The sequence below is a fragment of the Megascapheus bottae genome, chromosome 28 (genome assembly GCF_031878675.1).
Source record: "Megascapheus bottae isolate mThoBot1 chromosome 28, mThoBot2.hap1, whole genome shotgun sequence".
Classification (NCBI taxonomy): Eukaryota; Metazoa; Chordata; class Mammalia; order Rodentia; family Geomyidae; genus Megascapheus; species Megascapheus bottae.
The window spans coordinates 8,802,730-8,863,677 of NC_143536.1; the positions used below are offsets into that span (position 1 = coordinate 8,802,730).

General features: G+C 44.2%; 2 protein-coding genes across 2 annotated transcripts; one reads left to right on the plus strand and one right to left on the minus strand.

Moving 5' to 3' along the window:
• The first annotated feature begins 18,080 nt into the window (after positions 1-18,080).
• On the plus strand, positions 18,081-23,487 carry C28H12orf76 (chromosome 28 C12orf76 homolog). Its single transcript, XM_090319970.1, has 2 exons — positions 18,081-18,225; positions 22,325-23,487. Exons 1-2 carry the CDS (start codon positions 18,096-18,098, stop codon positions 22,408-22,410), a joined length of 216 nt encoding a protein of 71 aa, XP_090176096.1. The 5' UTR covers positions 18,081-18,095; the 3' UTR covers positions 22,411-23,487.
• A 2,560-nt stretch (positions 23,488-26,047) lies between these two features.
• Ankrd13a (ankyrin repeat domain 13A) lies at positions 26,048-59,638 on the minus strand. Its single transcript, XM_090320288.1, has 15 exons — positions 59,315-59,638; positions 51,970-52,102; positions 50,502-50,626; positions 48,174-48,219; positions 45,092-45,235; positions 43,726-43,915; positions 39,465-39,531; positions 38,093-38,174; positions 36,730-36,791; positions 35,118-35,248; positions 33,811-33,968; positions 32,500-32,607; positions 30,456-30,616; positions 29,052-29,119; positions 26,048-27,996 (listed from the first exon to the last, which is right to left on the minus strand). Exons 1-15 carry the CDS (start codon positions 59,408-59,410, stop codon positions 27,801-27,803), a joined length of 1,767 nt encoding a protein of 588 aa, XP_090176414.1. The 5' UTR covers positions 59,411-59,638; the 3' UTR covers positions 26,048-27,800.
• Positions 59,639-60,948: the final 1,310 nt, after the last annotated feature.

A 60,948-nucleotide genomic window follows, 5' to 3' on the forward strand; every position in this document is an offset into this window, starting at 1 on the left:
GGACAGGCGAGCAGGGGGAGCAGAGGGGCAGGGGGCAGGGCAGGGGGCACTGTCCTGCGCCCTGGGGCTGCAGGGGTCTGTGAGCCCCTCAGGCCCCCCCTCACCCCCCCTGTTTCTTTGGGCCTCGCTAAGATGGGAAGGATGGAAAGCACCTGTTCGGGTGAGGCCTGGAGCACCCAGCCCTTCTCCATGGCTGACGTCTGCGCTGGGTGCGATGGAGTCCCTTACCTTCTAGCCGAACAGAAGTGTCCCCACATCCCAGTGACCCCCGGCCGCCCGGGGACACGAATCAGAAACACAGGCAAGTGTCGCCAGCTCACACAGCTGTCACTGGTGGTGGAGGCACACCCTTATTTCCAGGCCTGTCTCCTGGGGGGGAAGCAGGGAAAGAAGCTGACATCTTTTTGTGAGGGTTCTGCCACCCAGGGGAGGTCAAGGATGGGAAGAAGCCTGACAGGACAGGAGGTCCTGGGCACGGGGCTGGAACGCCTTTGAGGCTTACTTTTGCAGTTTGTGAGAACCCACGGATTCCTTCTGTCCAGGCGTGGCTGACATTTCAGGTGAAATAAAGAAAGAAGAAGAAAACATGTTTGAAACCCGCTGTGTAAAGCTCAGCCCCAGAGCTTGGCTGCAGACAAGGGCGGCGGATGGCTTCTCAAACCTCACACCTCACAATGAAAGCCACGTGCAGCTGTGACCTTGCCACATCGGAGTGGTGACCTTCACAGCACCAAATTCCCCCCAGATCGCCACAGAAGAGGCCTAACAGGCTCAGCTCCCATCACCCTCAGGACCCCCAGGAACCCCCACCCCCAGGTCATGAAGGGAAGAAGTCCTGGGAAAGTTTTTAAAATCCACACTGCTCATTATTTCTTTGTGAACGCTTCTCATCTACCAGACTTGGAGCGTCAGTTATTTCATCCACAGGCGCTGAGCGTATTGAATGCATCCTGCACTTTTGGGGGACCCTCTATGTACAGAAAGTGAGGAGTAAACAGTGGGTGAGGAACTGGCTCTGGTCGCCCACCCCACCCTCCATTTCCACTTTTCCTAAATGAGAAGATGTGGTGGACTGATATAAAATACATGCTGGCATAGTACTAGATGTATTAAGAGCAATGGCTAATTAAGCCAAGTGAATAATTTGACTTTCCTTCTCTAAACACATTCAAATATGGGTAGAGAGTTCAAACCCCTAGGACCACAAAACAAACAAGAAACACAATCAATGGAGGGTGTTTGAGACTGGCTTGAGACGGGAAGAGGAAGCTGTGGCTGTGTCTGGTCAAGGCACATTGTATGTGTACATGGTCATGTCAACACCCCCCTCACACCCATACAATGAATACCGATAGCCACAGTCTGTTGCGAAATGTTTATTTGTGTACTTTATTTTGTAATGTAGTGAAATAAAAGGAAGGAACAAGTATGAGAGCCAATTAAATAACAAGACAGTATAGAGTCTCATGAATGTTCAAGCTGTTAGGAATTTTCCTGTATTTGTGATTTTACAATTAGCTCTACAAGGCTTAAAGATGCTCTAAGGCTCAGAATCCCCTTTTATACTCTTTACCAATAGCATCACAGATTCTACCTAAATGTGGAATCTGTAGAGAATGATAGATTTATCAGATATCAAGCAGATTACGAGAAGAAATTGGCAGTATAGTATTAGGAACAGGGGTGTGTGGCTCAGTGGTAGAGTTGTAGATAAGGCTTAGCATGGATCAAAGCTCCAAGTTGGGTCCAGAGGACCATAAAATGACTCAGCGTATACATATAAAAGAACTAGGAGAAAAAATTAATACAGAAAGCAATTCATGGAATGAGTTAGACCAAGCAATTAGAGCTGGGTTGAGAAGTAGAAGTTAGAGCCTTTCTATTTGCTCCATTCAGACATCCAAAGAAAGGGAACACTCAAACAGGTTAAATGACATGAAATATGGAAATAGAAGTTCTGATAATCTAACATACCTGAAATCCTAGCACTTGGGTGGTAGAGGCAGGAGGATCTGGAGTTTGAGGCCTAGTTGGGCTACATAGCAAGACTCTGTCTCAAGAAAAAAAAGAAAAGAAAAGCAATAAAATGAAACAAGAAAAGCAGAGGGAAAGATAAATACCTGTAACCTACCCTGGAACCATTACAAAACGGAAGATGAGAGAGAAGGGGAAGGGGGAGGGATGCCAGCGATGACATCACTTCCTCCCAGGACGCCTCCCCTCCCCCCAGGGCCATGCATTGCTGACAGAATCTTTGACACACAGATTGATGGTGGACATTGCAGATCCAAACTACAGCCAACAGAATAAGGATATCTTCCCCCACTTTGGAGAGACACTGAGGGAATTATGGACAGGGAAGGAAGAATACTCTGAGCTGATAATCTGAGGTGTCAGATTGGCACATGAGCCAGGGAGTGGGCACCGTTGGCTTCTTGATGGGAAGCCCACCCTGAGAGGGATGGCGGGAAGGCCCAGCAAGGCCAGCCTTTCCCGGCTGGTGTGGAGTGAGGCACCACGCTGGGTATTCTCCACTTCAAGTTAATTTAATGTGCATTTTGATGGATTCAACAGGGAGTTTTAAGAACAAACATGGGACAAACCCTAGTAGACATTCCTGAACACTGGTTCAGACAAACATTCAATACCTCACAGGTTGTTCCAAAGGACAGGATTCTGATTCTCAATCCAACACGGAATCCAACAGGCTGTGTAACCTCAGACAAACCCCTTCCCCACTCTGGGCCTCCTCTTGCAAGTGCCTCACCTGGGGATAGATCATAAGAGCACAGACCAGTGGGTTGTCATGGGCGGTGGGGAGCAGTCCCCAGTAGTTCAGCCCCCTGCCATGAGAGAGCTGCTGTGATTTGCAGGACTGTCGGAAGTGTCCTCCCTCCTCCTCCCCTGGGCTCCCCCCTTAGTGCCCAGCACACAGTAGGGTTGCAGACTACAGGAGGAACAAAAGCTGTACTTCCTCAGAATAGTGGCAGCAGAGCATCTGTCATCTGTCATCCATTCTTGGGTGACTGAGGCCCAGAGAGGCATCTAAGTCTCTCAGGTCTCAGAGCCCGTCTCTCTGCCTGGCTCCAAAGCACCAGGCAGAGAAGGGCTGGGCTTGGGGCATCCAGGCAGGGGTCCCCCTGCGGCTGCAGGAGGGTGGGAAGAAGAGATAGGGAGGCAGTTTCCCCAGGGCCAGCCCCCCCACTGTTGAGGGGTGCCTGGGTGTGAAGGGCTTTGCTACATTACTCATTGAATCCTAGAAGTACTGAGGGAGCTGTAGCACTGTCCTCTCCCGCTGTACACCTGGGGAAACTGAGGCTCAGATCCAGGGGTGGGGGAAATGGAGGCCTCAGCTCCCAAGTCTATGGAGACTCGAAGCGAGTCCTGGGGGGAGGCTCCCGATCTTGCAAACATTGAGGGGTCAAATCTCCCTTCTCCCTTCCCCTACTTGGGGTAGCAGAAACCTTCCCTGTGAGTGTTAAGTACAGAGGCCCAGATGCCCAGGAACTGGATTCCCTCCCCTGGCCACACTCACAGTGCCCATGCTCAATCTAAAATTCCTCTCTGTACAGCCAGGCCCAACTGGACCCAACTGGCCCTTCCATTTGGACACCCTTTCTTACTGCTACTTTGTCAGTACTGCCGCTCATTGGCTCAGGGGAACACCCTGGTCTTTCCTGTCCCTCCCTCTCCTCCATTCCGGAGGCTCAGACTTCATATCCGTGTGGGGTGGATTCACCTGCACCATGCCAGCCCCCAGCTTGGTCTGTGCAAGCATTCCTGTCCCCTCAAACCACATTTACCAGCTCCTTGGGGTTCCACCGTATCTAAGTCCTTCCAATAGAGAGGCTAGGGTTTGCCGTTGTTTCACCGATATATTTAAAAAAAAAAAATCCAAACAAACAAACAAAAAGGACTACACCAAGGAGATGGAGAAACACAGTCTACCTTTCCCTCCCCACCAGACCATCTTGCTGGTCTTCATTTGTCAGCTCCCTGGAGATCCCCTCATCTTATTTCATTCCCTTTGGGGATCTCTGGGGAGGATTCCTTGTGTGAAGGCAACCCATGTGGCCATGAGTTCCCAAACGCGATGCAAAGCCCCTCTCCCTGATGTCCAGGAGAGACCCTATGATATATGTGTGGGGATGGGGAGACCAAGTGAGGTGAAGACATCGGGGTTGGAGCTGGAAGTTTCTGCACAGGGGAGAGAAATGTTCTGGAGATGGAGAGAAAAGTTCTGATTTCCACAAACTCTTAAGGAGCCAGCAATAGGTAAAATGCCAGGCCAGGCTGACTGGCAGGGCACGTTGACACTGGAGAGTCTTGTAGGTCATTGTCAGGACCCTGGACTTGACCCTGAAGGGCACTGGGCGGCCTACAAACTCAATGGATGGAATCCAGAGTTTCCCACAATAGCTATGCTATCAAAACAGAATCACAATGACCTCATAGGAGGTCTGTCCTGCAGGACAGCTCCGCTGAAGGCCACGGTCACCATTACAGGCCAGGTCCACAGGTGGCACAGGCCAGGGCCCACGCAGGCTGGGGCTGGCAAGTTATTTTGCAGAGGAGAAAAACAAGGACTCAGTGAGAGATGCGAGGAGGCTGGTGCCTCATCCCTAGACTATCCTGTTTACGTTTGAATCCTATTGCTATTATTGTAGTTCTCTTCCTCCCCTCATTCTAGGTGTAGATTCCACAAGTGAGAGAGAATAGGCAGTTGCTGGCTTTTTTGGAGCGAGCTTTGCTTGCCTGTCTTGACATAATTTCCAGTTCTGTCCATTTTCCTGCAAATGATATATTTTCATTTTTCTTCATGACGGAGAAACATTTGGTATATATACACATTGTATACATGCATATACACTACCTCTTCATTCATGGATTGTTGGGTTCCTGGGCTGTTTCCACAATTTTGACTATTGTGAACAGGGCTGCAATAAACATGGATGTGCAGATATGTCTCTGTGTATTGATATGCACTCCATTAGATCTATTGCCCAACAGTGGTATGTTGAGCTCATATGATTAGATCTATTCTTAGATTTTTTTTGAGGGAGGGAGGGTGCCATATTGATTTCCATAGAGGTAGCACTAATTCCCTGGGAACGTCCTTTAATGTCCTTGCAAGGCAGATCTACAGGCAAAAATTCCATTTTTACCATAGAAACTCTTCACCAATTCTTTCCCCTTAGCCTTGGAAGGATCATTTCAATGGATAATGGAGCGCTCCAAAGTGGGTCAGAATTTCTCTCAGCATTTAACTCTTTCTTTCCATTGCTTGCATGGTTTCTGAAGAGAAGTTTAATGTAATCTCTACTCCAGTTCCTCTTCAAGGAAGATGACCTCCTCCTGTGGCTTCTTTCCAAGTCTCTCCCCTTGTCTTTGATTTTCCAGAAGTTTGAATAGGATACACCAAGTTTTCAGTGTGCTGGTATTTGTCCTGCCTGGTTTTCTCTGAGATTTCTGGACCTGTGGTTTGGTGTGTCTCAGAAAAGTTACCATCCACGATCATTTTACATACTTCTTCTGCCTCTCTGGCTACATTATATTATTTTTTTCTTCTTCAGTGTTGTTTTTTTCTGTATTGTTAATTTGAGAACTTTCCTTTGCTGTATCTTCAAGTTCAATGATTCTTTAGTCTACCGAGGAGCCCATAAGACATTCTCACTTTAGATTTTTTTTTTTTTTACAATACTTGGTTTGAACTCAGAGCCTCACAGCTAAGCATCTGCTACCTGAGTCATATCCTCCAGTCCTCTTTGCTTTGGCTAGCTATTTTTTTTTTAAACAGAGTCTCACTTGTGCCTAGGGACAGCCTCAGACCATAATCTTCCTAACGATGTTTCCCCTCTTTTACAAACTTGAACAACCACACTCAGCGTTTTTGTTGAGAACTTTTTACCCTGACTGACCTTCAACCAATCCCCCTGAATTCTACCTCCAAAGTATCTGGATTAAGTAAGAGGCTCACAACACCGCACCAAGCCAAAACTTATTTTCTTTACACATTACCCAGTTTCTTATTGTTCCTGAGCTTTTTCTTTTCTTATTTAGCTCAAGGCTAGTGCTCTACTATTTGAGCCACAGCTCTACTTATGGCTCTTTGGTAGTTTATTGGAGATAAGGGTCGCATGCAATTTCCTGCCTTGGGCTGGTTTTGAGCCATGATCTTCATATCTCAGCCTCTCAAATAGTTAGGATTACACACGTGAGCCACTGATGCCCCGACTCTTTTCATTGTGTTATTCTTCATATGGATAAATGATAAAAAAAATACAAGAGGATAAACACAACTTTGCAATTGCAAACAACATTTCCAGAGGCATCCTTTGTATAATACAAAAGTAACACTTGGTCGCTATTTATTGACAAATCATACCGGCTTTTTCCTGGCTGAAATGTATACATTTGTTAAATGAAGATGAGACAATGACACTTCACAACAGCAGTGACTCCTAGGCTCCAGCAAGTGACAGACTCCCTGATCTTTAAGTTGGAAACAGGTCTGTTGGTTGTTTTGACTGACAAGGAAAGTAGTTAAAGGACTTTGGTAAGCTGTAACAAAACTGGATGAATCTGATTATTACAGAATACAGATGCCATTATACCTACAGCTGTGTATTCTCCAACTTCCTTCCCCTCAAAACATCATAGAAGTCTAGACTTCACTTTTGAAGTGCTTTCTTTCTTTTTTTTAACTTTACTGGGGCACAAAAATTGTCTTTATGTACATATACGGGATGAGACAGTTTTTACATGGAACCGATTCCCACACTATCAGGCACAGACCTACCTTCTCTCTGGGCTCTTAAAGTCGATCTTAAAGGCTAAAGATCTACTCCCAGGAAAGTCCAAATACACAGTACAATACTGCATTTTGTAGGAATTGTATGTATAATATAATATTATATATATATAATGTAAGATTAAGCCTCTTACTTTTCTTGCATCACTGAAGCCTCTACTTTGCTCAAACAGCTTCCCATCTCCCCTAACCCAGAGCTCCCGGGCCCTCCGCTGTTCTGCTCTCTGCCTCTATGAGTTCAACAGCTTGGACCCACAGTGAAGTGAATCTCCATATCTAAGTGAAATAGTTCCTTCCTACATCTGATGATTTCCATCAGCACAATGCCCCCGAGGATCCATAAACAATGCCACCAGTAACCGCATTGCCTTTAAAAAAAAATTAGGGTTGAAACACATTTGTGCAAATAACCATAGTTTTCGAAACTCAAGAGAATCAAAGAGCTTTTTTTTTTTTTAAAAAAAATGAAGGACTTTTTCCAATGGGCTGTCTTTAAAGCAAACCATAGAGAAATTTTGAGAAAATTCTTGGCTCTGCTGGGAACTGGATAGATCATCAAGGCCAACTTCTATGTGTGGGCAAACCTAACCAAAATCATTTGCCAATCAGATCTCATCATGGGCCACGTTAGCCACAATCCCAGACCTGCATCCATGTCTGGAGATCTGAAGGATTTAAACTACCTAACAACCCTTCCTTCAGTAACCCAAGTTCGTCCACCAGTGAAAAGCCAAAATGGATACCTCAAAATGTAAAGTGAAAAGGAATTCTCTAAAATGAAATGACTCAAAAAAATGCTCAAAGAGGAATCCTATGACTGAAAAAATATTTAAAAAAAAAAAAGAAAGGAAAAGTCAGTTGTTGCTTAGGCTGGACTCCTGATCTCTCAAAAGAGTACTGTTAACAGTAGGAAGGAGAAAGTTCCTGGGCATATAGCAGTTGATAACTGAGTTATCAAGAAGATTTGGGAAATGAATCCTTACAGAGGACTGCAGAATTGATCTTATGGCAGCAGTTGTCTCCTTAAAGAAAGGCCTGACATGGAGAAGCTGTAATGAGGGGACTGTGGGCTGGGATATGGCAGGACAGGTACAAGGTAGATGAAGAGAAAGAAGTCTCTCTGAAGAATGGGAGAAGTTCAGAGGCAGGCACTGTAGGAAGAAGGTGGGGTACTTGCACAAAACAGAAGCTTTGTGAATTTGAAAAGGCTTTGGTGAATCCTGAAGCTTGCAAGACAAATTTCAGGACAAAATATGCAACAGAGAAGTACTGATGTCAGTTCCACACAAAGGAATGTTGGGGAATCGGTACGAAGTAACCCCACCACAGAACACAAAGGAGCTCAGCATGGATGCAACTTACGTGCTGGTCGATGTCATATTTTCATTTTTGTTTTTTTTTTTTCCAAAATAAGGAAAAAGCCATTCTGGAAAATGGTGCAAAGCAGAAAAGGGCATCGCTGATTGGAATGAGAGCCCCTTCAAAAGGACAGGGATCTGCAAACACTGAAATCACCTTAGCTGTGAAACTAAGAGAAAGTCAAGGCACAGAGGTTGAGCCTCACAGAGCAAGAATGCAAAAGAGAGGGCAATACTTGAAGAGAAAATAGTATAAGAGATGGTCAGAAATGTGAGAGAAATACCAGCAGTGGAAGACAACCCCAGGAGATGGGACAGCTGAGTGGTAGAAGTGCCAGAAAGAAAAACCAAAGCACAGGATGGGAGCCATGGCTCTGCCAAAGAATCTACATAAATCTCTTCCCAGAATGCTTTTCTCTGTCTCTGCTTATTCCTTATGAGACACCATCAGAAAATCTGGCCCCTGCTTTTCTGCTTAAAAAATCATTGGAATGCAGTATCTCCGTGGTAGAGTCCACAGAAGCATGCACCAAGGGGGGGAAAAAAAGAAGAAAAGGAATCCATAGGCAAAGCAATAGGTTGAACCGACACTGGCGATCTAAGGGTCTCGGGCACCTGCATGAGACCAGAACCTGCAGCAAAACTCATAAAAGAAAGAAAAGAGGGACATGGGAAAGACCTCCAAAGATAGAGCTGATAGGTAAGAAGTGAGACACAAAAGAGATGGAAATAAGAATTGAATGACATGCACTTTGCTTCTCTCTCTCTCTCTCTTTCTTTGTTTCTCTCTCTCCCTCTTTCTCTCCTCAGAATCGCTAAAGTAGGCTTCTGTATGCCCAAGGGCAGTGACAGTGATGCAGTGACCTTGGGAAAGACCAGGTGAGAACATAGATTCCTGCCCTGTCCTAGGATTATAAGTCCTACCCTTGGACTCCCCTCGCCTCTCTGTGCTCCTAGCTCTGAAGCTCAGTCATCTCACCACTGAGACCCACAGGGAAGGGTGTCTGACTTCCAGGGCTCCTTTCCAGAGCAGATTCCTCCACTATCCGGAAGGGTGGTACCTGTATCCAGTTCCTTTAAAAGAGGCAACCACCGTCTCCGGGACCTTTGTTTAATCCTGACTTTCCTCCCTTCTTCCCTCCCCTCCTTCTGACCCATCTCTCTCTCTCCTTATTTCTGCCAATTTGCTTTCTCCTGGTCAACCTCCATCTTTAGAAGGTTCTCCACGTGTGGGGAAAAATTTGGTGGTATGATCAAGGGTCACCACCTACCCTTTCCCCACCCTTCATTCAAATAACTAGACCATTCCAGTTCCCAAGAGAAGCTTTGGGGTCCTGTTGTCACTTGGAGGAGGGAACTGGAACCAACCACCATGTTGAATGAAATTTAGGGCTATATGGGGTGAGCTTGAGGAATCTGGGAGACATTGTGTGCTGACTAGTTCAGAGGTGAAATGGTTTGTCCACATCCTCCACCCGCCCCCACCCCCACCCCTGAATCTGCCAAGTGAATTTATGATGGAAGTTATAGGGAACTGGCAGTGTTTCTATTTCCCTGTGGAACAACTTAAGGGTGTTGGGCCTGGGGGGGAGGGGGGTGGGGGGAGGGGCGCGAAGTTGAAAAGTGGCCAGGGCAAGCTGTGGACAGGACTTTGATCTTTTGCTGAAGTAGTTGTCTGGGAGGGACAGGCAGGAGCCCCCTGGACACATTGCCCTAGAGAGGCTATCATGAATCTATCAGTGCTAGAAGAGAGGAGGCTGGTGTGTGCAGCCAATCCCCCTCCCCCCCCACCAGCCTCAATGACTCTTTGCCATGATGTAGGGCCTCAAGAGCTGGCTGAACACAAGCAGCTCAAATGGAAGTAACTTCAGGGTTTCCTACAGTTCCTAGGATTTGGAATGGGACTAATGGAGGAAATAACTCAGTGTTCTTCTCCAGAAAGACTGACAAGTGTGGATTAGGTCGCCTCTGGATATAGTCTATAACTCACTGCCCTCTCCACCAGGATTGGACAAAGAGGGCAGAACTGAAATGCTGCCAAGAGGCCCTGAGATGTCCCAGCAGGAGCTTTGGCTTCTCCTCGGCCTCTTGGCACAGCTGAGGGGAATGCCTGTGTCCAGGTTCCCTGAGATGCAGCATCTGAGAGCCAGGCCTGCTCTCTGAAAGTCTGTCCACGGTGGGCCAGCATCCAAGGCCCCAGTACAAATGTCTGGTATACAAGCTGAGATGTGTGTCCGAGACAGAAGCGGAAATTACAAGGTGTGTGGAGACCATTGTTTGGAACTAGCAAAGCACATGAGACTGGATGCTCGAGGCCTGCCGTCTTCCTCCTACTTCTTCCCAGGCTGCTGAAGTAGGAAGAGAGCACATGTTCCTTGTTCTTTATATTCTGTGCTTCCTGCCTCCTTCTCCAGAGCATAAGTGCAACCTGTTCCTCCAGCCCAGGAGCCCTTCCTGAGGGGGCCCGGCCCATGGAATTTCAACCCTTCCCCACAGGGCCCAAGGATCTCCCTACTTGTACAATCTTTGTCTTTGTTACTGGAATCATATCAGTGTTTATATTTATGTTCTAGTCTTTCGAGACACATTGAGGAAAAAGTTATCGTAATGAGCACGTCACCCATTCCTCCCAATCAGCTGAGTTTATGTTCAGTCCTATATAGGGTTTGGATGTTGCTTGGCCACAGATGTCTGTATGCTGGAGGCTTGGTCCTGAGTATGGCAATGCCGAGAGATGGTACAGATGTTCAGAGGTGGGGACTCTAGAAAGTGATTGGTCATGTGGAGAAATCACTCTAAAAGAAGAGAATTATGTTGTGGTCCCAGGCCTGGTTAGCTCCCCTGGAGTTTTGTATTTTAAATGCAAACAAGGCCTCCAAATGTATATATATATATAGTGGGCATTCTCTCACTTAATAATCTCCCTCTTACATGAACATGCACATGTTGTGATGAGTCAAGGGGGTTTTCAGGACAGCCAGGCAGGTGCTGCTGGTGGTGGGGGCACTTGAACCCTCAAAACTGTGAGCTAAACACAACTCTTATAAAAAAGTACTGAGCCTCAGGCATTACATTATAGCATAGAAAAAAACTAACACAGTCAATTACACAAGATTGCTCTGCTCTCTCCTCTGGGTTCTCAGATCTTTGCTGGGCTCTTTAAACCCAGAATCCTTCAATAAAGGCACTGAAAATACTTGTAGCAGGTGGCTTCAAGTGATTCCCTTCCTGAGGGAATAATCTTTCAATTCTCTTTTCTCCAGACACATTAAGCTTGCACCTTTATTCACACCAAGCTGGAATCCTAAGTCTGACGTATGCACTTTGAGTTTATGGGTTCCATGAAAACTTGGGTGGGTTCATGGCTGTAGCCCGCGAGGGGATGGGGATTGTGTCCTCTACATTAGAAACACATGCCAGCTTAGAGATGTGAAATGTGTGTGAGCCAAGGCTTTGAATGTTCAGCTTTGTTAAATTTTAATAGGGTAGGCTTGGCTGTGGTATTTGCTGTAACGTTGGATGAGGAGACATGGCCCCTGCTCCCAGGATGTATCCTTGCGGAGAGGTCTGTGACCTGATCTGATCACTTTCTTATAAGTCCTCCCTGTCCACAGGCACAAGAATTAGGCACTGCACCGCATGAGGAGTTAGGGGATACCGAGTCAGTGAGGTCAGTGTCTAGGCCTGCCTAGACATCCAGCAGAGGTTGCACATCCTGGCTAGACACCATTTGAGCAGCAGGATCAGCGGGGGCCCGGACATCCTGTCTAGATACCATGAGAGCAGAAGGATCAGTGGGGAGCTTGCTGCTGTCTTCAGAAGGCACCCTCACCCCCGAACCTGGTCCAGAGCCTGGAGGGACACCTGGCTAAGGCCATGCAGAGGAAGAACACAGGATTGGGTGTGGCCTGCATGGCCTGGCCCAGCACTCCATGCTGAAGATGTCACTGGGAGATGGAGCCTGAGGCCTTCACACAGAAGGCCTGGACATGGACGCCGTGTCGAGGTGTAGGATGCTGGCCCGTCCAATGCCAGGAGGAAATACAGACAGCCCTATGTCAGGTGAGGATTCTGATTGAGATGCTACCATTCCATTTGGAGAGATTATGAAACACACATTCTTGTTGATGCCGGGGACTAGTGTCATGCATTGGGGTAGGATACATTTTCTTGATTCACTGGGATTTACTTGACACCAAGTTATTTTCTTTACATAGGATGAACTGCATTTTCTTGAAAGATTTTTGCTTCTTAAAGATTGTTTTGTTGTGGTTTGCTTTTTTGATGGCACTCTCTAGAGCTTAAACTTGTGACCTTTAAACTTACTAGGCAAACGCTCGTACATTTGAGTCGTATCTCCAGTTCCAATTTGATTAATTTACATACATGTATAACCCTAGCTAAATGGTGATAGCATTTTAATTGAGAATAGTGACACAGGTGGAATATGAACGTAGGAACACACACAAGATGTCACACCCAGCACCCCCACCTGTTTACCTGTGGCCCAACCACAGAGCTCAGATACTTGGAAGGAATGCATAGAGTCATTCTTTCTCTGCAGACCAATTCCTAACCCTGTACCTCAGTCCTCAAACCAGCAATATCCAGGCCCAGGTGAACTGTCCACATCAAAGAGGACCCCGACCCCCCCCGACCCCCCCATCACTATCTAGATTAGCCACCTGAGCCACCTGCAGGCAAGTGCCTCCACAGTGGATGACATTTTCAATTGTTCTTGAATCAACCTGTAATGACAGAAAAGGAGCCACAGCCAGGGCCAGGCCATCCCAGGCGCAGGAACAGGCCTTCTGATCACTCTGGGACAACACCAGAAATCAGAGGAGAAGCTAATGAGGTTATGGTGACATGTGGGCAGAGAACAAACCAACTGCTGCCTTAACACAGCCCTTGCTTACGTGCAGGTCTCTGTTTAATGTTTTGGTTATTACAAAATTCTTTTCCAAGGAGAAAACAAACGTTCAGAATAAAGTTCACTGTGATTGTGGTTGGTTTTTTTTTTTTTTTTTTTTTTTTTTTTTTTTGTGGGTCATGGGGCTTGAACTCTGGGCCTGGGTGCTGTCCCTGAGCTCTTCAGCTCAAGGCTACTGCCCTTCCCTTGAGCCACAGCCACACTTCCTGTTTTCTAGAGGTTAACTGGAGATAAGAGTCTCGTGGTCTTTAGTGCCCAGGCTGGCTTTGAACTGAGATCCTCAGATCTCAGCCTCCTGAGTAGCTAAGATTACAGGCATGAGCCACCGCGCCTGGCTAGATTGTGCTTTTCTTTAAAAAAAATTTTTTTAATTGATTGTGAGGCTTAAACTCTGGGCCTGGACACTGTCCCTGAGCCCTTTTTGCTCAAAGCTAGAGCTCTGCCACTTTGAGCCACAGCCCTATTTCTAGTATCTGAGTGGCTAATTGGAGACAAAAGTCTCACAGAGACTTTTCTGTTCAGTCTGGCTTTGAACCATGATTTCCAGAACTCAGCCTACTGAGTAGCTAGGACTACTAGCATGAGACACCAGTGCCTGGCTAATTTAATTTTTGATTGTGATGTACAGAAGGGTGACAGTTACATAAGTCAGAGATAATGAGTTCATTTCTTTCTTTTTTTTTTTTTGCCAGTCCTGGGCTTAGGCTCAGGGCCTGAGCATTGTCCTTGGACTTTCTCAAGGCTAGAGTTCTACCCACTTGAGCCTCAGCACCACTCCGGCTTTTTTGTATGTATGTAGCACCGAGGAATCGAATCCAGGTCTTCGTGCATGCTAGGCAGGCACTCTACCACTAGGCCAAACTCCCGGCCCCATGAGTTCATTTCTTTTGGGACCATGTCACCCTTCCCTCATTCTCTCTTGAGTTTGTCCCCTCCTGTCCCCACCCACAATTTGAATAGTTCATCTTCAATGTGGTGTCGAGTGAAAACCACGGCTGTATTTGTTCATCCTGTCTGGCACTTTTTGCATGGACTAACTGGAGATGGAGTCTCACAGACTCCTTCTCTCCTCACTTCTTTGCCCCAACACACACACACACACCGCACTAGCTTCAAACGGCAATCCTCCAAGTCTCAGCCTCTCAATAGCTAGGATTACAGGTATAAGCCCCCAGTGTCCAGCTAAGGGTCAGGATTTTAATGCTATCTAGAATGAGAATTGGTTAATATTTCCCCAACCCAGGAAAGCAAGCCATGTGTAATGCACACATTCGTGTGGTCCTGCAATGCACTGTGTTGTATCTCACACAAAGACGAACTTGCTTCAGCATCAGGGCATCACTCTTCTCATATCCTGTGACAAGGGAGAAAAGCCAGTTAGGAAGGTGCAGAAAATGATGGTCTTGGTTTGGGTTACTCAGGAGCTTACTGCTGGAGACATAGTCAAGAATACAGGGCCAAAGAGAAGGCCAGGAGAAAAAAATAAGCAGCAATTCCTTTAGCTTTCCAGCTAAAGGAATCACATTAATACAAAGCAACTCATAACGGGGGTGGGGGGCTCCTCTAAAGCTCAGGCTGTGACCAAGTTCCAGTGTAGCTCTTATCTGAAAAACAAACGAGTATATGGTGCTGGGAATGTGGTTCAAGTAAAAGGTGTTTCCTTAGGAAGAGTGAAGTGGTGAGTTCAAACTCCTGAAACGCAGGAAAAGAAAACCACTTGGTAAATGCAGGTTGAAGTCATGGCATCAGAATCAAGCAACAGAGGTATATGTGGAAAGGGTTTACATTTAGTGTGCACCCTCAAGTGCATTGGGGGACACGAGCAAAGTGCTTTCACTATCCTAAGAAAGTGACTCTTAAGGAAAGTGCTCCCTATAGAACTTAGTGCATAATTGATGCTATCTTATCTGTGTGCCATCTTGACTCCACCATCACTTGACAATAGATCTGCTCTTGGCCTTGTTCCACAGAGGAAGTTCTGAAAGCCTTCCTGAAGAAGAATCTGTATTTCAACTTGTTGGAAGAACAAAAAATAAAGAAGCCAAGTAAGAAACAGTTGCACCTCAGACACAGGACAACTTTGCCTTGCTAGGACACGGGTATTTCTCTTGTGTGGATTTATTCAGGAACTGCCACCGTTTTGAACCCCGTGGAATCAAGTCGGAAGCACTGGTGTTCCTGTAAAATGACTGAAGGAGTTTCACGGCTTGGATGGATGGAGGTGATCAATTGACACAAGACTCCCTAGAATCTGGAATAAGCTCCTTAATGAAGGAAGGAAAAGGAGAAGATCTAGAAGAAATAAAAAGTAGAGACAAGGGCCGGGAGTTTGGCCTCGTGGTAGAGTGCTTGTCTAGCATGCACAAAGATCCGGGTTCGATTCCTCGGTACCACATACATAGAAAAAAGCCAGAAGTGGTGCTGTGGCTCAAGTGGTAGAGCCCTAGCTTTGAGAAAATCCAGGGACAGTGCTCAGGCCCTGAGCCCAAGCCCAGGACTGGTAAAAAACAAAAACAAAAACAAAAAGTAGAGACAAAAATCGATAGAATGACAAGGAAAAAAATGGATGAATCCGCTATTACATTGGAAGATTTGAACCCCACCTTGTCAGCATTTGACAGATTCCACAGGAAGATGAAAGTCTAGAGTTGCACTGCACAGCTAAGTCATGGATCAAATAAGTCTCCTTCAATACATGCTATGTCCTAACACCAGAACCTCTTACAACTGGCCTTATTTGGAAATGGAGCCATTACAGATGCAACCAGTTAAGGTGATTTCATGTCATAGTCATGTGTATCTTTTATCTAATATGATTATGTCAGGCACAGCTCAAGAGGGGAGAGTGTCATACAACGCTGAAGGTAGAGGAAGGTGCTGCAGGTGCAAAATCAAGAAATCCAAGGAAGGTGGAAGAGGCAAGGAGAGATGTTTCCCCTGCAGACTTCAAGAAAGTATGGTCCTAGCTGAGCATGGTGACTTACGCCTGTGATTCTAGCTACTCAAGAGGCTGAGATCTGAGGATCAAGGTTCAAAGCCAGCCTGGGCACTAAAGACCTTGAGCCTCTTATATCCAATTAACCACTAGAAAACTGAAAATGGCACTGTGGCTCAGGGGTAGGGTGGTAGCCTTGAGCTGAAGAGCTCAGGGACAACGCCCAGGCCCAGAGTTCAAGTCCCATGACTGACAAAAATGCTCAAAAAATAAATTAGAACTCAATAACAAAAGGAGAGCACTAAAGCGCTAAATATTTTTTTTTTTTTTTGCTAGTCCTAGGCCTGAACTCAGGGCCTGAGCACTGTCCTGGGGCTTTTTCAGGGCCTGAGCTCTACTACTTGAGCCACACACCATTTCCAGCTTTTTTTCTATATATGTGATACTGAGGAATCGAACCTTGGTCTTTGTGCATGTTAGGCGAGCACTGTACCACTAGGCCAAACTCCTGGCCCCTGAGTGAATCTTAATGCAACTCTGGACAATAGGTAATAATGTATCAGTATTGGTTTGGTTTTGGTAACACAAATGTACCATACTAAGTTATTTTAAGAAGGGAGGGAACAGTGGGAGTTTGAAAACTTTCTATGCTGTCCTTTCAATTTTTATGTTTATTTAAAATTGCTGTAGATGTCTGTTAATTTTATAAATCTGGCAAGACTCTTGAGATCTATTTCAGGTAACATCCAATCCTGTGGTGAATGTATAAACATTCACTGGAGATGATTACTATTAAAGTGTAGAAAATTTTATGTTGTAAGTGAATCTTTGCTCATGTAATCATAGGAGTCGTGATTGAATAAGTATACATTTGCATGCATCAAATATAGAAGAGTATGGTTTTGCAGTTTTCTCTGCAATGCAGGGCACTCCATAGTCTAGAGTCATCCTTGATGGCTGATTCCATGCGAATTTTCCCCAAACTATCATGTGCCTCTGCAGCAGGGTTCCCACAGCTGGATGATGAGAGGAGATTTCAAGATAATCGTGACCCTGGGAGAGGGATTGCTTCTAGAAGGAAACAACCCGTGAACTATTCTCCAAGATGCAGATGCTGCCATCTTGCTGGCAGGAGATGCTAGGTTAACTAGTAGTTTATTCACAACTGTTTTGACATACAAACTAGGTAGTGGGGTACATTACATGTGTGCATTGCTCATCGATAGCGTATCCAACACTCCACAGAGGGCTTGAACTGACGGCCCGGAGGCTGTCCGAGTCTCTCTGTGGTCAAGGCTAGCGCTCTACCACTTGAGCCACCAGGCCACTTGCGGTTTTTGATGGATGAACTGGAGATTAATGAGCCTCAGGGGAACTTTTCTGCCAACTGTGCTCCTCAGATCTCCTCCTCCTGAGAAGCGAGGATCCCAGGTGTGAGCCCCCGGCACCTGGCTCGTCTGGCTTTTTTTTTTCACTCGAGGTTGGTGGTTTAAGGGACTATAAAGGCTGGCTTAGCAGAGTAGTGGGGCTAGAGGCCATTTCTCTGATTCCTCAGATTGCCTTAGTCCCGGTGTGGCCCAGACCCGTGTCTGGTCTAAGTGGGTTACACAGTGGGTCCTGACCAGTCCCTGCGGCTGGGGGATGGATCGTGCGCCATGGCCAGGTTCAGATCAGGGGGCCTGAGGGCTTCCCGAAGGCTGGGAGGGAGGTGAGCGTTTCCACTGGGCGCCAAGTCTAAGTTAAAAGAAGGAGGAAGCAGCCCGAATCCCGAATCCCTCGGTCGTCACCACACGAGGTCCGGAACGTTTCTGCAGAGGAACGCTGATAAGAGCGGAAAGTTGGCCGGGCGGAAGAGTAATCCAGGACAGACCGCCGGGGGGCAAGGGGGGGCGGAACTTTGGCGGAAGTATACGGTTTCCTTGGCAACGCCGCCCCGGGGCGCGCGAGAAGGGGCGTGTGCGGAGGCAGCGGAAGGGCGTGTACGGATAAAGGGAGGGGGCGTGGCCTAAACCGGAAGTGGAGCTTGGCTTCCCTCCCCCCCCCAGAGCAGGTGACGAGATGCGGCGTTGTGTGTGGCGCTGGCTTTTTTGCCTGTGCTGCGTCCTGGCGGCGCAGGCTGAGGCCCCGAACCCAGAGGACTCCCCGGAGCGGAGCAGGCCGTATGCGGTGCTGCGCGGGCAGAACCTGGGTGAGTGGTCGCGGGTTGGAGGAGTGGGCCGGGGCCTGGCCGCGCCCGCGCGGGGACCGAACGCGGGGCCGGGGGTGTGCGGTGGGGGCTTGGAGGGGCCCGGGGTGGGCAGGAGGCGTGGCTCGCAGCTGGAGCCAGCGCCCGTGACGGGGGCCGGAGCGGCCAGACACCTGAGAGAAGTCATCTTTCAGTTGTGTCTTACAGAGAAGGAAAAGGAAACACAAGACGTGAACTTTCCTTCCCTAGATTTACCCAGCAAGTCAGGGCGGCCAGTCCTGGAACCGGGCTTTGTGGATCTTGAAGCAATTCTTGGAGGGGTAGGGGAGGAAATCTCCTCGACGCGGGCGCCCGTGTACCTGGCTTTGAAAGAGCTCTGGAATGGAAAGCTTCTCAACGAGTCTTCCCGGGCCTTCTGAAGTCCTCCTTTCCTTTTGAATTTCACTAGTGCATCTGTATATCTTACATAAGTAGCCACATAGCATCCTTTTGAATTGTCTTGACCACCCTAATTCAATGTCAGCCATGTACTGACCCCTTAACCTAGCCCCCCTGCTAAGTAGTTTGCACACAGCAACATCCTTAATTCTTTGGAACCATGTGTGCGATTATCCTGAACGCTAGAATGTTCAGTAGCATCCCTATTCTTAACATTTTTTTTTAAGTCAGGCATGGGGCATGAACTCTGGGCCTGGGTGTTGTCCCTGAGCTCTTCACCTCAAGGCTACGACCCTACTCCAGGAGCCACACCGCCACACTTCCCGTTTTCTAGTGGTTAATTGGAGATAAGAGTCACACTGGCTTTGAACTGCAGTCCTCTGATCTCAACCTCCTGAGTAGCTAGGATTACAGGCTTGAGCCACTGCGTGGCTCCTATCCTTAACTTTTAGATGCCAGTAGTAGCACCATCCACCTGCATGCACGATGCAGTCAATAGGACCAGAATGTCTGTAGCCAGGCCCAGTTTTCTTTGATTTAACATCCCCATTGTTGTGACCACTGCTCTAGAACAGCAGTGCTCAGAGAATGATCTGGAAACTCAAAGACAGGGAGGGAGATGGAAAGGGAGAGAAGATACCTGTACTGGGGCTTGAAATATGTGCCTGGCCACAGTCGTTTAGCTTTTTTTGCTCAAGAATGGCTCATGCCTATAATCCTATCTACTCAGGAGGCTGAGATCCGAGGATCACTGTTCAAACCCAGCCTGTGCACTAAAGAACTTGACACTCTTATCTCCAATTAATCACTAGAAAACAGGAAGTGGGGCTGTGGCTCAAGGGGTAGGGTGGTAGCCTTGAGCTGAAGAGTTCAGGGACAGCACCCAGGCCCAGAGTTCAAGTCCCATGGCCCACAAAAGGAAAAAAAGGAAACAAACAAACAAAAAGAATGGTGCTCTACCACTTGGCTATATAGTTCCACTTCTGGCTTTCTGGTGGTTTATTGGAGATAAGAGTCTCACAGACTTTACTGCCCCAGCTAGCTTCAAACTATCATCTTCATATCTCACCTTCCTGAGTTTTTTGTTCCATTTTATGAATGGAGAATACAAGGCTCCGTGATAGGAAGTGTCCAATAAAGATGGACTAAAAAGGCTTCTTAGAGGAGTTTGGCCTAATGATAGAGTGTTTGCCTAGGATGCACGAAGACTGGGGTTCGATTCCTCGGTACCACATACATAGAAAAAAGCTGGAAGTGGTGCTGTGACTCAAGTGGTAGAGCTCTAGCCTTGAGAAAAGTCCAAGGACAGTGCTCAGGCCCTGAGTTCAAGCCCCACGACTGGTTAAAAAAAAAAAATGGCTTCTTACAGGACTGCTGGTCAGGCAACTGATGCTGCATGCAAAGTACAGGAAGAGATAGAAATACAAAGTGTGAGAGAATGTATTGAGCCCTAAATGTATATTGTGCATCTAACAAGACATGATTTTAAGCTGCTTTTCTTTTTAAAATTCATTCCAGTCCTCACAATTTGCTTTAAAAGATGTACATATGGGCTGGGAGTTTGGCCTAGTGGTAGAGTGCTTGCCTAGCATGCGCGAAGACCCGGGTTCAGTTCCTTAGTACCACATACATAGAAAAAAGCTGTAAGTGGTGCTGAGGCTCAAGTGGTAAAGTGCTAAGCCTTGAGAAAGTCCAAGGACAGTGCTCAGGCCCTGAGCCCAAGCCCAGGACTGGCAAAAAAAAAAAAAAAAAAAAAAGATGTACACATATATTGGGGACTGGAGCATGGCATAGTGGTAGAGTGCTGGCCTAGCATGCATGAAGCCCTGAGTTCAATTCTTTGGTACCATATACACAGAAAAGGCTGGAAATGGCACTGTGGCTCTAGTGGCAGAGCACTAGCTTTGAGCAAAAACTGTCCAAGGACAGTGCCTAGGCTCTCCATTGAAGCCCCAGGACTGACAAAAAAAAAAAAAAATATATATATATATATATCTGTCTGTCTGTCTGTTTGTCTGTCTGTCTATCTATCTATCTATCTATCTATCTATCTATCTATCTGAATGCCTTTCCACAATAAGACAGTGGTTTCAATGGAATATAACTACCTTAAGTCCAATTATAGTTAGAACTATAGAAACTTAGAATTCAAGACTTTAGAAAATTAGGGCAGGTGTTTAGTTAAGAAGAGATAATATTGAGCTCATGTAAATTGTTTTACCCAAGTCCTTAAAATGACTTTGGACTTTTTTTTTTGAATTTCGGCATTGTATTTGTGTCTTCCCGTCACCAAAAAGTATGATCATTCTATATAATAACCGGGTTCAGGGTGGATGATGGCACCAGGGTGTAGTATAGTGGGGGCGGGGGTCATGGATACTCTGAAATTACTGACTTTAAATTGTGCTCAGATCTTGTCTCCTGCCCCCCCCCAGGAACAGTAACCATGGTTACTGTACAACCAGGGTTATTCCCAGCTGGAACCTGGGATGGGCTCACATACACATTAAATATACACTTGCTTAGTGACGGAAACAGAATTTTGAATGCTTCCCAGCACCTCTAAGTTAATCCCAGACACTGTTGCTGTTGCATAAAACTGGCAGGTGGCTGGAGTTTAAAACCCAGATCTTCTGGGGCCGGGAGTTTGGCCTAGTGGTAGAGTGCTCTCCTAGCATGCACAAAGAGGGGTTTGATTCCTCAGTACCACATATATAGAAAAAGCCGGAAGTGATGCTGAGGCTCAAGTGGTAGAGCTCTAGCCTTGAGAAAGTCCAAGGACAGTGCTTAGGCCCTGAGCTCAAGCCCAGGACTGGCCAAAAAAAATAAAGAATCTTCAGTATCACAAGGCTCAGCTTGAGAATCTTGAAAATTTTAGAGGTGAGCATTTCTCTAAACTTTAAATATAATAGGTTGTAAAATTAGTTGCTCTTTATCAGAAAGTCCTTGTTAAGAGTCATCTAACCCAGCCAGCCAGAGAGATCTTTTTATGGGGGAGAAGGGAAGGTGTAGGGGAGTGCTTCTCCTGGGGCTTTGAACTCAGGGCACTGTCCCTGACCTTTGTGCTCAAAGCTAATAACACTCTGCTATTTGAGCGATAGCTGCACTTCCAGCCTTTTGGTGATTAATTGGAGATAAATCACCAAAAGGCTGGAAGTTGGAGTCTGGGCTGGCTTCGAACCATAATCTTCAAATCTCAGCCTCCTGAGTAGCTAGGATTACAGGTGTGAGCCATTGCCACTCAGCTCAGAGGGATCTTTTTTCCTCTGCATAAGCTGGTTCCTGCTGTCCTGCCTCATGTCCTGTGTCAGTCTTAGCCCCTCCTACCTTCTTCCATGCTTGCCCCCTTTATGTTCACTGGACATGCTGGGCTTGCTGTGGCCTCAGGGGTCCTTGGGACTGCAGAGCTCTCCTTTCAGAGCTGTGCACTGAAGGGCCCAGCTTGTGTCTCATTTCAGATGCTTCCTCAATCACTGGACCTCCCACATCGCCCTCAGTCACCCATTCCTCATGGCATGTCAAGCTGTGTGAGAGGCTCTTCCTGGGACCGTTTCTGTTCACTACTGTTGCCACGTCCAGCACAAGTCCATTTGACTGAATTACTGTTGCAGGAAATGAGGGACCTGAAGTTTGCATTTGGAGGTAACCTGTTTTTCCTTTGCAGTGTTGATGGGAACCATTTTCAGCATCCTGCTGGTGACCATCATCCTGATGGCGCTGTGTGTCTACAAGCCCATTCGTCGTCGGTGACAGCACAGCAACTTCCGCTGCAAGTTTTGGGGATAAGTTGTGGTGCACGTGGGCCAGTGGAGGATTTGGAATCAGGACTTTTCTACTTAGAAGCGACCCTTGGTGTGGACAGTTAGTAAATACTAAGCAGTGTAGATCCTCCCTAATTATTGGCTGCCGAGTCTACTCTCAGTGTTCATTTTTATGTCGGGATGTCCTCAAGAGTGAGACGCAAAGCTGCAAGGTTTAGCTGTAAAGTTGAAGGTTCACAAAAAAGAAAACATGACCCACAAATGTCTGTGAGACCTACACTGGAAGGGACTAACCATTAATCTTGAAATAGCAAGAGGGAGAGAGGCATCCTCTGTTTTCTTTTTGAATCAACACACATTTGTAATAGGGAGCGTTTCATTGTGCTATTCTATATATGCACACGGTGTATCATCCCCTCTCCCTCATTCCCTCCCTCTGCTAATACTCTCTCACCCCACCAGCTCTGCACTCAGATGCCCCCACGGAAGGTAGGGTCTCATCAGGTGGAGTCCTGGAGTGTTCTTTTGGCCTTGAAAGGCCAAGTTGAATTAGAAATGCTACCAGTTGACCTGTTACAAAAAGTCCCACCCTACTCAGATAACCAACCTTCATCTCCCTTGTACTGTATGCAAGTCTCCGTAGCCCACCGCCTAAATCCTGTGGGAGCTGACACTCAGCCTGAGTGGAGGGCTGGGCTGAGGAGGGCACGAGTGCCGTGCCAGGAGTGTTTACAGATTTAATCTCAACTTTGAAAATGCTGCTGTTGTTTGTGCTGCTGGTGAAATGGATTCTTTCCCCCTACTGAAATTACACCTTCATACTTAAAAGGTGATTAGTATTTATTGAAAGGTGCTAGAATTAATGTTATTAATCTAAAATGCTTATCTTGTGCTCCACTCAAGCCCAGCACTGATGTGAAATAACCTGCACTTAATGTGAAATAATAAGGATGTTGTAACTGCTTGATATTAGGATTTTTGTTAGAACCTTGTAACGTGGAGCTATTCAGAGGTTCATTGTTGTGTGCTTTTGAGCAAAATGTCAATTAAAATTGAAATGAAACCTCATGTGCCATCTTACTCCTAGTAATTATTTCTGAAGTGTTTAAAATGCACGTGTGTGTGTGTGTGTGTGTGTGTGTGTATGTGTTTGAATCTGATATTTTTAGAGGGAAAGAACTGCAAAACTTTAAAATTGGATGTGAAATAGCATTGTTGCCCTAAGGCAACATTCTGATTATTTCAGAAAACTGATCCACAAATGGTCAAGTTGGGCCTAAGGCAGAAGCCTGGCTTCTTGTCCCATGTCCACTTATGTCTTCCTTCTCTAGCGCTTCAGTTTTCCTATTTGTGAATGGATTTTTAAAAGGACTTAGTAAAAACTTGCCAAGCTCATGAATGTTTTTTGAAAGATTTTATTAACACTGATTTTTACATCATATCTCAAGTGTCATGTTTAACAAACAAGTGTTCAAGAAGGGAATCTCTTACCTTCAATCACTGGCATATAGATTTTAGAACATAATTTAAATTAAGCTGAGGGTTTGTATGTCATAGATACATATCTATATAACATTATGTCTACAGAGTATATATCCCATCATAGATTTTTATGTTTAGTAGTTATGTTTATTTCTCCAAGACCATGTCCATAACCTTAGGTACTCGAATATTGAGTCATTGCTCTTGCACTGTTTGTATCTAATATCTACATATCAAGGAGACCATGTGCCTTTTGTTCCTTTGGTCTTACCTCACTCAACATGATTCGCCCTAGTTTCATCCACTTCACAGTGAATACCATTATTTTACTTGTCTGTTGGCTATCTTAATTCCATTGTGTATATGTACCACATTTTTTGTATCCATTCACCTGTAGTAGGGCATCTAGGTTGTTTCCATCACTTGGCTATTGTGAATAGTGCAGAAATGAACATGGCTGAGCAGGTGTCCTTATCATATCCTGGGTTATGATGCTCAGGGTAGATGCCCAGGAGTGGTATGGCGGGATCTAAGCTAAGGTCTATTTTCAGTTTTTTAAGAAACCTCCAAATTGCCTTCCAGAGTGGCTGTACTAGTTTACATTCCCACCAGCAGTACAGTAGTGTTCCTCTTTCTTCACATCTCCTCCAGCATTTGTCGTTGTCTGAGTTCAGAATGTTGGCCATTCTAATTGGCATAAGGTGGTATCTTAGGGTTGTTTTTATTTATATTTCTTTTATAACCATGGATGATGCAAGCTCATAAACTTTTACAGTTTACTCTTTGTTTGGAAATACCAGTCAGGTAATTGTGGTTTTGTCGTTTCCCGTATCATTAGTTCCACACAAGAATTCTAGGTAGTCAGGAGCCAGTGGTTCACATCTTTAATCCCAGCTGCTCAGAAGGCTGAGATCTGAGGACCAAGGCTCAATGCCAGCCTAGACAGAAAAGTCCAGAAGACTTCATCTCCAAGTAAACAGCAAAAACCAAACAAACTACAACATAGAAACCAGACTAGAGGCATTCAAGTGGTAGGATACCCGCACTGAACAAAAAGGCTGAACTTGAGCCCAAAGGTCCTGAGTTCAAGCCCCTGGTAGTTTGTCTCTCATTCACTCTCTCACACACAAATGTACAACTATAGTAAAATAGAATCTTCCTTTTAGAAAGAGGCTTATTGCAGAGGATCTGTAAAGACAAAAGCATCAATTTTGGGAGAGAATTATAGTACTTTTAGCCACCAAAGATTGGCCAACTAAGACTCTGAAATGGAATTATTTTCCTGATCATCTTTGGAGGAATAGTGAGAGGTAGTTATCAAACAATACACAGAATACTGCCTGTGTAGCAAATTAAACACAACCTGAACCAAACATAAAATGAGCTGTATTAGCAAGCACAAAACTTCCTCTGAAGCTGAGATTGGGGGCTCTAGAGTGCTTTAGTGTATTGTATTTCTCCCAGTTGGGACTTAAATTCACATTTCTAGACAGGGGTCCAGGTAGACTTGAACTCATCACTTACTGGACCACAGTCAGCTGAAACCTTATTTTCATCTTCCCTGACATCATGGTCAGAAGGGGACTAAGCTGGTAACAGGTCATTCCTTTTCCTGTCACTTTTCTGTTTCCTGGACTTCTCATATTATGCCTGTTGTGATAAGCTTGTTTGCAGAACAGATTGTCTTAGAAACTTTGTTATACTTGATTCCCATAGTGTACTGGAGCTGTTGTTCAATCAAAAGTTATGGTAGATATTGGGCCATTGGAGGCTTATGAACTGAGCTTTCTACATGGTGCTGTGTGGCTCAGAGTATTGGTGTTTATTACCTCCTTTCCCTCCTCCCCCAGAGCAAAACAGCTTCACATTTAGGTATAAGGTGAGTCTTTTGGGGGCACTAAGTATCATTTGAGCACTGACTGGAGAAGCAGCAGGCCCTGCCCCCTCCACAGGAACAGTGCACCCCAGAAGGCATTCTCGGAAGGAACTCCCAAGTTAGATGGCCCATGTGGTGTCATGACATGGGTGGGGAGTGAGAAGCATGTCTCCTTACGAATTTAACTGAGCAACATGCAGATGCTCAGCTCAGGAAGTGAGTGGAGGGAAATCCAGTGAGTAGAAAACAGACCACTCAGACTCCAGGGTATGAGCACCCTCTAGGGAAGCAGGCTTTATTTGCATTTTGAGGGAGCACATGAAAAATGCTGCAACAGGTTGACATAATGCTCAGTCCCTTTTTAAGTGAACTTCTCGGGGACAAAGTCAAAGAAGTCAGGAAGCAGAGCAATGGAATGCAAACACAAAAATTCCCTATGATTTGCCTTAGTGAGTAAACAACATGGAAAAATAACTGCAGTCATTCCCAAGAACTTTGCTCATCGTAAACACTGCTGTGTAAGGAACAAGTGTGATTGATGTCACCTCTACTGGCCTTGTGTGCAGACAAATTTTTTGGTCAGAGCATGACAAAAAAAAGGCAGATGGCTATTCGGGCATTCAAAGCACAATTCTTTGTGTCTAGGAACATTCCTGGCAACATTCACTGAATGATTCAGACATCAACTAGAATAGGAGTTTGTTTCTCTCTTTCTATCTCAAAAAGAAGCACAATAGGAAATAGATGGAAAACAGAGGAGGATACATTTACTGGATGATTTCAGTGCAGCCTGGGGGAATGAGTACATGGGCCACAGCTGGCCATATTCCCCAGGGTCTGTATGTTATGTGATAGGTATTTACAGGAGGGCTAGACAAAATAGTTAACTACTAAAAGTATCCAAAAGAGGCCTGAGAAAAATCTGGTTAAAATGTATAACCTTGTATTGCTACTGATGGGAGTAGTCATTTTTATTCTTTAAAAATAATAAAAAGATTCTGTTAAAAAATATATTTATCCAGAAAGATGTTTTGAACTCTCAAAAGCAACGTGCAATCATCACTTTCCCTTTTGAAGGAAGAGCCATCATGCTCCATGCATGCTCTCTCCTCATCTCAAACACATCCTTTCCTGCCGAGTTGCAAGTAACCCTTGCAGCTGGTGGCTCCTAGGCCTCCCTGGAGCAGGCAACACATTTGGGTTGGCTCTCTGCTATCCCAATATTTTGGCCAGCTCCCTTAAGAATAGCCCTGGCTTCCCTCTCTGCCCCACCAGGTACAGAATTAGCTGCCTTGGATTTCGCCTGGAGGAGCCTGCTCTCAAAGACAATCCGAATCCCTCAACACATGGAGTGAGGTGGTTTGAAACTATTAGTAAGTTTTAAGGCTAAGGCAACATCTGTGGTCATTCATCTTCATTTGATGCAAATAGTTAACCATAATCTACAATAGATCCTGTACATATCTCCTCTTTAGCTTTAGCTAGGGTGTGTGTGGTGGGGTGGGAGGGGGGTGGGGGGGTGGAAATGGACAGGAATGATGGCATCGTCCTAGAAACCCTATAGAAAGGTAAAAGTAAAGAGTCGATCGGCACAACCCATTTCTTTGGTGAACAGTAAAGAAAAGTGTCCAACTCACATAAACCACTCTAGAAAGGCTGCTGCTCTCCTATATAAAAGCACCCTGACTTAGCAATAATGTTATCACTCCTGGGTAGAAATGTATCAACCCTGCATGGATTGGGGTTTGTCTAAAGCTGGTAGTAAAAATGTGCCCTGCAAGCCAATACAGCTAATGCAAAGTGGTGGTGCTGTCCTCCCCATAGCCCGGAGCTGGGCTACCAGGCCCTCTTTCCACTCCAGGGGCACCAAAGGGCCGGGGAGTCACTGGTCCTGCACCTCTGAGGAAAGAAGAGGCAGCTGCCATCTACACGAAGTGGAGGCCCTCAGGCCTGGGGCCTGGTGGCAGACACAGTACTCGTGCAGCCCAGAGCCTTGGTGCATGGCCCGTGAACAAACAGGTCTATTTCTCAGTGAGTGACAGCTGTAAGACTTGCTGGAGCTCCGCCTCCTCCTCCTGCAGGCGGAGCTCCCGCTCCTCCAGCTCTTTGGCAGAGAGCTCCATGGCCAGCTGCAAGTCGCTGTCAAAACGGCTGGACTCACTCATGGCACCTGGGCACGGGCCTTCTATGTTGCTGAGGAGGCTCTCCTGGATGGCCCTGGGTTGAAGAAAGGGAAGAAAAAGCAGTCAACTACTCCATGGTGGCAATGGAAGCGAGTGCATTTAACTGCTTACCCTGTGAATATTGTGCCAGGTGCTTTTCTATGCGCATATAAATGTGGATGGGAGTGTGGGCACCACACACCAGCCAGAAAGCTGCTACTCACAGGAGGAGGCCCTGCCCAAGATCAGCCTGTTACTATATGATGGTGCTGGGAATTGAATTTGAGTCTGTTTTATAGTAAAACCAGGTTGTTTACAGCTTTGTCATATATACGTAACATACAGAAAAATGCCTTGAAAATGCATCACTGCATTTCTTAAAGAGCTTCTCCTTTTTTTTTTTTTGGCCAGTCCGGGGACTTGAACTCAGGGCCTGAATACTGTCCTTGGGCTTTTTCAAAGCTAGAGCTCTACCACTTGAGCCACAGCACCATATCTGGCTTTTTCTATGTATATGGTACTGAGGAATCGAACCTGGGTCCTCATGCATGCTAGGCAAGCACTCTACCACTAACTCCCGGCCTTAAAGAGCTTCTAATCATTTCTGTAGTTATTCCCCAAAGTGTCAATGTCTTTAAAATGGCATAAACTTCTCACTGGAGACATTTCAGAGAGACCAAACCAGAAAACATTTTCCCTATGCATCTTTGTCAGGAGCACTGACCTGTGTCCTGTCACCCTTCCTGGAAAGGAGATATCAGGCCTGTAGAGCTAATCTACTAACATTTTCGCTATTAAAAATACAAAATAAAAAGGAATATTTCTTTCCTGTGAGCACAGCCACACATTTGCCTAAGCAGCAAGGGACTGTGTCAACCTCAGTCTGACAAGAGCCACCTCATCAAGAGCCATGTCATCCCATCCTCTCAGGAAGCTGAGACCCACAGGATCCCAGGCAGAGACAGAGAAGTCCACAAGACTCTTATCTCCAAAATAGCCAGCAGGGGGCTGAGCTGGAGGCGTGGCTCAAATGGTAGAATGCCAGCTGTGGGCAAGAAAGCCTGAGTTCAAATCTCAATACTAGCAATTTAAAAAAGCAACGCTGCTCACCTCTCATACTGGGCTTCGTAGCTGTGTGTCGGGCTTCTCCCTCCATTTGAAGCTGGTCCTGAAAGTTCCTACAAACACAAGTGTGATGGGTGTGAACACCTCCTAGAAGGAATAATTGCCATCTTGACAAGTAAATAAGAGCTGTAAAACAAAATCAAAAATATTTTACATGCCTATTGTTGATAGTGCTCTGTGAAATAGTAGTGGAGATATGGGTCAACTCACCATCTACTGGGTTATACATGATAACCTTAGGCTACATTGACATGGCCAAAGAGATTACTCTTAGGGATAGATTAAAAAATATCATGTTTTTGTCACCTCAACTGGCTATTCCCCTTGGTGGAATTTATTGTCAGCAAGATTTCCTTAGAAACTGGGCAACAAAGCTAAGCCAGAGTGTACTGGCTGACCTCGATGTCTAGGCACTGGGCCTCCTAGGAGCGCCTACAAAGAGACTCTGCCTGCTGTGGAGTCTGGCTTTGAGTCCAGCAGCCTCAGAAAACCTCGTGGCTCTAGGAATGGGAGAAGTGAAGGACAAGGACTCACACTGCTCAAAGCTCTAAGTAAAACTCAAACCAGAAAGCCAAACGCCACGTTCCAGGTGCTGGAATGTGGATGCTATTCTCAAAGTGAAGCAGCTTGGAGGGCTGACAGGATGATGGAAGGAACCAGTGACCAACCAAATGGGCAGCAAGAACCCAGGACATACCTGAAGGTGGAGGAAATGGACCAGACCCACTGGAGCAGAGCGGGAGCCATGGGAGGGAGGGGCAAGACCTCAGACTGCTGAAGACAGTGAGGTCTCAAGGCCCAACCACAGAGATGCTAAAAAGATGATTTCTTTTAGCTGGGTCTGACCTGTCCTTAGATTTTTATCTCTTGCTAGAGATGAAGGGTTTAAGGAGTCAATTCTTCTTACCAAGGAATACGACATGTGAATGAAAGAACCTACACAGAATCAAAACCACTTTCATCACATACTTAGCACCCAACACACACGCTTGCTTTTCCTTGGGGAGGGATTTGAGATGAAAACCATCATGACCTTCATCTAAAACTAGTGATACACACTTAAGATTTCAGGAACACGGTTAGTATAAATGAGCCCCAAATTGCTGCTTCAGTACTAGAAGGTTACAAAGCACACCTAAAAATAAAGTACTCAATTTCAGCTACATTTAAAACATGAAGAATAGGAATGAGTGTCTGAAAACTGTCAGCGATGCCAAATGGGGCTTGCAGATGGTCAGCTTTCATAAAAGACAGGGTATGTAGAGCTTAAAATAATTTATAAATACCATGAGTCAAACTGGTTATTTAGATAAGTCCTCTAGCTGGCCAAAACGTGAGGCCTAATCACAGAGTAGCAGTCAGAGTTGTGACAATGATGCCAACACACACCTGGCTCCGGCTGGACTCCAGCAGGCTCTGCTGAATGGCAAACTGCATGATCTCATAATCTTCGTCTTGTAAGTGCACATTTCTGCCATTGTCTTGAACATGATAAGATTCAGGAACTTCGAACACAGATTGGTCTACCTCAAAGCTTGTGACCTGGGAAGCTGAAACACAAAAGCAAACAGTCCAGTGTCTGAGCTCATTACCATAAATTTAGATCTTTCTTATTTCCAAACAGGCTCTCAGTGAGTAATTCAAGGTAACCTCAACCTCTCTAGGTCGCCCAGGCTGGTCAGGATTCTGCTGTGAGCTAGGAATTCAGACATACACCACCATGTCCAACCTAAACTCCAACATTTTTCAGACTTTTGTTTGCTTGAAGACAGGGTCTTGCTATGTTGCCCTGGATGGCCTTGAATTCCAAACACAAGAAATCTTCCTGCCACATCCTCTCAAATAGCTAAGACTACAGGATGTGCCACCATATACAGCCTTAAGTTGTTGGGTTTTTTTGTTGTTGTTGTTGTTTTTGCCAGTCCCAGGGCTTGAACTCAGGGCCTGGGCACTGTCCTTGGACACTTTTTGTACAAGGATAGCACTCTGCCACTTGAGTCACAGCGCCACTTCCAGCTTTTTCTGTGTATGTGGTTCTGTGGAATCGAACACAGGGCTTTATGCATGCTAGGTGAGCACGCTACAACTAGGCCATGCTAATGGACTCTTAACTTTTTTTTTTTTAAATAAAGGATCAAAGTAGTAATAGCTGCTACTACATGAAGGATTCTGAAGAATAGTAAGACAATACAAAGTATCACAGTACAGCTTTTCTTTATGCTTTGATCTTGTAAGTGACAAAGTTAATATAATCATAAAAATATGGAGGACCGGGGCCTAGTGGAGTTTGGCCTAGTGGTTAAAGTGCTTGCCTAGCATGCACAAAGACCCGGGTTCAATTCCTTGGTACCACATACATAGAAAAAAGCCGGAAATGGTGCTGAGGCTCAAGTGGTAGAGCTCTAGCCTTGAGAAAGTCCAAGGTCAGTGCTCAGGCCCTGAGCTCAAGCCCAAGACTGGCAAAAAAAAAAAAAAAAAATGGAGGACTATTATATAAAAAGTAAAGATTTCTCTTTCAACACTAGTTCTACTTCCAGGCTCCAGAGATAGGGTTTACTTATGTATCCTTTGAGGACTAAGTCTAATATATGTGGCCATGTATTTGTTCCAAAAGAAAAAATATATATATTGGATTGATTGCAAGGAAACATGAGGGAATTTGGAAACATCAAATTAATGCTATCTTAATTGTGGTGATATTTACACAGTATATATAGATCTGTTCAAATGCATGGAATTGTCACATTTAAAATGAGAATATTTGATTGTATGCATATTAAACTCATTAAAGATGATCTTCTTTGGAGTTTTTTAAATTAACCTATCAGTTATACAGGAGACACTGTTATTGTAACTTCAATAAAGCTGATTTTTAAGAACATGTTGTCTTCCTGGTTTGGGGCAATGCTGGCCATTGAACTCAAGGCCTATGCTCTACCACCTGAGCCATGCCTCCAGCCATTTTTGTTTTAGGTATTTTTCAATTAGTGTCTTGTGCTTTTGACTAGGGATAGTCTCAGCCCCTCCCCCTTTCTCTTGGTACATGCGTGCCAGCGCTCTCTCTCTCTCTTTCCCAGTTGCCATGAAGTAAGCAGCTCTGCCTCACCATACTCTTTGCCATTATATTCTTCCACAGAGCCAGTAACAAAGGAGCCAGTAGAGTACAGGCTATAACCTATGAAACCATGAGCCCAAAGTAAGTTTTTCCTTCTTTTGCTTCACTCTTGTATTTTGTCACAATGACTAATACAGTATCTTCCAAGTCTTTTTCTTTTCATTTACTCTGAAGCAAATCTAAAATTTTCCATTTATCTGACAGATCTACTTCATAAATATTCCTTAGTATCAAAATGAATGATTAGTACTATGATTGAATATATTCATTTTACTGTTGTTTTTTTTTAAATTACAAACTGAATTTGCTTTTTTTTACCTGAATCAGCCTGGGTTCCGTCCACATTTTGACTTTCTTCAGCAGTGCTGCAACCATTAACATTTCCAAATGTAATCCGTGCATTTAAGACATGAAATAAGGGAATTTCTAACAAAACAAAGAACAAAATAAAATAAACTTTACTGAAAACAGTAATAGTGATCATTGACTGAATGCTTACCAAATTGTTACTATGCTCAGCACTTCTTTCTCAAAACAATTTTACTTTATCCTCGGTAGCATCCCTCTCTAATATAGAAATGGAAAACTGAGATTCAGATTCAAATTAAACATGTGCTTTTAGATCGGTGATTAAGGGATTCAGCAGAATGACATTGTCATGGATACACAATCAACTCACACTAAAACTCATTAGCTTCCTTATTCACAGCTGGGACCCTACCACTGGAGCCGTGCCTCAGTTTGACATCTTTCTGGTTACATAAAGATAGAACCTTTTGAACTTTTCTGTCTGGGCTGGCTTTGAACTACAATCCTCTCTGGATTTTTATCTTTTTTTTCTTTTTTATTTATTTATTTATTTATTTATTTATTTTTTATTGTAATTAGTAAAAGGGATACATGATATTTGCCAGATAGAAGGTGCATTAATTCACATACATTGATACCCTTTCACATGTCTTGGTACCCATTTCCCTCCCCCCCACACCCCCTAGCCGTCTTGGTTTTTCCCCCTTCCCTATCAAATTTCAAATAACCAAATACAAATAAATTCAATATATCAGATAACAAAATGAGATACTATAACAATATGAGATAACCAAGGGACAGCAAAGGAGATGAGAGACAACATAGTACATTAAGGACAACAATCATTCGTTAAATGGCTTTTGTGGATTTTTATCTTTTGAGAGCTAAAATTACATGTGTGAGACACTGTATTTATTATATATATATATATATATATATATATAATCATTCTGCATACTAGTTTAGGCCTTAAATCATATTTGCCTATCAGATAATCTTGATGACAGTTGTCTTTTCTAAATAATTATCTAATCTAAAATTTCATTTAAGTAAAGCTCAAAGTTCCACTTAAGGTTTGACATTAAAACAATGTCATATTTTTATGGCTTTTTACATCTGTCAGCATCACTTGTCAATGGCTAGGGATCTCTTAATTCTGATATGCAAAATGAACCAAAGATTGTGACATTTCTTAAACCAGGCATAATTGTTTCTTCCTCCACTATATTTATCATAGGCTACCTTATTACCTCCAATTCCATGAAACATTATGTCACCCACAAAATGAGTAAGCCCATGTGCACCTGAGTTAAATAGTACCTATTTTGACAGGAAATCCAGGTGGGAATTCCAATTTGATGAAATCTCTCAGTCTTGCAAAATGAGCACTAGTTCGAGCCATGAGGTCAATAATTGGAATGACTTGCTCCACGAGTGAGAGGGGAAACTCTTCACACATCCACAGTGTAGCTTTAAACCTGCAGGGTTTGAAGGAGAAAAGACAGAGGCAATCTCTATGAGTTGAGAACAGATCAGCACACTGAGGCGGGCTAAACCCCTGCCTCTCACTCCACCAGCTCTGAGTTCCCTCTTTTCTCTTTCTTTTTTTCTTTTTGCCAGTCCTAGGGACTGACTCTGGGCCTGAGCACTGTCCTTGGGCCTTCTCAAGGCTAGAGTTCTACCACTTGAGCCACAACACCACTTATGGCTCTTTCTATGTATGTGGTACCAAGGAATCAAATCTGGGTCTTCATGCATGCTAGGCAAGCACTCTACCACCAGCCCCTGGGTTTATCTCTCAAACTCAGAACCACTCAGGCCTGGAACAACAAGAAAGTCACATCACCCAGAATTCTGGTGATCAGGAGATGAGGCCTTACACTCCAACCTACCCCAGCAATAACTTTAATTAACAAAAAGCATGGAGAAATTGATAGCTGATGGAAATCATTTCATTGGAGCAGCCAATGGGGAGGAGGAATAAAGATCTAGGGGTCGGTGGCTCATGTCTGTAATCTTAGCCACTCAGGAGGCTGAGATCTGAGGAGACTCTTAGATTAATCACCAAAAAAGTTCAGAAGTGGAGTTGTGGCTAAGGCGGTAGAGCACAAAAGTGCAGTGACAGCGCCTAGACTTTGAGTTCAAGCCCCAGGACTGGCACACATCCACAAAAATAGAATTGTTATATTTATTATTCCATTTGGAAAAAGCTAATGCAAGAGGCAATCTTCTATTGTTTTCCCAAGACAACTTCCCCAAAGTAGCTTTTTTTTTTTTTTTTTTTTAAAGTAAGAGCCAAGCCAGGTGAGGTGGCTCACGCCTGTAATCCTAGTTACTAAGGAGGCTGAGATCTGAGGACCAACGTTCAAAGCTATCCTAGGTACCAAGGACCTTGAGATTCTTATCTCCAATTAATCACTAGAAAAGGGTAATGGGGCTGTGGCTCAAGGGGTAGGGTGGTAGCCTTGAGATGAAGAGCTCAGGGACAGAACTCAAGCCCAGAATTCAAGCCCCATGACTCACGCAAGAAAGAAAGAGAGAAAGAGCGAGCCAGAGGCACGATTGATCCTTACACCATAAAACAGTACAACTTCTGAGACCATTCATAAATTGAAAATGGCTCTTACTTTTGAGTTCTAATTGTCAGCTCTTTTGGTCTTCCAATGTCCCTGTCTTTCAGATCAAAGTCTTCATCAAAGTACTGGTCAGGCGTGATGGCTGTGGGGTTGTTTGCAGTAGCATATTCCGTAGTGAGGTCCTGCTAGGCCAGAACTCAGGAAAATCAGAAATGCCAAATGATGCTTACCCAGTAGTTGCCTACAGCACTCAGTCTGAGACAGACATCAAAAACCAGCTACCACCAGGAAATTGTAGTCACTAGCTTTTTTAAGCTACTAAATGGAACATCTAAAAATGTGTCACCAAGCTATGTGGCAAATCTGACGGATTTCCCCATCTAAAAATGTTCCTGTACTCTCCCTTTCATTACTATTATTATTTTTAAAATTTATTTATTTGACATGGGGCTTGAACTCTGGGTGTGGGCCCTGTACCTGAGCTCTTCAGTTCAAGGCTACTGCTCTACCCTGTGGAGCCACAGCACCACTTCTGGTTTTCTGGTGGTTAATTGGAGATAAGAGTCTCATGGACTTTCATGCTCAGTCTGGCTCTGAACCACAATCCTCAGATCTTAGCCTCCTGAATAGCTAGGATTATAGGCGGGAGCCACTGGTATAGCTTCCCTTTCATTTTTATCTTCTGATTATTGAAAAGACAAAAACATTTGAAAGCTGCGTTGGAAGCATGGTTCAGGTTTCTGAGCTAAGCTATCTGCATTAGGAAATCCATTCATAGCAAGTGTGAGGTTCTGACTTCAAACCCCAGTACCCCCAACACACACACATGTGATATTTGAGTCTTGGAGCTTAAGTTCTAGTTCTGTGATTGTCTATCTTTGACAAGGGAAAGGAAATTTCATTTTTCTGATCCTCAATGACATTCACTGTGCTAATTACATACAGTAATTTGGGGGCTCAAGTAAGTAAATATTTTTTAAGTACTGTCACAATGTAAACAGTGTCATGTCATGAGAGAGCACATCTAATTTCTGTAATCATCCCTTTCCTTCAAAATCTTTATTTATTTTCTTTCTTTCTTTCTTTCTTTCTTTCTTTCTTTCTTTCTTTCTTTCTTTCTTTCTTTCTCTGTCTCTCTGTCTCTCTCTCTCTCTGTCTCTCTCTCTCTGTCTCTCTCTCTCTCCTTCCTTCCTTCTTTCTTTTTGTGGGTCAAGGAACTTGATCTCGGCCTGGGCGCAGTCCCTGAGCTCTTCAGCTCAAGGCCACCACTCTACCCCTGGGTCTGGGCGTTGCTCCTGAGCTCTTCAACTCCAGGCTACTTCCCTACCCTTGAGCCAAGTCCCACTCCCATTTTCTAGAGGTTAATTGGAGATAAGAGTCTCCGATCCTTTTGTGCCGGGGCTGGCTTTGAGCCTTGCTCCTCAGATCTCAGCCTCCTTACTAGCTAGGATGACAGGAGTAGCCACAGCACCCGACCCAAAATCTTTACTTTCAAAGCTTCATTCATCCTATTCATTTCCAAAAGAGAGCCTCTTGCTCAAACTTGGGAATTCTCTTGAACCTTTTCACACAAGATAGCCTACTCAGGATGTAGAAAATACTATCACAAGCAAGCACCAAGAGCTGATTCTTTTCATTAAACAGAATTAAATGAAAAACTCACCCCCTGAGCACCAAATTGATGTTCCACAGTCCCCAGCAAGGATTCTAAAGGGTTCCTGTCCGCTACAAAGGAAGAAAAGCTTAAGCTTAATATCATATCCCACTCATGGCCATAAAGAAAAGTATCTTTATCACATTTTAAAGTTTCTGAGCTAAGCTACCTGATATTAGGAAATCCACTGATAGGCTAATAAAAATCATCCACAAAGATAATTTTATTCTTTGTAGTATCCTAGGTAATTTAAGCAATATCACAATGAAATCCATTGTTTCATATAATTAATATATGCTAGTAGAAAGATGAAAACTGAGTTCAAGTGGAATATTGGAAGGAATCTGGATTTAGGAATGAGCCAGACGTGGATTCTAATCCCACCCTGGCCATTCACTGTGGTGTACTCTGGGCCTCAGTTCCTCCTCTGTTGTACTGGAGTAATGGAACAGCGCTGGCAGAAGTGGTACTTAAGCAATTTCCACATACTTCAGGTATAACGCTAAAGGCTGTAAGTGGGGACACATCCAAGTTCCTAACAACTTATCACCTCCTTTTTTGCTGCTGGAGGATATTGAGGCACAGCGGACAAGTAATTTTACAAGAGATGGTGATGTTCTAGTTCAGAAGTTCAGAGCCCAAATTCTATCCAAATCTTTTTTTTTTTTTTTGCCAATCCTGGGGTGTGAACTCTAGGCCTGGGCACTGTCCGGGAGTACTTTTGCTCGAGGCTAGCATTCTACTACTTGAGCCATAGCATCACTTCCATTTTTTTTTTCTGTGTAGATGGTGCCAAGGACTTGAATCCAGGGCTTTGTGCATGCTAGGCAAGCATTCTACCACTAGGCCACACTCCTGGTGCCCAAATATTTTAATTAAAAAAATTTTTTTGCTAGTCTTACAGCTTGAACTCAGGGTGTGGGCACTCTACCACTAGAGCCATGATGCCACTTTCACTTTTTTTGTTTATGTTGTATTGGGGAATTGAATGAACCCAGGGCTTCATGCACGCTAGACAAGTACTCTACCACCATTGTGCCATTCCTAGCCCTTCAAATCTTTCATTAGGGTAGTTTAGATGACATCACTCATTGATAAATGTTCTCTATTACTATTCTTTATCTACTTCTTTGGATAAAGCTAGCAATTGTCATAATTCAGAAAGAAGCCTTATGAGTGGCTTTAATTACAGCTAAAAGCAACTATAGAGAAACAGTCCAAGAGTGAGTCACTCTGTGGAAACTTTTATAAAGAGGTTAGCATGTCCCAATAACATGAACTCCCAACTTAACTGAGCCAACACAGTCTCTCGCTAAACTAAAAAGAATAAATAAATGAATAGTAAAAGAGAGGTTACCAGGGGAAAGATTACCTTTATATCTTTTTTTTTCTTCCTCAGTCAGATGCTCTGTGCGTATTTTGGTTATCACACTCACATTATTTACTGTATAAACCTTGAGAAATGTGCACAAAAAGAAAAAAAAAACAGTGACATAGAAAATCAAAACTTCAAAAAAAAAAAAGAAAAGAAAAGAAAACATTGTAAGAGCAAGAATGTTGAAGCAAAAGAAACCAAAACAATCTAGCCAAATTAAAATGAGAAACAATTAACAATCAGGATTTTTTCGAAACACACAAGCTATCCAGCTAGAAGTCCCATCAGCAGTTATCGTCCATAGCTCATCACCAAGGGGCTAATGTGACAGACTGCACTGTCCTACTTGCTCTGCCTTTTTGCTAAATGGTCTCAATGTCTTGGACTTAGGTTTCCCAACTGGGTTCCCGCTGTACCCACACCTGCCCCCCCACTCCACTACTCTGGTGATCTTCTAACAGTGCCGTCTGAGGCAGCCATCTGCAGGGCTGGGCAGAGAGAAACGGTGAGGTTCTCTAAACCTGACAGATTCAGAGAAATCCTGCAAGGCACTATTGTAAAGACATTCTACCTAGTGACCAAAAAAAAACAAAACAAAACGAAACACCAAATTGATGTCTATACAGCTATCCATCCTCCAGAGAAAATGCTCCCGGGTATCTGAGGAATCAAGAGTCACAGTTAACAGAGAATTAACTGTCTGTGGATTCCCAGAGCTGAAAGCTGCAGAAAATACACTCAGGACTGTTTCTAAATGCATCTCACTGAGCATGACGTAAGAATTCTCTGCTCACTCAGAGGCCACCAGAGGATCCTGCGGCACCTGGCTCCATCCATAAGCCATCAGTCCCTGACGCACTGCGAGACCAAGAAAAGGCCAGCTGGCAGCCTGCCAACGGACAAAATCAAATGCCAGATGACTTGACAGAGTGTGGCTTCCACTACTTCAACGTTTTCAATTTACTGATGTCATGTAAATGCAGCATGAACCTACTGGTTACAATTAGGCTAATTCTTAAAAAAAAAAAGGTAAGAGACTTAGAGTCAGCTAGAGAAATAGATAAAAAAAAATGATATAGAAATGTGTAGTATTTTTAAAAGATGAACAAACATGGCAGTTCTGATCTCTTCCCTTCTATCTCTAAAGACCTCCTTAGGATATGCTATCCCATTTTCTGAATATCAAATAAGATAAAATAAAATGTGGGAGAGACAGAGAGACAGAGAGAGAGGCATTAGACAGAACTTATTTCCCCAAGGACCTTCTGGCACAGATGCATGAGAAAAAAAAAAAACATCTGAACAGACTCCCCATTTGCATAGAAGCTAAATAGCTATATTAAATCTTATTTTAAGAGTTTCCTTTTACCTTTGCTTCGTAACCATTAACAACTTCTGCTTTATCTGTCCTCCAGCCCCAGAATCCGGATTTAGTTCTGATAAAAAGTGAACACCACAAATTTCTACATGTACAATATGCCATTCAGATTCATCCCTGAAGCCTTTACCGTTTTCTCCCCCAGCTTAAGTTAGCGAAGGACACTTGAAAATCACTGTCCTGATGGCCACAAAAGGATGCTACTGATGACAGATGGTTTCACCCTCCCCCACCCACCTCCCCCAGTTATTAATCAATTTGCCTCACTCCACACAAAGAAAGCCTCCATTCTTGGCTTCTTTACAACAACTGTCCATGTTAGAGGATAAAGGTGGTGACATTTATGGGACAGCAGTCCTAATGAAGGGAATGAAGATGACCAGCGTCCAAGGTCAAGGAGAAGAAGTATGTGGGCCAGTATTTTTCTGGGTCATCTTAACTATGGACACTGAGAAGCAGCCGAGTCTCCTCTGTCTTCACTGAGGAACCTTAGAACAATGAAACAGAGTGCTCAGAGGACTGGAAGATGGAGGGGGTGGGGTAGACGCTCCTCACTGCTCGAGGAGAGGCTGTTAAAGCTGGGTGTTTTGGAATCACCACTTCAGTAGGTCTACAGCAATAAGGGAAAGAAGGGCACCAACAAGCAGTTTTTCAGCCCAGCTTTTGATTTGCACAGCAGCAGCAGTTGCAAGCATTGCTATTCAGAAACCTAGTGATTCTACATACTCCTGAAAAGAAAACATATTCAGGAACCAACAACAGCCAATAGGCTTCAATTCTGATTCGTTTTCTTTCTTTCCTTCTTTTTTTTTTTTTCCTTTTTTGATACCATCTCACTACATAGCCCAGGCTGGCCCCAAACTCTCAGTTCCCCTACCTCAACCTTCTGAGTGCTGAGATTTATATGCGTTGAGTTTCAGGCATGGACTACCACTCAGATCTGCCTTCTGTTTCTTTTTCTTTTTTTATTTGCTATCCCAGGGGCTTGAACTCAAGAATCTGGACATTGTCCTTGAGCTGTTTTGCTCAAGGCTTGTGTTCTATCACTTCAGCCACAGCTCCATTTCCAGCTTTTTTTTTTTTTTTTTTGGTAGTTTATTACAGGTAAAGAATCTGGTGATCCTCAGATCTCAGCCTCCTGAGTAGCTAGGATTATGGGCATGCACCACTGGCACCTGGCTGTTTCTTAGGCAGATTGAAACACTACCACACAGAAGGGACCCCTGCCCAACCCTGCCCTTTGTCTACAATATCACATGCTAGCTTTACTTGGTGGTCATGTGTAGGGAAAAAGCCTGCCTGCTTCTCTCTCCATTGAGTGAAGGGGACCTCAGTTTAGGAAATATGAGCAAGTTAACCAAGTCATTAAAACAAATGCAGTTATTCATTTTTTGCATTTCCACTTTCCTTTCCTTCCAATGGGAGTTGGTAATGACATGGGTATGGATGGGGCATAATGAGGTTTTGGTGTGTTTTACACAATTCTAGGGAGAAGGGAGCGGGGCTTTCCATTTCCTCTAAGTGGCCTACAATTAGTGCAACATGACCCATGCAGGATCAGCCAAAAACCGAACAGGATTACACCAAATGCTAGCTCTCGCCACTCTGAACTTATACTTCAGAAACAAAATAAACAAAAGAAAGCAGGGGGTTAGAGATCACAAATGACAAAGAAACTATAATCTCGTGATCATCTCTAAGTGGTTATCAGTTTACAAATTCAATCCTCAGTTTCTGAGTTTTGCGTAAATTGCTTTGTGTTTAAGCTGGGAAATGGTTTCCTGGCATGGTGGTCCTTGGAGGAACTGAGAGGTGATGATGCTTTCTCCACGTCATTATTCACATTCACTGGTTGGCTGAGAGATGAAACTGCACCATTCCCCAAGGGGCCCAATGAGCTCTTTGGCTGTCTACACTGGCTCTATTTCAATCCTGGCTTCTAACTGACTTTGAACACTGCAGTGTAGTTAGTGAACTCAGTGTCAACCATTTTAAAACTATGATGCTAGTGGCCTTGGTCTTGGGCCAACTCAGCATGTAGGTATCTAAGTGACAGACAACCTGGCTTCACTCTTATATCCTTTTCACCTGTGCCTGTCTCCCCTGAGATCAGACACCAAGCCCAATTTAGAGAAAAGCCGTAAATGACAGGGAATGTTTTATATAAGCTGCCTGGCATAATCTTTCAGAAAAAGTAAAATCCAAAGTATGCCCCAATAGTACATACTGCAAACCAAATATCTATCAGGGGAAGTTAGTAATTTGTGAGCATGAAAAACTGAATGACAGATTCCAAGAAAGAAATGGACAAAAGTGACTATTGCCAAGTGGGAGACAGCCACACCTTCCACATAAAATGGGAAAGAATCACATTTGGCCAAATAAACACTTGTGCCTCTGCAAACCTCACAAGAATGGTTCAAATCCTTGCTTGATGTATGACAAGCTCACTCACTGATCACATGTCTAATTATGAGCTCCATAAAGCAGCTCAGCTGTCCCAGAAATTCTTGCTCAGCAGCCAACTGTCAGCTGCAAATGGAGAGGCAGCTTGAACCATTTGAAAATTCTGTGACCATATAAATCCACAACATGCCTTCTTCCTCACCGTTCATTTCCTATCTGCACTGGTAGAATAAAACCACTTACTGCTCCCTTTATAAGGCACACTTAATAACCAAGCAATGACTCTAGCAACTGTGCTGATGAACTACATAGGGAAAAATCTTTTCTCGTGACATCTTAGAGTCACAGACTTCCTAGACTTCATCTTGAAACTTTTTCCCACCTTGATAGCTAAGGAAATGGAAAACTGGAGCAATCAGGGCCCTGGCCCCAAACCTCATTATTCAGTGGTCCTGCTGATGGCCTTTCCGTTCTCATCTCTACTGATGGGCTGAGGTAATGAGGGCAGTCGTTCTCCACTTCTGGGGTTATAAACAGAGCCCAACATTGAAGATACGCTCCCTGCCTGCATGGGAAATCTGTAGAGTTTCCAGGTAAAGCCACAGTCAGTCCCTCAACTCTGCTGTCCTCAAAGCTGGCAGGAAGACAGCTCTATCTCAGGGGGTGCTTATGGCCCACCAGAGCAAAGCCCGGGGACATCACACAGGCTTGTGCTGCCCTGGCTTTTCCTTCTGCTCCAACATATACCCCAATCCTACAGTCTGACCTAAATTGGAAGAAAAGAAGTACTCAAGGGCCAGGAGTTTGGCCTAGTGGTAGAGTGCTTGCCTAGCATGCACAAAGACCCGGGTTCGATTCCTTGGTGCCACATACTTAGAAAAAGCCGGACGTGGCGCTGAGGCTCAAGTGGTAGAGCTCTAGCCTTGAGAAAAATCCAAGGATAGTGCTCAGGCCCTGAGCTCAAGCCCAGGACTGGCAAAAAAAAAAAAAAAAAAGAAGTACTCAAGTTTTCAGGTGTGACTAACAAGAAATCTCTCAGTTTTATGAAGCAATTGTATGCCAGAATCAAAGAAGAAAGGAAAACTTCACAAAGAGGACAGTTAGCATATTCACAAAGAGGAAAGGGTGCCTAAAGCCAGGGTAAGGGCCCCTTTAGCTCAGGTTATGCTACTCTGATTTCCAAAGAGCTGGATATGACGTCCTAGGCAAACACTAAGGGCTCATATGGACTTCCTGATATCTGTGACCCACAACAGACAGAAGATGGCCTCTGCTCCCCATACGCTTAAAGGCCTTCCCACCTCCTCTGCACAGGCAGATAACCAGGAATGGTGTTAGCATCTGGATCAACCCAGACACACATTTCTCTGGAAAATTCTCCTCATAGAGTGTGTAACAAAACTGAAGTCCTTCCAGATTCTTGTTCTAAACTATTAAGCTTCATACATGGGGAAAAGAGCCACATGTTGCTGTTACAGTAAGTAAACTTGGCTATTAGTACAGTTGAATTGAACACTAGGTTCATTTTAGCTTCCAGAAATTCAAAGCTCTATGGTTTAGGACTAGGGATATTATAGATTCAAAATACCAAAACAAAATAAGACCCTAGTAAAATTCTCTTGAAAAGGTCCATAGAAGACTTAACCACGTGCTACAAAAAGGATAGGCAAAACAGCTATGGTCCTATTTGGTTAGAATATAGATCAACTCTTGAAACTTGCTAGTGTGTATTAGGTAATATTAGGAAAAAAGCCCAATTAATCCATACTTTCTGATGAACATACAGATGTCTCTAAAGATGGAAGTACATGGAATAGGCATTAAAATCTAGAGTTCAAGTCTGTACCTTTCAAAAGCGATGTTTTTAGTATCGAGGCTGGTATTGATAACTGGGCTTGTGAGCCGCCTCTCAACTTCTCTGCTTTTTGGCTTCATCAAGTCCAGAGTGAGGCGCTCCATTTCTTGGGAAAGATCAAAGTGTTCAGTGGTGACCACTTTATCATCGTGATTGACTTCCATCAACTCTGCCCAGTTATCTGTTCCAGGAGACAAGAGTATAAGGATGCTCAGCACTAGGAAGGTGTGTAAATATTTAAGTCTCACGTGCTAAAACACAGTGCTGTCTGATGAAGCCTCGAGAATACTGATTCTTGATTACCTCTTTGCACTGGAATTATGTGACCAGCTTTCTAAAAACTTACACATAGAAGGCCCTGAAACATTCTGCCCCAAAGACATAGATTAAAAAAAAAAAAGAGCCAGAAATTTGGCTTAGTGGTAGAGTGCTTGCCTAGCATGCACAAAGACCCTGGGTTCAATTCCTCGGTACCACATACATAGAAAAAAAGCCGGAAGTAGTGCTGAGGCTCAAGTGGTAGAGCCCTAGCCTTGAGAAAGCCAAGGACAGTGCTCAGGCCCTGAGCTCAAGCCCAAGACTGTCAAAAAAAAAATACTTTGCATTGTTTATTTAGCTATACATTATATCTATGACCCTTATAAAATACATAATCGCAGAATTAACGTAAGGTATTTTCCAACTACAGTAGGTGAGCAATGTCATTTTTAATCCTCCATGGAGAGGATCGTGCTTAATTATGGAAGAAGACAAAGATACAACACAGAAGGATTGTACTCAAATGCCCAGGAAAGCAAGCTGTCTCGTGTGTCACAAAGGGAAGTGTTGGGTGGTAACTGACATGGGCAAGACAACTAGCCAGACAAGAACTCTGACAGGGGACCGGAGTTTGGCCTAGTGCTAGAATGTTTGCCTAGCATGCACAAAGACCCGATTCTTTGGTACCATATATATAGAAAAAAAAGCCGGAAGTGGTGCTGTGGCTCAAGTGGTAGAGTGCTACCCTTGAGAAAGCACAAGGACAGTGCTCAGGGCCTGAGTTCAAGCCCCAGGACTGGCAAAAACAAAAACAACAACAAAAAGAATAGCAACAGTATCAGAAAATAAAGCATATACATGACTGTGAACAGGTGCTAGTGGTTCAAAATCACTCTTACTAAAGGGCTGGAAGTGTAGCTCAGCAGTAAAGTATCTGCCTAGCAAGTAAGAGGTATACAAATATTAATATAAAATAACATATGAATATATAGTATATGTTAATTGTAAATGGTAATATACTAACATTAATAGTAATAAATAATTCTAAACGATTCTGTAATTTAGCTTCAGCAGTGATTACTATAATGAAATCACTTACCTTCTCCTTTAAATATAAAACTACGTCTCCCTCTTATCCAGCTCATGTTTTCAAATCCCAGCAATGTGATATCAACACGCAGTTTGGCACCACTTTTCCAGATACGACAGACATCGTTGGGACATATTCTGGAAACCAAGGGCACTGAAGAAGAGAAATGTACTACTGAGAAAACTCTAAGGGCCAAGCAGAATACGTAAACCAAGCACTCAGGAAGCTGATTTTAACAAAAGAAGGGGAGTATGAGATTCTAATCGCCAAAGAGAAATAAGACTCCTTGGCTCCCAACTTAATTATGTAAGAAGTTAACCTTAAGAAAACATGGACTGCCAGGAACTGTGACTGTAATCCTAGCTATTCAGGAGGCTAAGCTCTGTGGATCAGGATTCAAATCCAGCCTGGATAGGAACGTCCACGGGACCTGTATGTTCAATTAACTACCAAAAAGCTGGAAATGAAGAAGTAGCTCAAAGTGGTAGCACTTGCCTTGAACACAAAAATCAGGGGGAGTGTCCAGGCCCTGAGTTCAAGCCCTAGGACCCCCACAATAAAACAAAAACAAAAAAAATACGAAAACCAATGTTCATGCTATAATCTCAACACTTTAGACACTAAGGCAGGAGGACTATAAATTCGAGGGTAGCTTGGACCCAGTCTGAAAAATGGGAGGGCAAGGGGGGAGATGGCTTGGAGCCTTTGCTCAGGAGGCAGACATCTACACAGGAGAAAAAAAAATTAATTAAATAGGCCAGGAATTTGGCCTAGTGGTTAAAGTGTTTGCCTACATGCACGAAGACCCAGGTTCGATTCCTTGGTACCACATATATGGAAAAAGCTGGAAGTGGTGCTGAGGCTCAAGTGGTAGAGTTCTAGCCTTGAGAAAGTCCAAGGACAGTGCTCAGGCCCTGAGCTCAAGCCCAGGACTGGCAAAAAAAAAAAAAAAAATTAATTAAATAAACCAAAATGGAGGGGGCTAGATCTATAGCTCAGTGGTACAACATCTGCTTAGCACTAAACTCTGAATTTAATCTCTTGAATCAAAATAAATAAATAAAAATTAATTAAGGATAGAAAGGACCTTCTGTTCCATTTGTCAGAGAAACTCTAAGCAAATTTCCCAAGAGTTTTCTCAGTCCTGAGATGAACCCTACTTAGTGACCCTCACCAGGGCTCGGCAGAGTATGTCCATATGGCCCTTGTCATTCACATGTGCTACCTCTGCCATATGGCTGCCGTCTCCCACGTGATCACATGACCATTCACAAAGCAGGCCTCAAAAATGTGCCACTTCTCAACAACACCTGAAGTTACAATGATCAGCTAAATTAGAACTCCTCTAAGTTTCTCAAACCAAGCGAAGGTTCTGTCTTAGAAACTTCTAGTTGTGCTTAATTGCTTCAATACAAATATGTCTTCTTGCCTGAGAGAGAAGTCTAGAAATGAAAATACAGAAATCTTGGGAATTAAGTGTCATTATTAACTAAGCAACAAATAGATGTGGAGCATATTTTAAAATATGTTATCATAGTCGGGCACTAGTGGCTCACACCTGTAATCCTAGCTACCCAGAAGGCTGAGATGTGAGGATTGAGTTTTGAAGTTAGTCCAGTCAGATAAAAAAAAAATCAAAAGATTCTTATCTCCAATTTACCCAGCAAAAAGCCAGAGGAAGAGGTATGGCTTAAGTGGTAGAATACCAACACTGAATGAAAAAGCCAAGCTTCTGAGTTCATGCCCAGCACGTACATGCTTACACATATTCACACATACACATATCATTTGCTTTGCCCAGTACCCAGTGTAATATATCCATTATGTAAAATGAGCTATTCTAACATTTACTTCACCTTCTCCCCAGAATAGGAAGTCTGACAGAATCAAGCCAAACCATATAAATCTACTTACTAACATTTTCACAATTTAAAGTAACATACGGTCAAAGCAGATTGTTTGCAACCATGAAAACAGAATAAAACCTGCTGAAATAGTTTAAGAAGGATGGATTGGGAAAGAGAGAGTCACAGAGGGATAAGAGTGGAATACAACATGAATTTCTCCCTGTACAGCTACTGTAAGCTCTTAACAAAAAAAAAAAAAAAAAAGGAAAGTGACATTTTATTGGATTTTTTTGTTTTGTGTTTTTGGTAGGTCATGGGGCTTGAACTCTGGGTCTGGGTGCTGTCACTGAGCTCTTTAGCTCAAGGCTAACACTCTATCCCTTTGAGCCACAAGTACCACTTCTGGTTTTCTGGTGGTTACTTGGAGATAAGAGTCTCTCGGACTTAAGTATTCAGGATGGCTTTGAGCTGTGATTTTCAGATCTCAGCCTCCTGAGTAGCTAGGATTATGGGTGTGAGCCACCAGTGCCTGGCTTAGAAAGTAACTTTTTTTTTTTTTTTTTGCCAGTCCTGGGCTTGAGCTCAGAGCCTGAGCACTGTCCTTGGACTTTCTCAAGGCTAGAGCTCTACCACTTGAGCCACAGCACCCCTTCTGGCTATTTTTTTCTATGTATGTGGTATCGAGGAATCAAACCCGGGTCTTCATGCATGCTAGGCAAGCACTCTACCACTAGGCCAAACTCCTGGCCCCAAAATTAACAGTTTAAAAACTAGTAAGATGGCTAGACATGGTGGCATACACCTAGTGAGCTACCCAGAAGTTGGAAACAGGATAATTGGTTAGGTTGAGGAGTTCAAGCCAGCCTGCGAAATAAGAGAAATCCCACCTCTTAAAAAAAGAAAAAAAAAAATGAAGTCCTGAGTTCACTTTCCAGTACCATAATGATCATCATCTTTCATATCAGTAACAAGTAATAAAAGTGGAGTCATAACTTTCTGTACACCATTTGTATATGTGTGGGGGCAAAAGTCCAAAGCTTTGGGAGAGAGACCAGAAGGAAAACAAAGAGAAACCAGCTGGGAAGGACACAAACTGGTTTTCCTTATTTTTTTTCCTTTATGCATTTCCTAGATTTAGATTTATTTTGTTAAAGCATATATAACTTTAACAAAGGAAAAATAAGCTTACAGATAGGCTAAGTAAATTGAGAACCAGAAATAAATTCAAGTCTACTGCCACTCACCCCAGCTGGTGAATTCCCACTTCATTTGCACATAGAAATCTGGCGCCTGAAGGAGAGACAAAGATTTTAAACACATGATCTTTCACACCATTAGCTAAATACAAGCATAGCAAGGGTAATGTGGTTTTAGAAAAAAAAAAATAAAGAACAAAGAAAGAAAACCAAGTCTCAGCCTCCTAAGTGGTAAGGGACTACAAGTGAGAGCCACCACCCAGCTTCCAGGTATTTTCTTGTTCCCCAAGAACAAGTTTGTTTTTTTGTTTTTTTTTTTTAAGTCATTTGTGGGGCTTGAACTCTAGGCCTGGGCATTGTCCCTGAGCTCTTCAGCTCAATGCTACCGCCCTGCCCCTTGAGCCATAGTACCATTTCTGTTTTGGGAGATAAGAATCTTATGGACTTTAGTTCCCGGACTGGCTTTGAACCACCACGATCCTCAGATCTCAGCCTCCTGAGTAGCTAGGATTATAGGTGTGAGCCACCTCGGCCATTCCCGGAAAGGGGGTTGTTTTAACAAAGTACAAGAGCTAGGAATGTACAGGAAGTTAAACCAGCTGATGGAAGTATCTGATTAGAAAAGTTAGCATACTTCATAAGGAGATTCTTCCTAGAAACAACATGCCAACAATAGCCTCTGGTGCCAGTAAACATACAAGTCTTTAATGGCTACCCAAAGCTGCAAAGTACAAATCAATGTACCCCACTCTTATACAGGTAAAAAAAGAAAATCTTTCATGAGCTGGGACTATGGCTTGGTGGTAGAGTGCTTGCCTAGCATGCATGAAGCCCTAGATTCAGGTCCTCAGTACCACATAAACAGAAAAAGCTGGAGGTGGTGCTGTGGCTCAAGTGATAGAGTGGAGCCTTAAGCAAAAGCTCAGGGACAGTGCCCAGGGCCTGAGTTCAATCCCCAGAACTGGCAAAAAAAAAAATCTTTCACATTGCATTTTTTAAGTGATGCATGATCCCATGTTTAAATAAGTCACTTGCTGCCCATTAAATGGATGTTTTTAGTTCCTCCTACAGTAAGCTAGGTAGGAAAACAATAAACCCATGTGACTTTTGCACACTTCTAAACATACATGTTTTGAAAATAGTGCATGAACTACTTCATATTTTATGGGAAACTTCATTCTACCACCTGGTAAAGGAATATCTTAATTATAGCTTACAAAAATTTAAAGAATGCTCAATTAACACACAATGATCATCTCATAATGAAGTTGTTACTCTTCTTGATAGGGGCTATTGATTTTTTTCTAAAGAGATGTACTTTAACTCCAGTTGTAAAGCTGATTTAACTAGTAGATATCTTAGGAGATATTTGGGGAACTCACTTTTATACTTAAGATGAGAATAAACAGGGCCGGGAGTTTGGCCTAGTGGCAGAGGGCTTGCCTAGTATGCACAAAGATCTGGGTTTGATTCCTCCATACCACATATATAGAAAAAAGCCAGAAGTGGTGCTGAGGCTCAAGTGGTAGAGCTCTAGCCTTGAGAAAGCCAAGGACAGTGCTCAGGCCCTGAGCTCAAGCCCAGGTCTGGCCAAAAAAAGATGAGAATATACAACACTGAAAACTGAGTCCTTGCTGCTTTCACCTCTCCTGCTACCCTGGGAATATTACACATGGTTGACTGATAAGATGGTTCTTTGAAGTAACAAAGTTTATCCCAAGCAGGCAGCCATCATTCCAAAACATCCATGAAAGGTCTCTGGGAGTCACAGAGCTCCTGTGTTTTACACCTTAAGATGAATAGAGGAAATGGGCTAAAAGTCACAAAACATTAATGGCTAGAAGTGATGTGGGGAAAGGGCAAGGAGAAGTTACACTAGACCCTGGAGTCCCAGCAGGTCCTGAAAATGCCTGTACCCTAACTGTGCTCACCACCATTTTCTTAAGGTAATCTCTGCACTAGGTGCTGCTTTTAAGAAAATAGGTGCCTGGACAATCTGTGTTTTATGTCCAGTTAAGTGATCATTTTAGGGAGCACTTAAAATGGAAGCCTAGCGACCTTGAAACTTTGTGAGAAGCCCCACATTTCAACAAGGGGAGCAGGCAGGACTGGTGCAAAATGGCCATCAAAATACCATATTCAGGGCTTAGTGGTAGAGTACTAGCCTTGAGCAAAAGAAGCTCAGAAACAGTGCTCAGGCCCTTAAGATCAAACTCAGGTCTAGCCAAAAAAAAAAAAAAGAAGAAGAAAAAGAAGAAAATACCATATTCTCTATTCATGAAACTTCCAAGCAAGGCAAATAAGGATGTCAAACTGTGTCTCCAGCTATTATAGCAGCAGGTTTATGCCCAGATTTCAAGCCCAGTTTATGGCTACCTCAAGAATTTTATGTAGCAGCTCAGGAACTCCTTCAAGGGCCATGGATGTGTTGTGGTAGTCTCGATGTTGAAGAACTGTATACACCATCTCAGGATCGCCAGTGCTCACAGCCTCATGTAAGACTGAAAATAAAAGGGTGCTGTTAAAAGTCTTCTCATTCAAGCAGATCAATTCCAAAGCCAGTCAAAAAAGCTATCTCTACAGATCAAAGACCAATATTTGCATCAAAGAGGGACAAAGGTGGCTGGGAGTTTGGCTTAGTGGTAGAGTGCTTGCCTAGCATGCACAAATACCCTGGTTTGATTCCTCAGTACTACATACATAGAAAAAGCCAGAAGTGGTGCTTTGACTCAAGTCGTAGGTCTCTAGCCTTGAGAAAGTCCAAGGACAGTGCACAAGCCCTGAGTTCAAGCCTCAGGGCTGGAAAAAAAAGGGGGGTGGGGGACAAAGGCTCAAGCCGGAGCTTTATCAGGTTATGACCTTGACTTCTGATAGCTAGCTCACAGCTGCAGAAAAGCAAACAAGCATCCACAGCCTCCAGATCCCAACTCTGAATCCCAGGTCCCAGTTCCCTTCTGACTACTAGTTTTGAAGCCCTGAAGCCCTGAGGGAGACACTGGACTCTCACTGTGTGCTCACACAGAGATTGCATGTAGATAGGTGGGTCAGATCTCAGTGGAAATCTGACCATATTTGTAGGGAACAATTGGCCTCTCAGTGTGAGTTGTTTCTAGAAGAGGCATCATCCCTTAAGCCCTGTTCTTATCTCCTTGCCCCTGAGTTGTCCCTAGAAAGGTTCAACTGAGGGCTGAGAATATGGCTTAGTGGTAGAGTGCTTGACTAGCATGCATGAAGCCCTGGGTTTGATTCCTCAGCACCACATAAACATAAAAAGCTGGAAGTATCACCGGCACCGGTAGCTCATGGAGGCTGAGATCTGAGGATCAAGGTTCAAAGCCAGCCCAGGCACTAAAGACTAGACCTTGAGACTCTTATCTCCAATTAATCTTTAGAAAAGGGGAGGCGGGGCTGTGGCTCAAGGAGTAGGGTGGTAGCCTTGAGCTGAAGAGCTCAGGGACTGCCCCCAAGCCCGAAAGAAAGAAAGAAAGAAAGAGAGAGAGAGAGAGAGAGAGAAAGAGAGAGAGAGAGAGAGAGAGAGAGAGAGAGAGAGAGAGAGAGAGAAGGAAGGAAGGAAGGAAGGAAGAAAAAAGAAAGAAAGAAAGAAAGAAGGAAAGAGAGAGAAAGCTGGAAGTGGAGCTGAGGTTTAAACAGTAGATTGTAGAGTGCTAACCTTGAGAAAGCTCAAGGACAGTGCCCAGGCTCCGAGTTCAAGACCTAGGACTGTCCATAAAAGAAGAAAAAGTTCAACTGACTTGGTGGAAAATCACAATGGAAACTTTTTTAGAACATCTTTTTCAGAAAGAGGAAGTGAAATGACTGAAATTATTTTTGGAAGTATACTTACCTGTCCATCCCTGGCCATTTTCTTTGGTCACATCTGCTTTATGTCGGAGCAAGACCCGAGCAGATTCCAAATGTCCCAGAGAAACTGCAAGGTGCAGCAACGTTCGGCCCCGAGGATCCAGAGCCTCCACATTCTGTGAAATAAAACTCTGGCACTTAACACAACCTCAATATACTACATAAGACCATATCGATATGTTTGAGAGCTATATTTAGTATGTAGGGGAGAAAATGGTATTTATACACTAATTACAGCAATATATGGTTAAAAAACCTTAGGCACATTTGAAATTAGAGTTTGGGGACTATAAATAAAGATGATAATTACTGAGTCCCTTTAAAACTGTTTTTAAGCAATGAGTTCCTCCTTGTATAAAAGCCTAATAGCTAAACATAACTCTTAGCCTCACATCATCCACCACAACCTAAATCTCTCATCAGCACAACATAGAACACTGAAGTACAGGACATACTCAAAATTCAAAGCATAGAAGATAATCAGTGTTAGAATAAAATTACATCCTGTAGATAGATTTACATAGAAATCCTCTCTCATGGGAGGGTACTGAGTTCCAAGTACCCTGAAGCAGTACATGATGTTCAGGGGGCATCTATGGGTCCCTCAGACTGTGTGTGTGCTATGTGGTCTGCCAGGCACATCTGCAGATGACACTCGTCACTTCCATCCATCCTAGACATCTTCCCTGTGCTAGACATACACATCTGGCCCTTATCTCTTCATCCCTACTCTGTTATCTGGCTCTTCTTCCAATGTCATGTTAGAGCTACAAAGGCTAGCTGCAGGTTCTCCCGTGAGTCTCAATGACAGCACTGTTTGCAGGAAGGCTCTGAAAGTTCTTCCAAGGACATAAAGAACTGCTGTGTGCCTTTTGGCATTCCTTAACCATTTTTAAGTGTCACAGTACTTCTCAGGGAATGTGCTTTATCTTGTGTGAAAAAGCCACATGGAGTCGGGCATGGTGGCTCACACTTATAATGCTAGCTACTCAGAAGGCTCACATCTGAGGATTGTGGTTTAAAGCCAACCTGGGCACTAAAGCTGTGAGACTCTTCTCTCCAATTAACCACCAGAAAACAGGAAGTGGGGCTATGGCTCAAGGCGAAGGGTGGTAGCCTTGAGCTGAAGAGCTCAGGGGCAATGCCCGGGCCCAGAGTTCAAGTTCCACGTCTTACAAAAAAAGGCTAGGCTGGGAGCCTAGCCTAATGGTAGAGTGCTCACCTAGTATAGCATACATGAAGCTCCAGGTTCGATTCTTCAGTACCACATATACAGAAAAAGCCACAAGTGGCACTGTGGCTCAAGCAGCAGAGTACTAGCTTTGAGCAAAAAGTGTCCAAGGACTAGAGCCCAGAATCTGAGTTCAAGCCCCAGGACTGGCCAAAAAAAGAAAAAGAAAAAGAATAAAAAGAAAAGGCTATATGCTACAGGGCACTCACTGAAGTCTCCAGAGACACATACCATTTAGAGAAATAAAGTGGGACTGGAGAGAAACATCCCGATTTTACTGAAATTATTTGACAACTAATGTGTGGTGAAGAGAAGAACTGGAGAAATAGGAAAAGGGGTTGAAAGCGCCTTCTGGATGATCCAGTCCCAGGTCTGAGTGCTCTCCCAGGTGCTGAAATCCAGTAGACCCCCTCTCTCTGGGGGGGCCTACATTCCAAAAGTCCCAGTGGATTCCTAACAAAGCCTAGTACTGGCCTCTATGTGCATGTGGCATTTTTCCTATGCATACATGTGTGGAATCAATGAGCAATGTCCCCTTGGCACTTGAAGGAAGCAGTGTTCAGAATCTCTGGCATATTTTGATCTGCCAGGATCATTAGTCTCGTGTGCTTTGGGGCCCTTGTGGAGAAAAGTCAGGGCCACTTTAACACCAATACTCAGCTATCATGACAATGGTGAATCTGATACTGAAAGTGGCTATTCGGTGACTAACAAGTGGATAGCAGATGAAGTTTGGCTTTGCCCCACAAAGGGATAAATCACATCTCAGGCAAAATGGAACAGGATGATAGGAGAATTCCAACATGCTACTCAGAACAGTATGTAATTAAACGAAGCACTGTTTACTCCTGGAAGTTTATATTTCATATTTTCTGACTATGGTTGGCCACAGATGACTGAGATCTCCAGAGTAGTATCTGGAAAAGGGAAGAGTACTATAGCATCATGTCTCTTGACACATGGGACACAGCACCTTTTCCCAAGGGAATGGTTTATCCATCACACTGAAGAAATTGAGATCTCCAAAAGCCAAGGCTTGAGTATTTTATTTCCCAATTTGGCTACATGATTCTTTAACTTGCATTAAATAACTATTTTCCTAAAAAAAAGAAGAGTTAGGAACATAGGAGCTATAGACAAAGCAGGGAAGAAATAATTATCCGACTCATGATCTTCCAACATCTCTATCATATAAACTAAGTATTCAAATTCCATCTAAATGAAAAAGGGAAACGGAAATTTTCCAGCTTGCTGTATGAGCCCAGTATTATCCTGATGATGTATCATAAGAAAACTGTGATCTGGCATGATGGTACACGTCTATAATTCTAACATTAAGGAGGCTCGGGTAGAAGGAGCTCAAGTCAACAGCTTAGGCTATGTATCAAGAATCAATCCAATGTTGGTGGCATTAAAATTTATGAGACTCTTAACTAATCACCCAAAAGTCAGATGTAGACCTATGGTAAAGGTCCTGCCCCTGGACCCCCCCAAAAAATAATAATAATTTGGGATTTGGAAAGAATCCAACTTCCTAGGTTTAAATTCTGACTCAGATACTTAAGTATGTAATTGAGCCTCTCTTCCCAACTCTAAAATGGGACTCATAGGAGCCTAGCCACAGGAAGGCTGGTATGCAAAAGAAGTCCATAATTCTACACATACACACACACACACACACACACACACACACCATTACTACCAACACCATTGCACAGCACTCCAAGTTAACTTCCAGTGCCACTTTCCCCATCTTTTCAGGTGATAAACAATTCCACAGGGTTAAGTACCAAACCCAGACCTACAACTTAATCAGCATTAGTGCTCCAGGCTACAGCGGAAGGGGGCTGTTGAGCAACAGAGGATCTAGATAAACAGGCAACCAAATACTTCCTGACACATACTTTAATGTGGCTTAATGTTTCTTGACCCTAAATGGGGTACATAATTAGTAGGGCATAGTGCAGAACAAAAATGCAAGGCCTATTTAAAAATAGTTAAGAATTTCTAGGTAGTGACAGCAGAGCATTCAACCAGTCATGAAGGCCCGGTGCAACCGCCCTTTGTGAGCCCCTTTGACAGCTAAGATTGAAGATTGAAGCTGGGTTAAGGATTAGGACAGTCAACCTTCTCCAGTCAAGATGTGCATGACAATGTCTCCTCCCTAGAAGTAATTGCTAGACTATGAGATGACCCATAATAATAACTGATAACAACATCAAACTGCCTAGCCAGGCATGGTGGCATACACATATAAACCCAGCTACTCAGAGGATGGAGGTAGGAGGATCACATTTTGATGCTAGCCCATGCCCAGTCAAATACGCTAGTTGAAAAAACAAAACAAAGTAAAAGCAAAAGGACTGGGAGATCTAGCAGTAGAAAGTGTCCTGAATTCTTTTGTGTGTGTGTGATGGGACTCAAACTCTGGGCCTGAGCGTTGTCCCTGAGCTCTTCAGCTCAAGGTTACCACCCTATCCCATGAGCCACAGCACCACTTCTGATTTTTTTCTGGTGGTTAATTGGAGATAAGAGTCTCAAAGACTTTAGTGCCCAGGCCGAAATCCTCAGATCTCAGCCTCCTGAGTAGCTAGGATTACGGTTATGAGCCACCGTGCCCAGCTGGGTGTCCTGAATTCTATCCCCAGAACTAGAGGCAAAACCAAACCAAAACAAATAAAGTAGCAAATATGAATATTCTTTCTCAATCTCTGGTAGGTAAGGGCATTAAGAACATAAAGTTTACCCCCATAAAGTCAACTTCAAGACATGAATTCCTGCAGGACACCGGACACATCGGGCACTGGCGCATCAGTGGTTCACGCCTGTAATCCTAGCTACTCAGGAGGCTGAGATCTGAGGATAGTTCAAAGCCAGCTTTCCCCCACCCCCAAATCCAAAAATCCCACCAGAAAACTGGAAGGGGCCCTGTGGCTCAAGTGGTAGAACAGTAGCCCTGAGCTGAAGAGCTCAAGGACAGCACCCAGGACCAGAGTTGAAGCCCCACAACCAAGAACAACAAAAAGATATAAATTCCCAAATCTTAATCCAAATGTCCTTGATGTTTGCAAGGTGTCAGACATAGAGAGCCAGGAGGTAATGGCTTATCTCTGTAATTCTAGCTATTCAAGAGGCTGAGATCTGAAGATCCCAGTTTAAAACCAGCCCAGGTAGTAAAGTAAGTCTATGAGACTCTTTTTTTGTTTGTTTGTTTTTGCCAGTCCTGGGCTTGAGCTCAGGGCCTGAGCACTGTCCTTGGACTTTTTCAAGGCTAGCGCTCTACCACTTGAGCCTCAGCACCACTTCTGGATTTTTTCTATATATGTAGTACCAAGGAATCGAACCCGGGTCTTCGTGCATGCTAGGTGAGCACTTTAACCACTAGGCCAAACTCCCGGCCCCTATGAGACTCTTATCTCCAATTAACCACCAAGAGCCAGAAGTTAAGATGTGGCTTAAGTGTTGAGTACCAGCAGTGAGCAAAGAAACCTCAGGGACAGTGGCAAGGACGGGAGTTCAAGCCCCAGGACAGGTACATAAAGAAAAAGAAAAAAAGTACAGAGAACTTTCAATGGTTACTTTTATCATATTTTGCAGGAAGAAAGATTACTATGTCACACTTTAAATTATAAACCAAGACCTTGTTCTTGTTTTAGTGAACATTCAGCTTTTAACTTCACCTCCAATGACTAAAAAGCCTGTTGTTTTTCAGAAATCAGGACTGAAAGGCTATGATTTTGTTTAAGTGAAAGAAAGAAGCCCCAGGCCCTAAGTTCAAGCTCTAGTACCAACACCAGGGGTAAAAGAAGAAATGTGATTTAATGATGGTGAAACTTTTTTTTTAATTAAATAGGACTTTAATTATGTGGTTTTTTTTCTTCTTTATACTTCCAACATTGCATAAGCAGGGCAGCTACAATAATGAAAGGTACAGATATAAAATTCTGTCCCCTAAAAACCAGAACTGTTTGGGGTTTTTCATTGTTGTTTCCTTCCCCTTTGGATTGCCAGGCAAGTGTTATACTGCTAAGCTACATCTAACACTCCTTTTAAGTTGCCAGGCCTCACACTTGTGAGTCTCCAGTGTCAGCCTCAATTGAAGCTGAGATTATAGGCATGTACCAGGATAGAAATAGTGTGACATGGACGGGAGTTTGGCCTAGTGGTAGAGCACTTGCCTAGCATGCACAAAGACCTACGTTCAATTCCTTGGTACCATATACATAGGAAAAAAGCTGGAAGTGGTGCTGTGGCTCAAGTGGTAGAGCTCTGGCCTTGAGAAAGCCCAAGGACAGTGCTCAGGCCCTAAGTTTAAGGCCCAGGACTGGCAAAAAAAAAAAAAATGGTGAGACGTAGACATGAGTAAAATGTTGGAGACTGCCTCTGGGCCATGCCTATTACTAGAATGTAAATTATATCACCAGGTAAACTGGGATGCCTAATGATGAATCATTTTGTCTACCGCCATGTGTCATATCTCCTTAACTCTTAAATAGTCACTGTGTCACCTAATTAATAACAATGACTCTCAAGAAACCTTGCTTTGCTAGTTTTTTCTTTCTCGGAGACAGGGTCTCTTGCTAAATTGTCCAATTTAGCCTCTGAGGGAGGACTTCTTGCCTCAGCCTACTGAGCCGCCTGGATCATAGGCTGATTTTTTTTAAAATAAAAAGGTAACTTTTTGACATCCAGCAGATGCTTAAGTGACTTTAAATAAACATGACAGGCTGCAAGCACACACTTAGCTATAATGAGTCAAACAGGGTAACGCTGACCTTGCACATTTTTACCAACCTAAAGAGAACCAAGGCTCTCTTTTCTCCAAAAGTTCTTCATAATTTTATTACAGAGTCAATTTGAAGCCATTCAAAAGCAGGTCTTTAACACACTGGATAAAATGAATGAAGCTAAAGATAAGAATTATGCTTGATCTCAGGAGCATTTACAGATCCATATCCTATTTCCTGAAGTTGTTAGTTTGTAACCAGAGGGTACCAATACCTACTGGAATTGCTGGCCTTTAAAACAAGGTTTCTCCAAGATACTATGACATTGGGAACAAGATCATTCTCTGCTGCAGGTGCTTGCCTTGTGCATTGTGGACAGATTAGCAGCAACCCTAGGCTTGACTCAACTAAGGTATCAGTATAACAGCTACTCTTCAGGTACCACCAAAAATGTCTCTATAGATTACCAAACGTCCAGTGGAGGCTATGTGTTTCTGTGTGTGTGTGTGTGTGTGTGTGTGTGTGTGTGTGTGTGTGTGTGTGAAAATCACCTCCAACTAAAAACTACTGTTTTAGAAAGATGGCAATAAATAAAAGATAAAGACTCAAAACATATTAGAGCAGGAAGGGATTTTAAAGGAGCCCGAGCCTCAGTGATTCTCAAACTTTCCCGTTTATCAGCCTTCCTGAAGGCTTATCATCTGCTTATTCCTAATCCTACCCTGCTCACCCCCCCCCACACACACTCATCAATAATATAGTCCGGAACTGAGTTTGCATACATCACCACCAACTCCCTCATTCTCAAATCCTTTTCATATGGGCCCCAGAATACAAAATGCCATGCCCAAGGTCACAGGGCAAGTTAGAGCCTGGTTTACAACAAAACAAACAAACAAACAAAAAAAAACTAGCAACAACAACAATAACCAAAAAAAAAAAAATCAGGAAAAAAAAAAAAAAAGCAACACAAAAAACCAAACCCAAGCTCTTTCTGGAAAGGCTGGGTAGAGTAAGGGGTGTGTGTAAGTCCTTGAGGCGGTTAGGACTGCATTCTGCAGCTACCGACCTGAGATAAAATGCTGACTTAGGATGAATGAACTGCGCGGCAGCAACGAACCTCTGAGAGCCTGGAAGAACCCTCACCCCGCTCCCAGACCTACCCACCCACCAGTCTACCCAGCCCCCGGCCCCCTGGCGCTCTTGGCAAGGTTGAAGGGACGAGGGCACAGGGCCTGGCAGACAGCAAGCACCTCCATACACGACCTCTCAGAATGACTGTCCCACGATCGCCCAGTCCAAGGGGTGTGCGAGCGCCCCGGCCCCCCCCAGGCTGGGAACGACCCGTCTCCCCTCCGCCCCCACCTCACCTGGTCCCGCAGCTCCTTCTCTAGCTGCCGGTAGTCGTTGTTCCAGACCAGGAGGTGCAGGGGAAACTGAACGCGGGCGTCGCGGGTCGAGGACATGGCGAGGAGGCCGCGGCCCGGATGGCCGGCCAGCCCAGAAGGTGAGGTCTCCGGCGTCTGTCTGCCCGCCCGTCCGTCCGTCCGTCCGTCCGGCGGCTGCCGAGCTAGAGAACTCCGGCAAGCGGACGGAGGAGGGGCGCGATACTCCGCCCGCCGCCTGGCAAGCGGGTGGCGGGGCGCGCGAAAGGCGCGGTGGGGTCGCGCGCGGGCCGGGTCGGGGACCGGGTCGGGGACCGGGTCGGCCGCGCCCACCCCGCGCCCCGACGCGCTCGCGCCCTCGCTGACAGCTCCGGAACCGACTTCTGCGGCCCGAACTGCCCCAAACTGGGAAGTACGGGGAGCGAACCACTGCGCACAGAGCCGGGGGGGGGGTACGGACTTGCCACGGGTCCCAGAGCCTCCCGAGCGCACCCCGCTCCGAGCCGACTCCACGAAGCCTAGCGAAAACACGAGCCCGGGCTTCCGTGCTCCGCGTCGGCTCAAGGTCTCCACCCGGAACGCTCCGTCCCACCCGTCACGAGGACAGACCGCCCCCTGCTCTAGACACCCGAAATGGTTCGCTCCACAACTGGGCCTCTCCCATTGACTCTGCAGTGGGGGGGGAGGCAGGGGCGGGGGGGGGGCGGAGATTGACCACAGCGGCCTCGATCAAACCATTATTCTGGCTACTGGCATCCTTGCAGGCTTTTTGAACCCGTGGAGCTCCTTCCACAGGATTGGTCAGGAGCCATTTTGGAAGTGGGCAACACCAAATAATTTTCAAGGATGGATCTTTAAACCCTAGAGAAGTGGCTTCCTATAGCAGAATAATAAGTTCTTTTTATTTCTCAGCCTTGGACCATTTTTATTATTTTTTTTAATTTATATTCTTTTTGGTGCTGGTACTGGGACTTGAACTCAGGGCCTGGGCGCTGTCCCTGGGCTTCTTTTGCTCAAGGTTAGAGCTCTAGCGCTCGAGCTACAGTTCCACTTACTGCTTTTGTGGGGTTTTTTGTTGTTGTTGTTGTTGGTTGGTTGGTAGTTTAGTGTAGATAAGTGTCTCACAGATTTTCCTAGGGTATGGCTGCTTTATAGAGTGTCGAACAGCCTCTCTTGCTATCCTCATAACAGCTCCTGACATTTTCAGAGAAGCACTGTTGTATATTCCAAAGTTAGTTATGATTTAGTTACCTACAGTGGTGCTTTATTCTACATGTGTACTAGTGTGTGCGTGTGTGTGTGTGTGTGTCTGAATCACAACTCCACTTCTGGCTTTTTGATGGTTAATGGGCAATAAGAATCTCACAGCCTTTCCTGACTAGGCTGGCCTCAAACTGTGATCCTCCATAGCTCCCCAGTAGCTAGGATTACAGGTGTGAGCCACCAACACACAGCAAACACGAGTACCCTTTTTAAGCTAGCCAAAATTGGATTTGGGGTTATAACTGAAAGGACTAATCGGAGCTTTGACCAGTTTGCAACATTTAAATTCATCCTTGATTTAATGGAAAATCAAGTCTTGCTCTGTCCAGCTGTCTATAACTAGACCACATAACTGA

Bases quoted from the DNA above. Each gene is read 5' to 3' on its own strand.
- C28H12orf76 (XM_090319970.1), top strand. From the start codon at position 18,096: ATGCGGCGTTGTGTGTGGCGCTGGCTTTTTTGCCTGTGCTGCGTCCTG. The intron at 18,226-22,324 runs GTGAGTGGTCGC...TTTCCTTTGCAG, and splicing joins GCTGCGCGGGCAGAACCTGG to TGTTGATGGGAACCATTTTC.
- Ankrd13a (XM_090320288.1), bottom strand. From the start codon at position 59,410: ATGTCCTCGACCCGCGACGCCCGCGTTCAGTTTCCCCTGCACCTCCTG. The intron at 32,608-33,810 runs GTACTATTTAAC...TTGTTTTGTTAG, and splicing joins TGGATTTCCTGTCAAAATAG to AAATTCCCTTATTTCATGTC. The intron at 30,617-32,499 runs GTAAAAAAAAGC...TTTGTGTTTCAG, and splicing joins CGGAACCCAGGCTGATTCAG to CTTCCCAGGTCACAAGCTTT.